The 72,089-nt window shown below is 42.3% G+C and overlaps 2 protein-coding genes across 7 annotated transcripts; both read right to left on the bottom strand.

The window, feature by feature from the left end:
* Window positions 1-37,567: 37,567 nt before the first annotated feature.
* Window positions 37,568-43,864, bottom strand: C13H5orf15 (chromosome 13 C5orf15 homolog). Its single transcript, XM_058848973.1, has 3 exons — window positions 43,720-43,864; window positions 40,306-40,889; window positions 37,568-39,244 (listed from the first exon to the last, which is right to left on the bottom strand). The coding sequence occupies exons 1-3, from the start codon at window positions 43,820-43,822 to the stop codon at window positions 39,113-39,115; spliced, it is 819 nt and encodes a 272-aa protein (XP_058704956.1). The 5' UTR covers window positions 43,823-43,864; the 3' UTR covers window positions 37,568-39,112.
* Window positions 43,865-44,839: 975 nt separating this feature from the next.
* On the bottom strand, window positions 44,840-60,045 carry VDAC1 (voltage dependent anion channel 1). 6 transcript variants are annotated; one of them, XM_058848966.1, is made up of 9 exons: window positions 59,909-60,045; window positions 53,719-53,788; window positions 53,112-53,161; window positions 52,746-52,898; window positions 52,603-52,655; window positions 50,215-50,442; window positions 47,145-47,295; window positions 46,606-46,663; window positions 44,840-45,782 (listed from the first exon to the last, which is right to left on the bottom strand). In XM_058848966.1, exons 2-9 carry the CDS (start codon window positions 53,783-53,785, stop codon window positions 45,691-45,693), a joined length of 852 nt encoding a protein of 283 aa, XP_058704949.1. In that variant the 5' UTR covers window positions 53,786-53,788; window positions 59,909-60,045; the 3' UTR covers window positions 44,840-45,690. The 6 variants fall into 6 exon arrangements, with proteins under 6 accessions (XP_058704949.1, XP_058704950.1, XP_058704952.1 ...); XM_058848967.1 differs by having other exon boundaries at window positions 59,913-60,000; XM_058848969.1 differs by lacking the exon at window positions 59,909-60,045 and adding an exon at window positions 56,645-56,786.
* Window positions 60,046-72,089: the final 12,044 nt, after the last annotated feature.

Here is a 72,089-nt window from a genome sequence, read left to right as displayed (position 1 = left end):
TGGCCATGACACTGACCTACCAAAATTTGGAAAACAGTAAACCAAGGGAGAAAAAAAAAATAAAAAAAAATAAAAAAAAAATAAAAAATCCTGCATCAGAAAAAGCAAGTAGGTCCAGCTTCCCCCTCCACACACCTTTTCTTTTTCACCCCTGGCTTCTGGCAGTGCACCACAGCAACTTCAGTTTTCACTTTGGGAGAGACACACTCAGCTCAGAACAAGGGAAATCCTTTCAACTCACTGAGATCTGGGCCACTGTTCTGCAGGCTTTGAGCTCTGCTTTTGCTTCCCCAGGCCAGCTCCCCACCATGCTGCTCTGCAGGGACAGTTCAACCATCAGCAGGAAAATATCTTCCCCATTTCCAGAAGTGATGCCTTAGCACTAGTGGATCATATTGTTCTGGCAGTGGATAATTATCTTCATTAGATAAATAAAAGGCAGGATTGTAAATACACCTGAGTTTTAACAGAAGCAAGCTCTTGGTGATTCCTAATGTGTGAGCTGTGTCCCAGCTCCCCCTGGCTCGATCATTAACCTCCTGCAGGTGCTGCAGAGGACTTAGAAGGGAAGAGGGCAGCAGCAGCAGCTCATTAAAAAAGCTCCACAAAAGAGAAAATGAAAGCTCAGGGACTGCTATTTGAACTTGCCCCTGGTAATTCTGCTTGTTGGCCTCAGACAAAGCCTCTGGTTGAGAAAGGGTATAAACTGTATTTCCTGGCTTGGTTACTGTTCCACATGCCCAGCACACGGTGATGGTTTCTGTAAAGAAACAGCCACATGGAGTGGTGACAGCAGGATTTTGAGCAGAGCCTTATAAGAGCTTGGTCCAGGCTTTCAGCTTCCCAGTGTTTGCAAGAGGATTGCCTCTAATACCTTACACTTGTGACTTTGTAAAAGCTCCACCAACTTGCAGCAAATTACCCATCTAAAGCCATTTCTCTGGGCATCTCCTGTCCACCTGTCACAGCAACCTGCCCTCCCAGATATGCTGCCTGCAGGCAAAGCATGACAACTAGATGGACTTAATACTCATTTAAAAAATTAATTCTGCCCTTTTTTTTCATTATTTTCCTCTCCAGTTTCTCAGCCTTTCTGTGTTTCCACAATTGTTTTGGTAGGGACCACTACCCCTCAAAACTCACACAGGGGAGCTTTGCAGCCACCAGCCAAAGGAGCTATGATCAGGACAAAATGTCCCTACTAAAATTCTGAGGCTCTTACAGGAATGATCCTTGCAATAATAAATTAAGAGCTTAAACCTGGAAAACCAGAGTTTTTCTTGATAAGAAATACGAGATAATTTACTTTAATCATTAACTTGGAAAAACCTTTGAGGTGACCTTTTAGATAAGCATAGTCCTCACAGAGCTTCCTCTTCAGGAATAGGAAACCATTTCACAGGCATTTCAACATCAAACTTACTCTGTTAATTCCTCCTGCCCCCATGACTGGGAGGAAAAGGGAGGGTCCAAGTGGTCAGGGAAGAAGTCCTGCTGCCCTGCAAAGCCTGGAAAAAGGCAGAACTAGTGTGATCTGCCCATGGTGCAATTTCCCAAAGAACTGGAAAAAACAGGACTGGTCCAAAAGGGACAAGAGCAACCTCCCATCAGAAAAACTGATTATATCTTTAAAGGAATTAAGATTGACAGCCACACAGTGAGAACTGCTGCTTATGAATTCAAATAAGGAAGCACCCTGGAATTAACTGGAATTTTGCAGCTGTAAATTTCCTGCTGAGCAAAGTCAGTCTCACATCTGCCAGCTTCCTACAGATAATATTCCCTCCCTACAATGCAGAATCTGTACCAAGCACATCCTCCAGATGGTCTGGCTTCCCCCAGTGCTTGTCCAGTGCTGCAGCCTGTCCCAAGGGTTGGCACCCAGCTGCACTTTTACCAGCCTTCTCATGGGACAGCCCATGTGTGAGAAGAGTCTCAGCAGTTTTAATGAATTTTCACATCCTTTCAAACAGATTATCTTCTTCTTTCTGGAGGAACTGAACAAACTCTCCTCTTGCTAGACAAAGTGTAAGAGCAGCCTCTTTGCAGTCACTTGAGTTTTGCTGGGGTTTAGAGTGATGTAGCTGGAAGCAGGGAGGCTTTATCTGACAGATAAAGTTTGGCAGAGCTGTCCCAGATTCTGTAGCAGCTGCTCTGATTCACATGTGAGAAAAAGACACATGAAAAAATGAATCAAAAAAGTAAAGGTATCAAACAAGATGAAACAAGGACTAAACAGAAGCACCCATCCATGGTTTAGGCAGAAAATCATCCCATTCCTGCTTTAGGATCTCTGATTTGTGTTAATTCTTCTTCTCCCCATTCCCAAGCTCATTCAAGAAAACCTGGCAGAAGGGATGATGCAGTAGTGCCATGCACGGACACAACACTGAGCAGGAAACCAAGGCCCCCTTTCTGACCAACCCAAATGTTAAAAGAATGCACAACATCCATCTTGATCACACTGCCTCTTTTTTCCTTCCTATTCAATCTTATATCCAGAGATCCTGAAAACCTTGGAAACATTGTAGGTTTTTAAGCTGCTGACAGCAGTCCCAATCCTTCTTACCCCCATCCTTCCTCTGTTTCCTGCTGGACTCAAACCTCTCCCTGGCTGGCTGTTGTCACTGCTCTTGTCATTGACTGCAGGCTCTCCAAAACAACTTTCCTGACCTTGTACTGGTCTTAGTGATGTCCTGGATCATGATTATGGCTTGAAATGCTAAGGGACTCTCAATTAGATTTCTGCAGTCATAACTTCTGTCATAAAAAGCACCTATTTTGTAATCACCACAAAATTCTCCTTTTTCACTCCTTGCTACCATGATACTCTCACAGTGTAGAATTTTACCTCAGCAGTGGTTTTCTCTACTCAGGGTTGTACTCTAGGTGGTGCAGAAAGTTGAATTCCCTTTGAACCATCTTCCCTCTAAGCAGGTGGAATGATGACTGTGATCCTCAGCAGATGGTGTGGTCACTGAGGTTGGTAGGAAGCAGCTGCAGCCCCTCCCCATCAATAACAGTGAAGCACATGGCTCGACTTTGGCTCCCGAAACAATCATTAGTAATGATCCATCAAAAAGTTTTTTGATGAGTGAATGATAAAAGTAAACAGGACATGGTAATAATCAGACTTTATTTATAGCCAGGCAAAACACCGCTGTTGTCAATTTTACAAAGTGACTTTGAAGGAACTTTCTAAAGGGGATATTGAAAATGTTTCTCCCTCACACCTGCAAACAACCATAACCATTATTGATAGCGTTTCTAGAATGGCAGGTACAGGGAAACAGAGACTGTTATTTTGTGTCAAAATTGGTTTATGGTGCCATATTTTTCCCTTGTTTAAGGCAGCACCACTCATTCACAACATTAAACAATGTTATTTATGGACTTTAGCAGAGCTTACTACATTTAAATGTTTTAGGCATTTCATTTTTACAACATACCTTGTTCCAATATAATCAATGTGCTTTTTTCTCAGGCTGTGATAGGAATGCAGTTTGTGTTTTATAGCAAAATCAATATAAGAATTAATGGGTGACGAACAAAGTAAATTGTAAAAAGTGCAGCGAGGTTGTGAAATCTCTTTCGCTGTATTGATTCCATTAGCATGAGGTTGCCCAGTTGTACACAGTTTCATATTTGATAAGCAAGCAGCAGACCTCATATTCTGTGGAAGACAAAATGGGTGAAGTTCAGCACTGGAATAACTATGCCAAAGTCATTGAGGTTAAAGCAAGAATGGAGAGGAGCCAAGGTGGATGCTGAAACACAATGAACTTCAGAGGCAGCAGCCGTAAACATCAGATGGTCACAAATGGTGCCACTGACTTTTATTAAAGACTGTGATACTTGAGAGAGGACATTCTTGGCTGTTTTATGTTGCTGGGTTATATGTCTTTTAATTAATTCCAAAAAATTATGGGAGGGGAATGCTACTCCCAGGGGTCTTTTTGCTAGTAGATTAAAAGCAACATTTATTTTTTTAATGCATGCAACCTAGATTTCTTGTCAGAGACAAGCAGGGAGGAGCTGTAGCAAGCTACCAGCACTGTAACCTGGAACAGATTATTGCTTCCATTTGGTATCTTTTCACTTCTGAATTTAATTCTTGCTCTTGACAAAGGTACATGTGCTAAGGACTGGAAAGGCTTCCCCTGAAATATCTCAGGAGTCTATCTCCCCACTCATAGCAAAGCTCATTCCATGCTCCCCTGTGAGCCAGGAGACAGAAAGCATCACAGCACCTCGTATCTGGGTGTCCCACGAGGAGAGCAGCAGCACCCATGGCACAAGTGATGTGCCAGCCCCATCCCCTCTTTCCCTCTGCTCTCCATTGCCAGCAGCACAGGCACGCTCCTACCAGGGCTCCCACCTCTGCAAAATACACTCAGCTCTGTGGAAAACTAACGGGGTGGGATCACACATCTTTCCAAAGTGTCCGGTTGTCCTGGTTTCAGCTGGAGAAAAATTACTTCAATCCTAGCCAAGACCAGAACTCCAGTTAACTCTGATTAGTACTTCACACTCCAAATCATATTTCTGTTTCACAATGTGTATCAACAAATTGAAGTGATGCCCTTCCACCCTGAAAAGCATCTATAATCATTCTTTTTCCAAATAACAGATTAGATGCATCTGTTCATGTTGCTACATTATTTTTCAAAGCTGTGACCAAACAAAGCAATTACTGTTCAAATCAGACTTTGGATACCTTCCATAACAAACAGTAATGTATTCTGGGGTGCTGTAGCATCTGGTTCTGTTCTCATCTTCTCCCTTTCCTTTGGGGAACCTCCTTTTCATTTCCATAACCATCAACAGGTTTTAATAGAGCCCAGCAAACAGGTCCAAGAATTGTAGCTATGACAAACATTTTCTGCAAGAATATTATCCTCCAAATGTTCAAAATCATCCTTACATGACAAATTTTGTTCCCTCTTTGTCGTGAAAGTCTGAAAGTTTATTGCTCTTTGGGATGTACTTCGAGCAAAATAATTGAATTATATTCTATTTCAAAACAAATTGTTGATACAGGCTTGAAGTGTCAGTAATTAGATAATTTCACAGTGCACATTCCATTGTCACTGTCATAACTAGTGACTGTTTATTTGATTGCAGCTACCCCAGTATTAAATATAATACATGGTGTGATTGGGAAGGTTCACCCATTGCTCTCATATTTAAAGTAATGAGCTCTCCTGCTCAGACATGGAGATTTAGATGGCAAGGAATAAAATGCTGACCTTAATTGAACTGGTAGTAATATACTCATTGGCTTCCCAGGGCTTAAATATAATCAGTTCCTTACAAGTAAAGATGATTGGTAACATAAATTAAATATTAAATAGACAATTTTTATGAGCTCTATCCTGACTTTGAGTGTCAAGAAGGCTAATGTAGGAATAACCCTGTTTATTCACTCATGGACCTCTTAACCCAATTAAAAGCATGTTCTACACACACCAAATCTATATAACAGCCCCTATTGAAAAGCTTAAACCAACCCCCTCAGATCTCTGTGAGTCTTGACCACTCACACATGCCTGGAGATGGGATAAGATCCCTCAGCAGGGAAGGGGAGCACAAGTCTTCAGCCACATGCACCACATCTTCCACGAATTCTGGCACAGGGAGAGGGCACTGCTGTGGGAAGGGTGCTGATATCCCAACAAAACCTTCTGAAGGGATGAAGAGGGGCTGGGGAGGGGCCCCTGTTCTTGCTCCTGAGCTTCCCACCTACTGGGGTGCTAAAGTCACTGAGGTTTTGTGTTTTTATGCCATGAACTTCCTCTGGGCCATTTCTGGAGCAAAGCACAGAAAAGTCTGCAGCACTTTCTAATTTAACAGAAGTCACATTTTTAAAATCTTTCATTTTCTGTTTTGTTTTTTTTTTTTTAAGAGAGCAAGATACGCAGAAAATAGATTTTTTTTTAAAATTATTCAATTAAAATAATGAAAATTAACCATCTGTATTTTTGCCATACCTGATTCTGGTTCCTTCTCAAGGTGTTGGTTTTAAATACACAGAGTACTGCTTAAACCACACACAACCAAGCATAGTGATTGCCAATCTCATGGCATGGGATCTTACAATTCTAATGTTATTCAACAAGACATGGGCTAAATTTAGGCTCACTTAGTGAAGCTGCTTTGAGGAAGCACCAGCTGAAGGATCTGTCAGTATGTGGTGATCTCAGCCTCGAGAAGCTGGAGCTTTCAAAGGAAAACACAAGCATCATTATGGGCTGGATATTAAAGATGGTTTATTTTCAACAGCCTTAGCTTAGCAAAGTGTTGGGTAAATAGAATTATCTATTTATAAAAAAGGCCCTGTTCTCTTGCTGAAGTCATGCACTGCATCTGGAAATTAGAGGGAGCTCCACAAAAAACTTTAGCTTGAGTCCACTTACCCTAATGGAGAAGGAGCCAAGATCTTTATCTGAAATAGAGTGCTTCAAGAAATGTGTCACTGTTTATTAAGAGTGAGGTGCCTTTAATGACCACAAAGAAACACAAGCAAGGAAAACACACTCCATTTTCAGACACAGTTCTTCAAAATCCTTTGGGATATATTTATGCCCTACATGCCTACAAGGTTTATCCTTTTTATTTTAACTTAGGCATTCATTTGAGCAACTAAGCTAATTTGCTTATATTTCTGGTCAGCAAAATAATCTAATGCCAAGTTCTAGTGGCATGGGGGATAGAGGCTCAGCTCCTTAATATAGAGGTAAGCACTCTCCAGACACAACCTCAGCATCACAACATGTTCAGAAACGTCCTTGCATTTTCCATGGCTTTTGGTTTTTTTTTTTGGTTTGCTGCATCAGCATAAATTCACAATAACCAAATTGACCCTGTTTTTACCTGAGCCAAATTTTCCTTCACTGCTTATTGGTGCAGCACTGTCAGAGATTTAATATCTCTGAGCCTTCAGCTTGTGATCAAATTCAGGTAAGGCTGGTCAAGGGATTCAGAAGGGCTTGGGTAGGAGGTGATGCAGGAAGGTACAAAACACACTCTCATAACTCTCATTTGTATTTAAAAAATAGGCCTGCAAGGGAAAAGAAATCAAAATATAAAATTCACCAAGGTAGGTTACAATAACAGCTATCTGAATATGCAGGATGTCTCTGCAGCCTCTTTTTCCCTTAAAGTGAGTAAAGAAACTGTCAGATAATGGCCAGATAAATCAGTCAGTACTATCAGCCACAGCTGCTGCCCGTGCCTGTGAAGTGCAGCGTAAGCTCTGCTCCAAGACTTTAAGAAGCACTCCAAAATTCAGATTGTTCTCCACGAGGCATGCTGAGATCTGGATATCATATTTCACTTTTTAATTAAAATATAATTTTCACTCCCTATCTGCATAAGGAAAAACAACATAAAAGTAATTGAGACTTCACATTTCACATGTCAAATCAAGATAGCTTTCCGTATTCACTGGCATGCCAAATAAGTACTTATAAAAAGATTCACCATCAAAAAGCAAGCAACCTCCTTTCCAAGGATGACGGAATCAGGCTTAGCTAAAATAGGAATCAGATCATGCTCAAAATGAATCCTTATGTCAGGCTTCTGCACCTTTGCAAAGTCCTTCATCTCTCTAAAACCTGCCATACTTCATTATAATATATGGGGAAATGCAACAGCTTCTCCAGGCATTTCACAAAAATTACTTACCAAAGCAGACAGTATTCAGAAATTAATGCCTTTAGTACCAATGAGCAGGACTGAGCCATATATTACAGGCTGTAATTTCAAGGTCTCATTTATCCCTCCTGGGTGTCAAGTATTTTGTTCTAGCCTTTTTGTGGAAAGCTTTTATTTCCGGGGCTTTTCTGACACTAATACACTGTTAAAAGGAAAAGCATAAAAAGGAAAGAAAACCATTTCCTGCACTTGGAAGGCACTGCAGGTCAGAAGGGATATGAAACCTTGGAACAGCTGTTTGAGAGAGCTGGGGGACCTGAGAGCCCCATCCTGTGCCTAAACAGGTTCCAAGAATGATGGAGAGGGACTTTGCACAGGGATCTGAAGTGGCAGGGCAAGGAACAATGGCTTCACACTGACAGAGGCCAGGGTTAGATGGGGTATTAGAAAGAAATTCTTCACTGTGAGGCCCTGGCACAGGTTATCCAGAGAAGCTGTGGATGCCCCATCCCTGGAAGGCCAGGTTGGATGAAGCTCTGAGCAACCTGTGTCCCTGTCCTTGGCAGAAAGGTGGAACTGGATGAGATGATCTTTAAGGTCCCTTCCAACCCAAGCTATTCTGTGATGCTTCTGTGATGACACAGAAATGATTCAGAGCTGAGAGGGTCTGACAGCACAGGGACTGCTCCTGCAGCTCAGCAGGGGTGTGGTCCTCTAAGGGATGGATTTCACAGGGGTCTACCCAAAAACAAGCTTACTTTTTACACACACAAATATGAACAATATTAAAAATGAAGTTTCAACACGTGTTTACTCTTATGGGGATTTTTAACACCCCCTCTAGTGCTGGGGGTGGTGACTCCACTGCCCTAAGACGGTGATTTCTTTTAAACCAGTAAATGCAAAACTTACTATAATTTGAAATATACCTGTCTCTGCCATGATGCCTTGTCAGCTGCAGAGGTAATTTGGTGATTTATGCTATGCAAACTTAGAAAATGCAGGCCTGAATGGTGCAGAAATAATTATTAGTGTAGTAAGATTTTGAAGAAAACCAATATCACTGTTGAGGAATGCTGAATCTGCCCATTACCTCAGCTTAATGGAGTGCTTTCAAGTCTAAACAATTAATTTTCTGGAGATTTTCCACAGCTTCCTGAAGATCAGAGCACAATCACAAACTCCCAACACCAACCCAATTTCCTCTCTGCAGCAGCTTTTCAATTAGTCTAGGTAGAGTAAGTGTAGAAAATATAGCACTTAAATCAATCTATATACCTTTACAAAACTTTCCAAAAGCAAATGAGTGGTGTCAAGGTTGGATAAATCATAAAGGAGAGTTATTGTACTGGATCTAAGACATTAGAAACCTTTTCAATTACTGACATTTAATTTCCTTATTATTTTCATTTGTTAGTTCCACCTCATTTTGGATATATTCTTTTATTTCACCATTAAATCTGTTTGGTTCAGAGCCATGATCAGATCATATTTAAGGTCTGTGGATAACTGAGACATCAGACACAAAAGAAAAGTGATTAGAAACCCCACACTTAGCATGCTTTTTCTCATATCTTCTGACAGGTTGTTACTGTAAATGTAAAACCAATGTGGCCTGACACTGGTGAAAGTTGGAAGAGTAGGAGACATAAAATGCATGAGTTACTTTTTACATTAGGTAGCAAACTGAGTTCTTCTTTAACCACTTAATTACCTTTGCCTGTCAGGATAAAACATTGCTATGAAAATTAGTGTTATCTTTATTATGGACATGTCCCTGAAGATGTTGATGCACTGACATATCTCCATGTATGAGGGCTGCAAGCAATGAAATAATTCTACCTTGTGAGCAGATGCAGGTTTTTCACTATCACCAAGGATTTATTGTGTAGTTTAATGGTCGTTACTTAGCATCATCTGCTCTTTTTATATATTCTCTATCAGCACACCCATTTTCATCTTTCAGCCTTATTATCTTATGTATATGAACAAAGAATATGTGATGGGTAGTGGGAATATAAACCAGACCTAACTGGCCACAGGCAAGTCAAGCTCAGTTTCCCTGACTCAGGTAGAGCAGACTCAGCATAATGTGTATTGGGTACATGACAATGTTAGCACAATGCCCAAGGGAAGGACAACCTGATACTTTAAGCAGAATCTGCCTTGTCTTACCAATTTGTAAGATTTCAAGATTTTTCAATTTCAGACACCTGTGTGCTTTTTGCAGCGCCTCAGTTCTACCCTCAGTGAATAAGGACATTCAAAGGATCATAGAATGGTTTGAGTTGGAAGACACCCTAGAGACCAGCTTGTCCCACCCCGTCCTCCACCAAGGGCAGGACATCTGGCACTAGACCATCCAAGCCCCATCCAACCTGCCCTTGAACACTTCCAGGGATGGGGCAGCCACAGCTTCTCTGGGCAGCCTGTGCCAGGGCTCACCACCCTCACAGGGAAGAATTTCTTCCTCAGATCCAATTTAAGTGTACCCTTTTTCAGCTCTCTCCTTTCCTGAAAGCTCCACACTCCAGAGCTGACACTGCCAGACAGGAGTATGAAAAAACTTAAAACCTCCTTATTGCTGCTGAGACTGGAGATCCTCTGTGAGAGCTGAGTATGGCATGCAGGACACCTGCACCCAACAGGTTGTGTGCTCCAGTACCAAGATAAAGAAATGGTCAGAACCATCTCTGGTACCATCTGCTGCCATGCTACATAGAATAAATCACTCCTGTTTCAGAGGAGCAGAATATGTATCACAGTGTTAGCAGCTACCTATACACACACAATATTTCCTCTTTCAATACTATTTTTTCCAGCATCCCCCTCCATCAAACACTGTGCAGTTAATTCTAAAAGATTTGTTGCATTTTTCTATATATTTCAAGCTCCTACTCCAGATGGACTGTAATTTTTCCTTTGTGTAGATCAAAAGTACAAAGAAGATTCAGCTGGACTTCTTAAAAAAATTTGGGGAGTTAGGGCAGCAGAAATAAAGACTCATTGTGAATTCTCTACTATATCACCAGGAGGGATGAAATACAGAGAAGAGCTGCTGGACAGAGATGCCTCCACTCTCCCAAGTACATGGGAGATCTTACTCTGCTTTTCAGGCCAGGTTCTCCAATTTCTGACCCAGGCCCTTCCTGCACTCCGTAAATCTTCTTAAGTTCCCCTTTAAATCCCACATGGAGCAGCAACAGCTCTCCAGTAGTGCAGCCTAAAAGCCCTCACATTACCCTTCCTCTGAAAAATACGTGGCTGTACACAGGACACCTTTTCCTTTTGCAATCCATTTGAATTCTTGAACCAGATGCTGTTGTGGAAAGGCAAATGCAACTTCAGTTACCTATGGTGGCATTCCTGTGTTGCTTTTAGGATCCCTGGGATCTCCAGGTTTGTTTCTTTGTTACACCAGGTGCTGGTGCTCCTATGAGCTGGTTGTTTCCCTGGCTCTGCCAGGCATCCTCCTCTCCAAAACCTGCAGGGACAGTCCCAGCTGAAGTTCAGCCTGTGACAGCAAGTTCTCTCACTGTGACCTGGGTCACTTTTGAGCCTATTGCCTTATAGGCTCATGAAATGAAATAAAATTATGAAATAAAAAAGGAAAAAAACAGAGATAATCTGAAATAAAAGCATAACTAAATGATGTGTGAAAACTAAATTGCCATATCACAGCTTAGTGCCCAGCCCAGATCTGGGTATTATGGCACTTATGATACAACAAGCCATTGACTCATCAGCAGCATGACAGTTAACTGCTCTGCTGACAAGCATAAATCTATTCCACCGCTATTTTGTGTTATTAATTAGGAGATGGGGGAGCAGTATTTGTAGCATATACTGGTGGCTCATCTACTGCCTAATGTGATAGGTTTTATTTGGCTTGAAAAATCATCTATTTAAATTGTGCATCAAGGTCATAACACATGGGTAGTTTCACTCACCGTGGCACTTTGATGGTGGCTGTGCTAGGTGGGAAATCATATGCCATATCATTATTCCCCACACATCAACTGGAGAGGCAAATAAACTTTTGATTCATAATGGGAACACAATGGAGGCAAGCTGAAAGCCTGCCTCCAACAGCTTCAGTTAAAGGTATTAGGAGTTAAGGAACGAGCTTGCAGAAGGATAACAAAATAAATCTACTCACACTCTACAGAAATATCTATCACTATTCCCCAATATTGCTACCTGTGTTTGGATCTGATCAATATTCAGTATCACCTCCACTTTACCCAGAGGCTGTGCAATATGCTAAATTAGCTTTTTCTATTACCATATCAAAGGTATGCTTGAAATTGAACATCACTGTAATTTAACTGAAATTACAGGCAGACCAGGTCCGTCTTGATCAGTTTGCAAACCCTTCTACATTAATCATATTAAAGACACTGCAGATGAACAAATCAGCAATGCAGGCAGAAAACTGGCTGCCTTGAAGAAATGCCCTCAAATGCCCCTGACACTGGAGACACAGCGAGACCTGAATGTCACTGCAGATGTCTGTGGGCCATGCCAGCACCATGGTGACCATGATGGTCCCATTCCCAGTCTCACATCAGTCAGCAGTGCTCCAGCATCATCACATTTCCCATCACCAAATCCTCACCCCAATGCTGGTTGCAGATACTCACTTGGGATGTACAGGCCCTATCAGAAAACACATCATTCCCCTCAGCTGCAGCAATCCATTTTTTCGGTACCTGCCCACAGCTGAAGATGATGGCACTGTGCAGGTGGCTTCAGCCATGCAGAGGGACTGGCTGGCTCAGACCATGCACCAGTGTCCCCAGCACAGGGGTGAGGGTAGCTGGAAGGGCAAGGGCAGGAGATTCCCTGCATCCAGTTGAGTTCAAGCAGACCCACCCCTGAAGGATGAGGTAGACACATCTGGTGCCCCCCCTGATCACAACAGGTGTTTGGCTCCTGGTTCTGTCCATTTCTAAGAACAGGATCTCCTGCCTTTAGCTTCTCCAGCCTTTGCTTCCCACCTCTTGCTTGGCCTCAGCTACTTCTCTTTTGGTAGAAATTTCTTTTTTCTTTCAGTGACTTTCATATGCTTGGGACCTCTCTGATTTTGACAATCTTCAAATTATGTCCTTAAAATAAACCTGACAATCAGCAATATATAAATTATAATTTCCTTCTCCACATGCTTCAACTATTATCTTAATCAAGCAATCATGTCACTTCACTTATAGCCCCCAATTATCCAAGTCGTGCCCTGTTTGTATTATATCATCCTTATCTGATGGCACACCAAGCCATCTGCAAATCCTCTGGGGTAATGCAATCCTGAGTCCTTTAAGATTTTCCCATTCTTTTGTGCTGCAAGGACTGATTTCTATGTAGAGCAATGACTATTAAATGACATGCAGGTCGTGAGAGGGCTTTCTTTATACATCTACCATTTTATCTGACCTGTTAAACAATACCTAACAGAAGGAAAGCACCACTCTGCTAAATACAAGTGGCCCAGGGTACCATTTAACCTTTAAAAGGAAACTCTCTCAAATGTCCTTTCTGGGATAACTTGCCCAAGTGAAGCTGACAACAGTCACATGCTTTTGGAGACATTTTAAAAGGAAGATTTCTCTGTGGGATGGCCATATATTTGCCTGGGACATGATCCTTCAGCTCCTCAGTCCCCCTGCTCTTCATGGTCCTCAGCTTATGGAATTGCCCATGACATTGGACATGCATTTTCCTGGGATATGGTCCTCAGTTCAGCTCTCCAGTACTCTGAGCACCAGGAACTTGATCAATGAACACTTCCTCCTGATTCTGCAATCACAGCTGACCACTCAGACCTGTAATTTCCCCATGATCTCTGCACAGGGAGAGAATTTCTAGCATGGAAACATCCCATTTGTATGAACAGAGCCAGCCTACTGCTCACCCAGCACCAGCCTCCCTCTATGCATTATTAATGAGCAATATCAGTCTCCAGTTTTCAGTCAGTTAATTTGTTCTCACAGTCATGATTCCAAATATCACACAAGTAATTCATCAAGTTATTTTAACTGTAGTTAGATAATCCTGTTAGCCACCATGAATTTAAATAAATTATCCTTTTCTCACACATGGAGGTGCAAGAGGCAGAGCACCTTGGCAGGTGAGATATACCCCTCTGCATTTTTGGTGACATGTACAGTACTGGGTGACTCAAATCTGTGTGGAAGAGTGCCCCAAAGAGCCCCTCTCTGCTCTGCAGCAGGGAACAGGAGAGCCAGCCATGGCCACTAGCCCTGGGTCACCATGAGCTCTCCAGATGGGAGCTCCCAGCCATGAGATCTCAGCATCAAAAATTTCCAGAGTTGAATGATGAACACACCCCAAAGAGAGGCTTTGCTTAGTCCTAACCCTCAGGAACTCTTGGTTTTCACTCAGACACCTTATTTCATTTACTGAAGCCAAACATCCTCTTCCCATACATGCTCCAGTCCTTTGAAAGAGTGATTTTACAGCAGCTCAAGATTTTAGGTATACATCATCCCTTGGGCTTTGCATTGCAGGATCCCATTCAGTGCTTTGAAAGTCTTTCTTTCTCCCCCTATCTTTGAGAAACAAGGTTTATCAATGCCAGAGCCCTGGGCTACAAAGGAAGAGGTACAGCCAGGCAGTATCTGTCACCACCACCACTTGCTTTGATCATGGGGACTCACTTTGCTCTAGGGAAGAGGAATAGCTCCATGTGACCCCAAATTCCTCTGAGGCTTAGCGTCCCCCAGAAATCAACAGAAGGGGTAAGACACAGCAAAAACCCCAGCGTGAGTAGCTGATAAAAGCACTGATTTTCTTGTATTTTCATGCAATCTGTGACATTTCACAGATGTAAATCATTCCTGACTTTGAACACACCATGTGAGGAGCACTCTGTGCTGCCACATGGTTGTGTGAGGGGTTGTCACCAGAAGTTAGCAACTGACTTTTGCTGAAAAGCCACAAAGGTGTTGTATTTATTGCAGCAGGATGATGGTAAACAACTGTACATAATATAAAGGGAACTTAATTTTAGTAGGCAAAGAAATGAAATTACATTAGTCTTAGTTTAAGTTGCTGGGATGAGTTTTTTTTCCAACCATTTTAGATGAAGGTGCAGAAAACCAAGAGAACTGACTGAGGTTTACAATTAAAAACAGGAGGAAACATTACAAAGAATATCAGACTTTGGGGTTTTGGATCTAAGGCATCCACTGTCTGTTAGGGGTTAGGATCAGGTACTCAGAGGTAGAAGTAGATGATCTAACATCTGCTTATGATGAGACTCTTTCAGCATTTGATATCCACCACCATGAAAGGGAGTTAACACAGCCTGGAGTGGAGTCACTCAGGCAATTTTTAACATCCTTGATTCTGCAAGGGTGCTACTACCTATGTGGAAAGGTGTTTCATTTCTTGATATCACAGCTCTACACAAACAGTTTTAAATGAAATTCATGCAAGTACAGAAGGAGCTTACTTCCAAATATTGCTTAGGAAGCATAGAGAATAAAAAGGTCTTTTTCAGTCTAATTGTCCAACTTATTAAAAAAAAATAAAATATTAAAAAAGGCAACAAAACATATGAAAACTCTGTGAAAGGTAATTAGCCTGTGGGTTTGGATTTTTCCCATTTCTGAAGGAAATGGAATTTTGGCTTTCTCGTATCTGTAGGCTATCCAGACAGATGCAATAACCTGAAATATTATGGAGCTCTTCCTTCCCATTCATCACATAATAATAATAATAATAATTCATCATATCAATCATGGCAGTGATGTTCTTCAGTACATCTTTTCAGGAGGACAGTGAAGGACCTGCTTCTCAGCACAGGCATTGATAGGGTCACTCTGTTGTCTTGGCTGGAGCTCCAAATGCCAAAGCAGGAGAGAACAGTCCTGGTGTTGGGTGATCTCAGACAGAGCCACCACCACACTTAATCTGTGTTGGAAAAACATCTACACCTCCCTAAAAACAGGAAATGTTCAGAGAGTGACTCAGCCACAATCACCCTGCAGACAAAGCAGCAGCACACAGGTACTTACAGATGCTTTCTCATCCCTTCTGGTAACTCTCATTCTCCCAGGTCATTATTTTTGTTAGCCTTCAAAAGTTTTTTCCTGTGCTTCCTTCTTGTCACCTTCCAGGTCCTGCTTTTGCCATTCCCTTCTCACTTAGGTCTGTCCTTCCCTAAACTTTCCTGCTTAAACTCCTGTTCTTTTTCATCCATAACTTTCTGTCCCAGGATACTTCAGTTCCATCTGCCCCAGAAGAGCTGAGAAATAGGGCACAATTTTTGACCTTGTCCTCCATTTCGGCCCCCCTTTTATCCTTCCACCTGTACCAATCTCTACTCACAGCTGTGTTTAATATTGCTTCCCCCTCCTTAGGGGTTGGATCCAGAGCTTTCCTTTCATTCCCACAGTGCTGGAGACACCCAGAGGTGCTAGGAACTCTGTCAGCAAAACCCATAGCACCCTAAGGAGAGAAATGGGGATGAGATGTCCAAAACAGGGCACCTGTGTCCTTGCACAGCAATTAGCAGGTGGAAACAGAGCAGTCTGTGCCCACCCTGGCACAGACTCACTGCACAGCAGCAGCCCCCCCAGATCTAAAATTAATGGCAGACCCCACCAGACTATCACAAGACTCAGTTAATAAATATTAGTGAAATGCAGAGATCACTGGATGAGAACTGGAGTGGAGCTGTAGACTGCCACGTTTCATTAATTTCTTATTATCTTATAAGGGCTTCACTGGAGCCCAGAGGACTGCATGAATAGTGCATGTATCAGAAGAGTTTTGTTGTCATCCTCACCTTCAGCTTGAAAATGTGGCTTGTGGGAAGCCAGACCTGAAGCATGCGTTGGCTGAGGATAGAAAACGTGCTCAGGAGCTGATCCTGGCTGCTGGGAGAGGGCTGGGCTCTCAAGTCTTTTGAAGTTCAGCACAGTGTAAAGAAAACACATTAAACTGAGTGGCAAACCCTTCCCGAAGTTGGAGTGAGCATGCTGGAGTGACACAGGAAAGTGCTGGACTATGCAGATAAAGCAGGAATGGTCATGGACAAGATAGGAGGTGGCAGGAGTGGAAGAATGGTGGTTTTTAGAAGATCACACAATCATAGAATCATTAAGGTTGGAAAAGACCATCAAGAGGACATTCCAGTAGTCAGCAGAACAGCCTCACCCAGCACCTCCAGTCATCCCAACTCCCATAAAAAATTTCTTCTCTCTTCTCACTGAGAAAGACACGGTCCCAGCTACCACACAAAAACACCAAGGCTGGGATTTGCCTCTTCCAGGGAATCTGCTCTGCCTCCAGATCAGGTGGGATCTGGTAGGAAAACAGCCCTGCCACAACTGGCAGTGCATCACACTGAGCAAATAAGTCATCTCTTATTGCATTACAGGGGCTTCACAACTACTCCTCTAATCAGCACAAGGTAACTCTCATTCATTTATAAGCACTTTACCATGTTATTTTAAAGGAAAATTATCTCCCTCTCATTTAGCTCAGCAGTCTGAAAGTTCATTTGCCTGAAAGATGGGAACATCTCTCACCAGGAGAGATAGCAGCAACCAAGTTCTGAAAACAGCATTTTAAATCACCACTGGCATTTATTTTCTACGTATAATAGTACTGGTATCAGTTAATCTGCTTAAAACCACAGTGCTACTGCAACATTCACATGAAGAGTGTGAGGAGACAGCCAATAACTCTCACTTTCCCATCAAATCCAGCATAGATCTGGTACCCAACCCCACACCTACACACGTTCTGTACTCTGTGTGTTTTACAGCTGAAGCCCAACTACCTGGGGAGTGCTGGGTTCCAGCTGACCCAAACAGGAATGCTGGGCAGTGTGAAAAACACCAAGTTACAGATCCTGGCTTTGGCTGTTCCTGACACTATGTATTTTCTCACCTGTATTCTTAAAACTTACTTTATTTCTAAATACAATCTGATTCTTACCCCTCTGTGTTCTCCGTAAGTGATCTCAGAATCATGGGAACATAGAACTGTAGAATGGTTTGGCTTGGAATGGACCTTAAAGAGCATCTCATTTCACCCCCCTGCCATGGGCAGGAACAGCTTCCACCAGACCAGGCTGCTCCACGCCCTATCCAGCCTGGCCTTGAGCACTTCCAGGGATGGGGCAGCCACAGCTTCTCTGTGCAGGTTGTGTCAACACCTTCATGCACAGTGAAAATCTTCCTAATATACAGTCTAACCCTGCCCTCCCTTAGTCTGAAGCCATTCCCTTCCCTTGCTGGGCTGCACAACCCACAGCTCATCTCCAGCTGCTTCCTGCTAAAACATACAACAGGAGATGAAAGCAAACACCAGCAACACAGACTCAGGGTCTGAAAGTATTTTTGAGGTTCTGGTGGCACTGGGTGGCACAGGGTGGCACTGACATCTCAGCTGGAGGTTTGGAGCAGGATCTGGGCACAAGGGTACAGCTGGAGGAGCAGGAGGTGTTGCCTCCTCGACAGACATCAATATGCTCTTTGTGTGCAATGTGCTAATTCCAGGCAGAAATACATGTATATCCTGATACACAAAGCCCTTTCAGATGTTAATGACTCAAGCATTCCAGGGCTGGTCTTGGTTAAGTCTTTTGATATTGCCTTCCCTCATTTCACTGCCTGTTCCTGCTCAGCATTGGGTTTTGTTTTGGCCCCCTATTCCAGCTTTTGCACTTTAATAAATACAGATGCTCTTCAGACTACAGCAATCTGTGTAATGCAGATTTTGATGAACTTAATATTAGTGACAAGGATAAAACTTTCATTTTTTTACAAGACATGGGGATTTTACAACCCTAAAAGATCTGCTAGGTGTCAGCAGAGCAGGGCCAACAGCACACAGAAGAGCTGCTCCTCTTCCAGCTGGCAGAGAGCAGTAAACCCAAAAGAAAGCATCCCCTCATGAGCCTGGCTCTGATGCCACGCAGAGGCCTGAGCCCACCTCAGTGACTTTGCAGTGACTTTGGCAGTTGGCACCGTTTGCTTTCCCAGCTGACATTGAAATAACTTTGCAGCAAGCAGCCCATAGACACCCCGTGCTCCATTTACCTCCCCCGAAACAGAAAGACTGTGCAAAGCACTTTTCTCCATCCAAACATATCATGGAGATGCAGTAAGCATCTTTGCTTCCTAATTGAAATCATACATCACTTACTTAAGTGATACTAAATCAGACGCAAACATCACTGGCAATTCAAGCATTAATAACCAGTTCCCTGCTCCAAAGACAACAGGTCCTCTGCCAACATAACCCTCACGGCTTCCCACAAAGCCAGCCCTACTCTGCTCCTGCCAACCTCTCCCCACACTGCTGCTGAGCACATTGACCCCACAGATGAGTCTTTCCCTCAGAAATCATGTATTTTAATTTTAAATGCCAGGAGAAGGCTGCAGCTGAGCTGTGCCTCCTGTGGGACCAGGGAGATGGGCAATGACACATCCCTGATTACTCTTCCCAGGGCTGGAGGTTGCAAGACATTCTCCTGTCAGTCCCACAGTGGGGCAGGCTGAGGCCACCACAACCACTCATTTGGTAGAAGCAAAACACAGCCTGCCCCATAAACACCTCACACATGGGGGACAGAGCCATCCCAACTCCCTGTCCTGTGCAAATCCCAGTCCCACAAGTCACTGAATCACAGAATGATTTGGATTGGCACTTTAAAGCTTATCTACTTCCAACCACCCTGCCATGGGCAGGGACACTTTCCATTAGACCAGGTCACATCACTGTAAGGTAACTTTGACTTGTGGAAGCCATCCAAGAGATTTTTTTCCAGGCTGTTCTGACCCACAGCTCTTAGAAACTGACTTTATTTCATTTTTTTTAAAGTACTCCAAGAGATTTTATAATGGATTTTTAACTTCACTTGTGAAAGTATTCTTTTGTGAGAAGCAGAAACAAATTCTAATTCACCTTTTAATGTGTGGCTTTTGTGCACCTCATGGATCTCTCCTTTAACGATTCTCCCTCGATTCTGCTTTTGACAGATCATATTGCATCATACAGAATACATAGAATATAGATCATACTAAATATAGACCCTATAAAATCACAGAAAGGTTTGGATTGAAAGGGACCTTAGAGATCACCCAGTTCCAGCCCATCTGCCATGGACAGGGATGCCATCCACTAGATAAAATTTCTCAGGCTCCCATCCAAAGCTCCATAGCTTTAAACATGGAGGAAATATCATCTCATTCCCACAAGAAGATTTTGCATTGCTTTCTCCTTTAATCTGACTTTTTGTACCCCAGCAAAAAGGAAAGACCTACACATGGTTAAGAACACAGCTGAGTTAATGTGCAATTAGTAATTAATTTAACAAACTTTTCCTCTTCAAAGAGGTGCCATCCCCTGCCCAGCCAGCCTGCTTTGACTGCAGCTGATGGAAGAGCTGCCAATTGTATCAGCACAGCTGGTCTACAGCTAGGCAAATAAATTTGGCCATAAATGAGAAACCAAGTTTGGCTCTCCTAGGTCGATAAACAAGTCCCTTGGTGGGCAATGATAGGATAGATCTGAACTCAAACAGAGCACCCCAACCAATCCTTTGCAACCCTGAATGCAAAACATATCACTGGTCAGGGAGCTGGATGTGCTGAGACCTCAACCAATCAGTTGTCCAGACATGGGAATTTTGAATCCTCTTTATAAGGGGGCAGCCATAATAAATCTTTGCTGTTTGTCTCATGATCATTGGACTCCAGTCACAAATCTGTCTCTGACCTATGACTGCATGTAAATGGGAAATGGAGAGCTGACATCACTCTCTCCCCCCCTACCTCTCTCTCTGCTAATAGAGTTTTACTATTTTATTATTTGCTATTTAGTTTACCTTTCCTGTGTCATTCTCCTCAGCCCAAGCCTCATATCAATAATATTAGTAAAAGCTATTATGAATAATCTCTGTCAATTAACTAATTTACAAGACTATTCAAATGGTCTTTGAGCTGAAATGTAATTTGATTGTTATTGAGCCTTCTTGACTGTCTTGTCCCTGTGCCAGAGGAAAACCACTGTCCAACTCCATCTGTGCTGCAGAGACAAAGCAGTTTTCCCCTAACTTTGATTTTCATTTCCCATTCAACTATTAGAAGAAATCCATTCATCACAGCTATAGGTTTTCCCTCTGAAAACCTTCAGCATTTAAAAGCTTTTGACTGAAATACAACATTAATGGAAGCCGTGATTACACAGCCCTCTGCTGACCTTCCATAGGCTGAAATTGCTTATTTTGCTAAATTTATTTGCTACCCATTTATCAGTCTAAATCTAAGGTGGTTTTAAAGGTCATAAACGAAACAGCTACTGAAATATGATTAAGGAATATGGAAATAAATTACAAACTCACAATGTTATCCCTTCCCGTGATTTAGTGGCAGAAACTTGGATAAAGTATGGGAACTTTTTTAACATCTTTTGTATTTGGGGATTCATCTGCCTCCAGAGAGTTGCTCGAGCTCTGTTAATTCATGATGTGGTGCTTTGTGCCTACTGAAAGGAGGATTAGAGGGGGCAAGCTCCAGGTCAGGAGCAGACTAAGAAAAGGCTTTAACTTTCCTTAGAGGGGAAAGTCTCTCCTTGATGACCAGACACATTGTGCTGAGAACTTCCTTCCCACTGAATGAGTAGTGCAGTCGTTACCATGTGCAGTTCCCAGACTGCCTCCAAAATAATTAATGGAGCATTAAACTGCTTTAACACTGCAGGATTAGCATGAAACATGCTGAAGGTTATAGGAAAAATGAGCAATTTTTTTCTGTCTGGATGACAGAAGTAAAGGGGAATCTTCACAGGAAGCTTTGAGGCATGTTGAGCAAAGTTGATAATGGTAAAATAGCCAAAACAATTCAGTGGTGAGCACCAGGATGTGTTGTGCAATTTAAGCTAGGGAGAAACAGCATGATCAAACTGCCCTGCATGAGCTGCCAGAGGAGCACTGGAGACAGCACTGGTGCCCAGACAGCACTTATTTGGGAGTAATTAGATATGAGCACAACAGCAGCGGTCTCACACCCTTGTCCAGCTGCCATCCAGCTGCTTTCCCTTGGGTGTTCCACAGCCCAGTGCCCTGGTTCTGCCCTGCCACTGGGTAGAGCTTCTTGAGAAATCGTGAATGTCCTGTCCCTGGAGGTGCCCAAGCCTGGGTCAGATGGGAGTTGGACCAACCTGGTCTATGGAAGGTGTCCCTGCCCATGGGAGAGGGTCAGAACTGGATGATCCTCAAGGTTCCTTCCAACCCACACCATTCTGTGATTCTTCAGAGTGAGCTGGACCAAGGAAGCCTGTGCTCTCTGCGACATGTATCAAAAGTAACTGGTAAATCATACAGGCTAAAAGCAAACTGCCTGCTCAGAATTAGGCATTCATTCCTGCATGTCATAGAAACAATTTTGATTTCATTACCAGAAACTTCAGTGAAATGAGTGTTCAGTCACTGGCGAATTTTAATTCTTGATGAACCTCTAATTCCCTATCCCAGCAGATATGGGTAAGCAAACACAACTATCTACATCCCTACAAAAATCAAACACCACCTCCAGAAACACAATGCCATTTTTGCTCAATATCACTTGCTTTCTCAGAGAGCATAATTCCATGTGGCAGGAAAGAACTTTTGAGGGTTTTCTAAGCAGATCTACAAAGACAGAGCTCCAGTGCTATCTGGCAAGAGTAATGCAGGTAGCACTAGCAGCCTGAGGTGCAAAATAAGCACAGCGTTGTTCCTGAGCTGTGATCACTTTCAGCTGTCGGTTTTAGTGCCTTTTCTTTTCCCTCTGGTCTAAATTGATTAATGAATTATTAATAAAAGAGACATGCATAGCAGACAGACACTGTTTCATAAAGACCTCTTTAGAGAACTATGGGGAATAAAATAGAGAGTACAATGGAACTGAAAGAAGAGCCTGGTATCTTAGGCCTGATCGAGCAGAAACTGAGAGACAGACACAGGTGACTCCCAATAAGTGACCAAGAAACATGTTGTGAAACTTTGTGATAAGATAATACTACCAGGTGAAGTGATGTTATGAAGAATGTGTACCCAAAGGGAAATTGTTATCAAAAGTAGAACCCTATACGAGTGCCATACAAGTAGCACCCTATATAAATGCCTTGTATACTCAATAAAATCAGCCTCTGATCTCCACTCGGATGTCCCCATCTCTCAATCGCTGACAGAGAACAGTGGGATGAAGACAAAAATAAGAAAAGCAGTAAAAAGTCAAGATGAGAGCAAGCAGCAGCAGCCTTGTGAATGTATTATAAGTAACTATAAACCCAACAGAGGAACAGGAAGGCAAGTATTGCCTGACACAGTCCCTGCAAGGGGCTGCTTAAATGGATTGTTAGATGTACCAACGTACTACAGCAGCCAGAAATACAGCCTTGCACATCAGACCAGTAATATTAAGATTACACAGCAAAGCTTTCTGGTCGCTTTATTTCTGGATTGACTCCAAGGCAAAGAACCCAAAGATAACATAGACAATAAGAAAGATGTCTTACAGAAGTTAAGAAAAATAGCAGGGCTTGTGACTGACTTGGAAAATCCAGCTGTTCTCCTTTTGATCTAAAAAAGCAGTTCTGCAAGAGCCAGGGCAGCTCCTGCTTGCATTTAAAAGCCTGGCTTTGGGGAAGATTTCTGTTCACCTGCAGCACCCCAGTGAGAGGATCCCCATCCTCTACTGATTCCCCACTGCTCAGCAAGGACTTGAGGTAATACTTTACCCTTTCCTTAGCCTAAATCTCTGAAAAGGATTTTCTCTGCTGCCTGTTTGTTTTCACTAAATTTGCAGGAATATTATCACTTCAAAGCCTCTATTATCAGAAAATAGGGTTAAAATGTATTAATTGGTCCAAGAGTGGCAAGAAGAAATTATACACCCCCCACACAAGCATGGACACTGCAAGTCTGATACCACAAATGTTGTTTCCTTAGGAAACCAAGCTGAGAAACTAAACTGGTGCTTTCTATGACCTGGATCACTCCTGTCACTTTTTGCCAGTTTTTTCTCCTGCACTCTGCAGATCCAGACTATGTGGGGGCTATTCTGGGCAGAAGGAACTGGAAAGGGACCAGATGTCAAAAAATTGATTGCATTGGCACAGATCCAGAAGAATGCTTCTGTGGATCGGCCCCAACTTTCATACAATATTTTAGCAATTTCTCCAAGCCCAATTAGCAACTGATGTGTAAGGCATTGAGAAGCCTGTGGTTAAAGAGTGTATTCCTATTAACACACTTATTACCTGCAGAGTTTGACATGTTGTCAGCTTAAAATGAATCATAAAAAACTACATTTTAAATAAGGGTCAAGAAAATAAACTAATAGGCATAAACAGAATTTTACAGGTATCCATAATAGAGTTGCAGCAATAAAAAATCAGTTAGAAAGAATACGTAGCCATTCTGAATTATATGATCACAAAATTATGACTTGATTGACTCTTAGCTTTAATGCTTGCATTGGCTGGCACAGTTGGATCACAGAATTTCCTTTGCATATATTAACATTTATTTTAAAAATTATCAATTTTGAAGTTATGAAATGCCTTTCTAATTTACTACACTGCCATTTACTGCTAGGGAGCTGACCATTTTTCCAGACAAATGCCCTGGGAGTTCATTTTGGACTGTTATTCATTTGAAGAAAATTAGCTGATTGAGTTTTAGACTAATGCTGCTGGAGGGCAGCTGAGGGAGATGGTACAAGCTGGGTAGCAACATCACACTGGCTGTTAAGGACAGCTTTGTTTCTTAACAGCACCTCTATGCTGAAAATAAAGAGATTACTCCACTGTGAAAGTTGCATATCAGAGAGAAATTATTTCCCAGAGAAGCTGTGGATTCATCATCCCTAGAAGTGTCCAAGGCCAGGTTGGATGGGGCTTAGAACAACCTGGTCCAGTGGAAGATATCCCTGCCCAGGGAAGGGGTTTGGAATGAGATGAGCTTTAAAGACCCTTCCAACCCAAACTATTCTGTGACTCCATGAAATCGGAAAGGAACAATTTTAAGTTTTGAGACAAGCAGCAAGAAACTAGGGCTTAATCCTGCCCTCATAGACATGAGTCAGTGAGACATCCAAAATAACCACGTTTTCATTTTGCAAAGCACCTGCTCATAAGCTGCACTGGACATGGAGCACACCGGGCCTCTGAGTCCTGTCCAACTTGCACAAAATAAATGAAAACCTGTAGGTCTCCACCCTACCAGTCACCTGAGCCTCATCCTATCACCAAGGACATAAAGAGCTGGCCTCACATCCAAGACACCGTTGGATGAGCACAATCTCATAATGGTCCAGGAAGAAAGGTCCCCATCCCCTGTGAGGCTGATGGACCTGAATTAAGCATCACCACCACGAGTAGATGGAGACCCAGCTCACCCCTCCACCACAAGCACTTTGGGAATAACTTCCCTCCAGCACCAGAAGAAACTCAGGTTTGAATAAGCTGCACCTAAAGCCCAGCCAAAGCCAGCAGTGTCCAACAGAACTGCCTAACTTGGCTTTTTTCCACCCAAAGCCTGCACACAGGCAGGTAGCTGGTCTGCAGAGAAGCAGCCCTCAAATGTGGGTTTGGGGTTTACCTCAATGAAAGATGCTTGTAAGTAAAGATCCACACAGTCCATATTTCTTTTTACTTTTTAAGGCTGGGGTTACAGGAATTCATAATGCTCCTGACTAAAGTGTGTTTATTTGATAATTCACCTTCCTCCAGGTAAAATAATAGCCACATCAATTAAACATAGAACTTCAGATAATACAAGGTTCCACAGCAAAAGGTCTCCTACCTCACTGCTGAGATTTTCCAGGCTGCGAGCAATTTGATTGCCAAGATCTCAGTCGGACATGAAATAATCAATTATTTACATTGCAATCCAGTGCCTACAACAAAGCTGTTCACTTTTCTGGAAATCTGGCAGTAGGAGAAATCACTCAACAGCTCTGTAAAACATCTGAACAGGGAGCTCAGCCCACAGCACCCTGATTCCAAGAGCTGCTGTCTTGGGAGGCTCAACCCTGCCGAGAGGGAGGAACAGGGTATTTATAAGGGAGATACTCCAAACCACATGGTTTCAGTTTAATAATAGCAAGCAACTTGACACACATTTGGCTCCCAAATATGTGTATCCCTTTTGTCTCAGGAAACATTTTGTGTAAGTTTGGAGACTGGGCTTTAGTGTATGTTATTACTAATTGCTTACTCCTCAGCTGTGCAACAAACCACCCTGAAACACAGTTTTATATTAGCACCAGACAGGGATTAACTAATTAGCAAAAAAAAAACCCCAAAAAATTCTTGATATAACATTATAGATATATATTAGCTAATTAAAACTCAAAAGCTATGTCCAAGATCAACAACTTTTTTATTTGCTATTTTTATCCTGGGTATTCCCCAATCACACATTTTCTTTTCCTCTGCCATGTCTCAGGTGTAACAAATCACTAAAACTGGACATGTGTCCAATTAAGTAATGAGATATTATTTAGTCTCATCTTCAGGGGTCAAAAAGAAAACTTACCTAGTCCATTTACTGATGAACAACAGCAGTTCAGTGATCACAAAATAGGACATGAGGCCATTTCTCTATCTGTTGGTTAAACTCAAGCAAAGGGCCTGAAAGCTTTTACCTGGGAGGGACCCATAATTTGCCTAACAATAATTCCACAGTTCAATAACTCAGAGGTGAGAAGTGGGAAGGAAAAGGAGGAGAGGTGACAGTGTGGTCCAGACAGGCACATGCCATGAAGGAGGCAGCAATCCTGTCCTGGGGGAGAGCAGGATGGTTTAATGAGGCATGAAGGCATCCCTCCAAACATGGGAGCAAAAGGAGCAAGGAAAAGCCAAGGAATTACACTCCAACCTAAAGGGGATTAGTTCACAGTGAATGAGAATATGACTGGGTAGGACCATTAATAAGCATCAGTGAGTCTGAAACTGTCAGTCCGCAAAGCCTGAAATCCTTGAGTGACTGTTCCCATACTCTGAGAGCATTTGGGATTAGGCATGGCCTCTTCATGCATCCTTTCACATTGTTGAGCTGTGAATCCGATTTCACAGACCACACTGACTTTTTGAAAGGAACTTGTCCATATTTTCTTTACATCAGCCTCTGCACAGATCTATTTGCAACAGCTGTCATTTTGTCTCCCAGATTCATGAGGTTCAGAAATTAGAGCTCAAGAAACAAACTAATCCAAATCAAATGTAAAGTCAGCTGGGTCAGTGTGGGGTGCAGTGACCTCTGGCACCTCCACAGCCACTTTTGTGACTTCCACTCTTTAGCCCTAAAAAGGACCGGTTGAGTGAAATCAGCTCTTCAGACGACACAGAAGAGGAGAGATGGAGCCATGCTGGAGTTCTCTTTGGGACATTTTAATTCAGCTCTTTTCTCCCAGAGAACCCAGAAACAAGAGCTCCTGGGGTCAGGGAGAGCCAGCCTTTTATACACTGCAGGTCAAGGCGGGGCAAAGGGAGTAACCAACGAGAAACACAGAATCTACATAAACTGAAAGGCATGCTGGGCAGGCAGCTTTTTTACCTCAGCACACCTGCACAGGTGGCTAGCTAAGGTTTCTTCCCTAAGGAGAGGGTGACAAGCTACATCTTAAAGGCTGACTTCTCTCTAAGGGAGAACAGCCACATTTCTGGCTGGATCCCCAGCCACTACACAAATGGACCCAAAATGTCCTCCCAAATAGAAGATTTGTATCTTTTTCCTCCATGGAAATCACCAGCGCACATCCATAAGGACTGAACATCACGCTTCCTTCACAGGAAGACAGTTGAAAAGTTCTCCTGGCTGGCAGCAAACTCACCTCTTTGCTGTATTTGATAATACCTGTTCTTTATGCACAGACAGGAGAAGGGTAAAGAATGGTATTATCTCATTACTGACACCGATCACAGCTCAGGCACTAAATCCTACCTAGGAGAATATGCCTCCAAATATTCATAACTTATCTTTGCATGAAAAGAAACTATGATTAATCAGCAGCATAGAGAGCCACTGTCCTGTAACATACTGGAGAAGATCAGAGCATACCCTTCTGAAAAAGACCAAAATTTTCCAGAATTTCATTATGATCTCATTAACATTATGAGATCACAGGAAATACATGGAAACAGATAGATTATTATTATTACTGTTGTTGTTGTTGATATTTCCATTATTATTATTATTTACTCAATGTACCCACAACAAATCAGCTCTCTTACATCCCAGGACCTTCCCTTCAGTTTCCTAACCTCATCATGAGTACACACTTGAGTCCTGTTCTTCTGGGAAGAGCACCAAACCAGTAAAACATACTGCACCTGTAAACTGAACCAGCAGCCAACAGCAGCTTCTGTGGGACACATTCCTGAGATTCCTGATGTTTGGAAATCTGGTAGTTTGGGGGTGTGTTTCCCCTAGGATTCAATTCTCCATTGCTCTGTAACAATGTGCATCCATTTACACGCATGTCAAACACGTGAAAGACAGAAGTGAGGAGCTGCTACTGCAGCAGCAAAGCCCCAAGATGAATTCAGTCCTTCGAAAGTTCCCTTGAGTGCTCACTAATATTCAAGTATCTGTTTAGCACCTAGGTTTTGTTAAGTTTTCTGGTAGCATGGCTTTTGAAACTGTGTTACTAGCTGCTGGGGTATGATTAAAATGCCGGGCTTTCCACGGTAACATTACCCATATGTAATCTTGTTTCTTAGTGAGATCTGAGCCAGCCATACCAGTAATTTCCTTTAATAGTCAGTCTTCAGTAATAATTCTGCCCTTTAAATGCAAAATCTGAGGCAACACATGATTGACAGAGATCACGGCTTTCAGCTAATTAAGTATTCTGAAGACTCAGTCACGGGAGATTTTTTAAATTGAAATAATTTTAGTTGCCAGACTCCCTGTGGCAGCTCTGGCATTACCAAAAACCATGGCACAGCCCTGGGGTGATGCTGCCAAGCAGTGGAGCTGCTCTCCCTCTCTACAGTGGGGACTCACCAGGCTCCCTCCACCTATCTGGATGTAAATGGAACTCCACCCTCAATTGCACAGAGCACTTAAACGTGCTGGGTTAATTAGTTACAGCAAGGATGATCTAGGCAAGCAATGTGCTATTCCTTGTAAATGATGCTGCCACTGAAGTGTTAATTCCCTTTGAGGATTAAGCTGCCTTGGTATAAATCAGGTGCTGCAACTGCCCCAAAATACCAATTGCTGTGCAAAGATCATAGTCAAAAGAAGGAGAGCAAGGCGCTGAATACTTTGCACAACCTGGATAGGCTTGGAACACTTATGAGATGCATCACATGGATGGGCTAAGAGCAGTTTAACTTCGTTTTTTTTACAGTGCAAGAGCATGTTCAATTCATCACAGCTCTGAGTGGGGTTTGGGTCTTTGAACAGCACTGCAATAAAATTATTTGTGGTAAATTCTGGAATAGCAAAGGCAAGGCACATGGCCACTTTGCAGGTGTCAGAAAGGATGAGCTCTGCTGGAGTTTGTCACAGCTTCAGCCCCACTGCTGTGACTGCTGCTCTTACACCACAAACACTTTTGTACACTTTCTCACATACCCGAGTATTTGAAAGCCCCCTTCAGCAGAGATGATTTGCTATGATAAATCTCAACCAAATCAAGCATTTTGCCAACAGCAGTTGGAAAGTGTCCGTCGTTTTATTGCCTGCACATTCTACATATCCCATTACTATTGTTCTGTAATAAATGTATTCATAGCTCATACCAGCTTCCTACCTCAGATTAAGAGTGCTGCAGCTGGAAAAGACACCTGGGTGGACTGGAAAACACATACCTAATTTAACAGTCTCTCTCCATCTGTAATACAGAACAAGTCAGGTGCTGTTCACAATTTAGCTGCAAAGCATTTCATCTAGAGCCTCCAGGATAGCTGTAACCTGGAGTAGCCTAGGGCTCTGGAAATCCTTGGGCTGAGCTTTGAACAAAAGGCTCCCTGGATAGAGAAGTGAACAAAAGGGAAAAACCAAAACCAAAACAAATAAAACAAAACAAAACAAAAAAATGGACAAAAGCTACATTGTTGGGGAAAAAAAGGCTTTACAGCCTCTGCAAAACTAAAATTGCTCACTTGGCAATTGAGCTTCAGGAAAGTTTTAGCTGCTCTGAGTGCAGAAGTATTTAAATCCTTTAGTCACAGGATGCAGGTGGTGATATTCTGGAGACTACAAACAGACTGTAGGCATCTTGCAGTTTTATTGCTCTGCTATTGCAAGGAGATGTAGGTACACAACAGCAAACCTGAGCCCAGCTGGGGCACAGGAATCAGAAACAATCCCTGAAGGCAGCAGCAGCAGCAGCACTGTCAGGATGGAGCTGTGGTCCCAACCCTCCCAGGGATCAGGACAGGCTATGGCACATGCAGGGATCCTGCTGCTTCATGAGGATGTGTGGATCAGCTGCACAGGCAAAGAAAGACTCATCTTGAAGCTTGGCATCAAATAAAATACGTGCAGGATCATGCTGTTAATGAACACACATCACTGACAGGGCTGCTGAATAATTTATCACCACAAAACCCATCTTTCTCCAGAGTTTTCATAATTCTCATATCTTTTTTTATAAAGCAGGAATCTGTCTAAAAAAAGAAAAAAGGGAAAAGCAAAATTTCAAATGTAAGCCCTAATATGTGGTGAAATAGTGAAAACTCTAAGTGGAGAAGAAGGGATTCAGCTACTTAATTTTGCAACTTTCAGATGCCAAGAGTTCCTGAAATTCTGAGTTTGGGGCAGTTATACTCTGCACATGAAGTCTAAACCATGGCCTGAGCTTCAGTGATGTTGAAGAGGATGAGGATGCTCTGCTAGAAGCAACAGGCTTTCAGTGTTTTCAAAAGCAGAAAATATTTGAGAGCTTTGTTCTTTCTTTCCTTTTTTATTTTTAAGAGGATTGATGGTAATAGGAGGTACATTATGTAAATAATTTCTGTAGTGAAGACCTTTATCCAATCAGCAATTTCCACAACAAATAGCTGGTATAAAAATCTGTAAATGCCCCATGTAGGAAGTAGAAGAAATTGTGACATTCAAATATTCTCACCTGAAGCATAAAGACAATCTTTATTGTCTTTATTGCAGACCAGAAATGCAACAAGCAGATTATGTCCCCGGAGATAGAAGAATATATTTGGAAAAGCTTTTAAGTATCTCAAGAGCAAAGGGCTATTTGAAAACTAACATGTCCATCAGACATTTTAACATGAACATACTGGTTCCATCAGCCCCTCTACAGTAAATATTTCAAGATAATATGTCCTGAAATAGAAAACTGGCTGCTTGGTTTGAATGCCCTAATCTCTGCTGGCCTCCTCACAGCAAACTAAGGCTCAGCAAGACCAAGCTGGTTGAGCTGTGCATTCCTGGGACTGGGGAGAGCATAAGCAGGCTGAGGGAGTTGATGGCAGTGTGGAGTGGTTTGCTGGTACAGCAGAGAAACCCTCAGACCCGAAGGCTTGTTGAGTGCCTTGTTGACTGCCTATTTCCAACCCTGAACACTGATGTGGCTCCACCTTCCCAAGAAGACTTCCCTAATTTGACAGGGAATGTAGGCAACCCCTTTCCTCAATCAGCAGGGCATTTTCAGACATGCTTTGCAGCAAGTGCCATGAAGAGAGGAAAAAGAATTGTTTAGTTTTAGAGAAGTGGCAGCTCCCACCCCCAGCAGGACATCCTTCCTCAAGCCAAGGTGTCAGCAGAGAGAGGGGAAGAAATCACATTCCCCCTGCTCTCAACCCAGGGCCGAGAAGCCAAACCTCCCCGTGATTTTCTACATTTGCTTTTCTTTACTTTCCTCACTCAGACAGAATGTTGCCCCCCTGCTCCTCACTCTCTGAGGAGCCTCCTGCAGAAACCACTGACATTAATCACAGAAGCAATTCAGACAGAGGGGGAAACAGCTCTGTAAACCCAAACAAGATTGAAACCATCTGGCAAAAAGAAGCAAACCCGTTAAGAGACCAGTTTGTCCTTCCTGCAACTTCAGCACAAGCTGTCAGAGGCATTTCAATAGGAAGTTTTCCTTTACAGCACAGCACACAGTGCTCAGTTTAGTTTAGGCTCTTTTTTCCCTTCAATATTGTTTCATTTATTGTACCAAAACTGGTGGATTGCTTTTGAAGTAGGTGTAATCCAGCCTAACAGCATCAGAGCCTGGACCATCATCTCTAAAGCCTCAGCCCTCAATTACCTAAACATCTGTTTGCAATTCATTGTAGGGAGGGAATTAAACAGCACTCAAACAAACAATAAACTGGAGAGAAATACATAGAAATTTTTTATCATTATCTCTGCTGATGCTGTTTCCACCTCTAGACCATGTTTTATGTTCTAGGACTGGCAAGTTACTGTGAAATAAAGCAGGAAGTTAACCTGAAGGCTTGGTGGGTGCTACCATGATAGTTTTCTTTTTCTTTTAGTGATTCTGATTAACATTTGTTAGGAAATCTATCACCTTAATCTTGGGTAAAGAGGCATGCTAATGGCTGTACCAATTTTAGTGACTGTTTTGGCTTTTATATTTAATTTTATTTTTTGAATGGAGCATAAAGAGGAATAGTATGAAGGACTACCAGGCTTCAGAAGCACATCAGAGTCCTCTGAACATTAGCAGAACTCTGCTCTGAGTGCTCCCTGGTGGGAGTTGTAATCAATTTTAACAGAAGTTAATTGCTGCTGTAAACATGAAAATGGATCAGCAATGCAGGATTGACTTGAGATGCTCTGGGACTGGGGTTTCTGAGGACAGGGATGGGAGAGCCTCTCCTGCTCTCAGCTGTTAGGCACACAATAACTCACCTGTGCATCTTCCACGGACCTCAGAGGGGTTCCCTTGACCCTTGGTGGCTTCAAGAGCCATTGCAGGACCCCTGTAGAGCATGTCAAGACTTCAAGGAGGGTGACAAATGGATACTGCACATGATGCACAATTCCCAGCGTTGCTTGTTGGACTGGAGCCTTTTTCAGCACTGAGCATTTTCCCTTTAGTACTGGGGACGGAAGGAGACCTTTACTGGAGATCACCCCAGATACAGCAGCTGCTGCAGAGATGAGAATTTTTATTTTTCTCCCAAATTAAGAAATTTCTTCCCTGAGTTTCTAAGATATCTTTGTCCAACATTGCAGCTCTATAAGCATTAGCAATTCCCATACCACAACTGCACATGTATGTAATTGGAAGGAGAAATGGTTAAGCAAGTAATTAGGCAGGCAAACTATTTACAGACATAAAATAACTGCTTTTCAGATATTGAGTTCAACAAGAACTAGGTATTACCAGTGTCCACGTAATTAATCTTTTAACTGGTGTTTTGGTGATGTATTTCTAAATCTGAATTTACTCAAGCACGTAGCAATCATTTGTATATTGCTCTGGAAAAGGTTAGGTGCTGTCAGGTAAAATTCATCATATTACAATCCTATAAATAGCAACATTTTTTCTTTCTAATAATTTCTGCTCCCATGCAGTAACATTTAGGGAGATTGGTGTCTTTGTTTTCCTATGTTTTCCTCTTGCACAATAATAGAAATTTATGTTTGATTGAGGAAACAGATTTATTTTTCCCTGTGTTAGAGAAGAACTGTGTGATTTCAAAGCTGTAGAATATTTTGCTGAGCCCCCCCAGAGTAGAGACAGTTTTTATTCTTATAAAATTTTTACAGCTGAGATGGATTAATACATAAGATCTTCTGATGTTAGAGACACGCACTTTTCAGGACAAAACTAAAAAAAAAAGGCCCAGGAATGCAGTGTAAGAAGAAGATAGAATCATTTTGATTGGAAAATTGGAAAAGACAATATAAGATCATTGAGGTCATTACTCCAAGGTAAAAAACTCTGTTTCTTGAAGATTTTTTTAATAAAATAAACTGGGGGTTTTAGAAATTAAGTAAACACCACTTAAGACTCCTCCACATCTCCGTTGCTCTATGGACTCATGCTGTCTGTCTCACAGTGTCAGTTTTGTCCGAAGGAATTTATCCTAACTCATTCTTGAGTTTATTTCGCACTTTTCCAGCCCCTTGCTGCTTGCCAGGTGTCTTCTATGACGCAGCCACACTCCCCCCTGCTGGCTGCTCCAAGGGCTGGCCAGCACCAGGGAAAGCTGTGAAAAATAAATTCATTTAATATCTAAAGTGAATATTATTTTTCTTCCGGGTATTAAAAATTTTGACCTCAGCAATGATGGTTTCACAGCCCCAGCATGGTAAGCTTGCTTCCCAGATAAAATACCTTCCTCTACCTCACAACAGTTCTTTTTGCAATACAACTTCTATTTAATGGTTCTAATGCCTTCTTGCCCAGGCTGACAGGGGCAGGCAGCACCCCAGGCAAGTGCCAGAGATGACAGAAGGATCCTTTTATTCTTAGAGCCACTGCCCACCAGCAGCAAAATACATCTTGTTTGTGCTGTGATACCCAAAATATTCACACTGAAGGAAGAAAGGGTGAGTGTAGGGTTTTTCAGGGGTTGGAAGATAAAGAAACTGCCCAGTTTGCTGTCCTGGTTCTCTTTAACAAGCTTTTCCTGCTGATCAGTTCTATGCAGACCAAGGATGACAGCTCAGGAGAAGAGCTCTGCTGGGACACTCTGCTACTTCCAGAGCAAGAACAGCTGCCAGATAACAAGTCCCTCCTATCCTCCAACCCCAGGAGGCTTCACTGCCTCCAAATTTAGGCAGAAAATTGAAGCCTGAGCAAGTACCTGCTGCCAGCCAGGTTTCTCTTTGCTCAGCATGTCAGGTTTCCACCAACAATAAAAGCAAATAAAATCTCCCCCACTGTGGCTCATCACAGCTTTCCTAAACTGACCAATTTGATTTTCAACATTCAATTTCCTAAACTGACCAATTTTCCACTTGGAAAACCCCTGACCAATGTTTTTTTTTAATACGAGTCTGTGTTAGAGACACAGAACTCTCTCTTTTCCCTTTCTATTATTTTTATAGCATTGAAATTCATTTAAGACATATGACATTTTTCATCTCCACCTTGCAAATTAATTTCCCGTAACTCAAAGCACCCTGCTCAGATAAACCCTTCTCTCTTCACCTTGTACACAAATGAGCAACAGCCAAGGACAGTTGACTTAGACCTGAATAATATGCACTGGTGCTAAATGAAAATTAAACCATTAATATTTTAAAATACCTGATTTCCTGGATAGCAAAAGTGAAATGTATCATTTGTTTAAACTATCCTATTCATTATTTCTTTCCTTATTTCATAAAACCCAGCCACTTACAAGAACCTACATAAATAGAGCTTGAACTTTCATCTCGGAAAGTTTAATCAGGAAGCTCTTCAGGAATATTTTATTCCTTTTATCAGAATATTGATGGAAGTCATAATTCACCTTAATGTGAGAAAGTTTCCTTTCTTCACTAAAGAAATTCATCACGACATTTCTTGTTGGTAAGACGTGACATAAATCCAATTGCTTTTTCCTGTTTGATCTCAGCACTTTATGAGTTTTTGATTGCCTGTTCTTAATTTTCCACAAGCAAATTCAGTTGAAGAAATTAAAACCCAGTAGTTCAACCCTGATCACCCCATCCACAAATGGCTCTTTTATTGCACAGCAAATGACATATGCCACATTATCCTGGTGCTGCTGGAGCCCTTGTAAAACCGGATCAGGAAAAACCCGTTCCCTCTTTATTAGTGCAATTAGGCAACAGCTATTGACCACCCAAGCCAATTCAGCAAGCACCTCCCTTGCTCAGGCAATAGTCCAAAGGCAATTGAGGATGAAAAAATAGCCTTGAATAAAAAAAGGCAAAGTCACTGTGTGTATGAAACCTTTCACCAGCGGAAGGGCGAGGTCCCGTCTCCAGGGGAGAATGACACACAAGTGTGCCACAGAAATAATTCAGCACCGCCCCGGCCACGGTGGAGCTGAGAGATCACCTTGCTACAAATGAAGTACACTTTTACACTGGCACACAGCAGGGACTGCAGGGCAGGGTGTCTCTTTGAGGATACAAATCACGGCTGCTAATTGGCACTGCAGGCTCTGTCACTGAACGGCGGGCATCAGCCGTGGACAGGTTTCAAGGCTGGCATTACCATGACCATCATTTGCTGTGATGCATCCACAAACATTGCTGACTAAACCATCTCCTGAGGCACCGTGCTGCAGTAACTGTCAACCTAACAGAGACACACTCACCACAAGTCCTTCAAATAAATTTGTATCCAAAAAGAGCACCTGTTTAGGTAACCCCCCAAACTAAACCCACTGTTTAAAGAACTTCAGTGATTTCAAATTCACATTAATTCCCTTTGAATTTAAAATGATTCTTATAAGCTGCCCTTATTATCATTAGTGAAGAACATAATTTTAAAAAATATTTTTTTAAAAAGTTTTTCTTACTTCTGTGACAGAGGCTGTGCACCACAGTAGAGCAAGCAAAGAATAATTGCTCCTCTTGAGTGATTAAAGTACTTGAGTGAGGCAAAGCTGTACTCTGCTAGAGAAGACACATGTGCAAACCATCATTTCATGACCTCAAACATCACTTACCCAACTCAAAAGGTTTCAGTCCTGGTATGACTTCACGAGCAAAAGGCTCATAATGTGATTTTCTCCTCTAAGGTAACCTCATGAAGAGCATTTCAGAGGACAGCCACACGGGCAATTCAGCAGAGGATTGATTTAACAACTGCAGTCCAGCCCAGGGGAGCTGCAGGTCATTAGGCCTAAATACCTAATGAATATCCCACATCTGTGGGACAGGTATCATCACGGCACAGCTAAACCTACAAACATTTTTAAATGTGCTGACTGCAAAACAACCTGGTTCACTGAGCTAAACCAGGCCTTTGTCTTCTGTGAGCTTTTCAGGGAAAGCTGTCAATCATGCTGTGCATTCCTCCTCCAGAAGTTAGTGGGTTGGTTGTAAGGAACAGCTTAAAAGCTGTAAAGATTAATAAATATCTCTCCTTTGAGACAGCCTATCCACAAGGACAACTTGAAGAAAGCAGGGCAAGGAAATGCAAGATCATTCCTCAAACATATATTCTTAAAGGAGACACTGTTATTTGTTCAGAAAGCTGAAAGAACACATTTACATTGGTTTTATCCCACCAGTTGAACTGTGCTTCAAGAGCTTTGGAAGACAGTCAACATGGATGAAGTTTATATCTATGAAGTCCAGAAAATAACAGAATATGCCTTATTTCTATTAGTTTAGACTGATGTTAATTTTCTGTATTTTTTAAACAGTATTGTAGCTATTATAGTGAGGGAAATGGCTGAAAATGCAATATCTGTCTCGATGGCCTAATTCACTGGGTGGTTTGAGGAGAAAATGAAACTTCTCATGTGGCTATCACTGTACTTCTGCACAGTCAGGTTGTTCACTGAGGGTTCTGTGTAAGGCCTGTGGTACCAAGCTGAAAGGAACACAAGTTTCTGCCAAGAGTGAATGTACTATTTTCTACTGCCAAAATCAGTACACTTTATAATCAGTAACTTTTTTAAGGAAAAAGTTACTGAATTTCTTGGGTGCAAAAAAATTAGCCACCTCCTCAAATTCCAATATTTAAAAATCCTAAAGAAGCTTTGAGAAGTAACCTTTCCCTTTAGATATTGACCACAGCAGTGTTACACTTCAAAGTAGGTATGTTCAGGTAAGAATTTCAAGTATTTTCCACAAGAATTATTCCACAAGACTAAACAACTTAAGCTAAACAAATCATGTTAAAGAATGCTATCATTCCCATAGCTTAAAATATTTACTTTAATTTAATACTTAACTTGCTATTTACCCTACACACCATTTAATAGATGCATATAACAAACCTTCATACACCCAGTATGGGCAACTGAGAAGATAGTTTTGAAATGGTTTCCAATTCCAAGCATAAGCAAGTTCTTTATTGGAAGTTACTGTATAAAAACAGTGAAACAGTTGAGATAAGAAACACAGGCTTATTATTGTAATTTATTTTAAAAACCTTATTCAAAATATTAAGTGATACAAGTCCAAATACAATAAAAATTACTGCAAGAGAAGTGGTTTTGGATATTTTGTTTGTGCTTCACTTCCTGTGGTTATGAAAAGAATGAATTTAACAGTAGGATATAGAAGTTTTAGCATTTCATTCTTAAGACAGTATCATGCCTTCAGACTCCTCATGCCAACAGGCATGAAGTTGATTTTTTTTCAAATGTTACATAGCTACTTGAATACCAAGTCATTAGTTACGGGGTTCTGATTCACCATTATTTACAAATGTATCACTCTGAAAACTAAATCACGAACAGAATGTACAGAAAACTAAAATTTTGTATTTTACAACGCAGGAAAACATAAATAATGGACATACAAAAGACAAATTAGAAAAAAACTAAACAAATAAAAACAACAAACAAAAAACCTACTGTAGCAGTAACTTGATTTACACTAATGCATAAATGTTTGTCAAAAATCAGAGTGCCCTGTCCACAGACTGGTGGACCCCACACACTTACTTTCACCTGCCTGTTACCTGGGTCAAAAAAACAACCAATAAATTATTCTTACAGTTTCTCCCATTTATAATATAACAAATTACATAGCCATTTCCCAACTGTCTTAAAATTCAACAGAAAGCTTTGATGTATTGAAAGCCTGTCAGCTATCTATATTTTAGTAAGATTATTCAACAAGGTTTGCTTTCCACTCATTAATTACAAAGACAATGAAGTAGTCATAAATAGCCTCAGAGAAAAGGACAGTCAAAGAGCTGCCTTCACAAACACCTTAAACATTTTAGGAAATATACGATATAAAACTCCTGAAATCAAATGGGTTATACATTATTATTTTTAAATTATTTACGGCATGAACACATACAGAAATTATTAAATTGCCATTCTAGCTATTTTGCCAAAATAGGATCAACTTATGCAACAAGAAAACAGAATCAGAAAAAAAAAGAGATGAAAGAGTTGCAGCATCAGAATTTAAGCACAGAAAAAAGTAATTATATTCTAAGTTTGCAATACAGTGGAATTTATGAGCCATGTAAGTGATTAGCAAAGAGATCATTAATTTGATTTAGTGATGCCAAAGTCATTAATTTATTAGACCTAAAATATTTTATGCTCTTTTTTTTGTAGTGTGACTATTAAGACTACTCCAGACAGAAGGGAATGATGCTTCTTGAATGGAAAGAGTGCTAATTTATTAAACTCGCTATCTTTACAGTTGATATAAAACCCAACCAAAGCAGCAAACAGATGGATCATGCCCTTGATCTTCCATGAGATTTCACCTCCAAAACATCCAGGTCAAAGAGAGTACATCTTATTTCCATACAAGCAGCTTATTTAGAATACCTGAATATCATTACATGACTGGACAGGCAAAGAGTGATAAGTTCAGCAAACTCAAATCACGGTGCTTTCAAAACACGTAGTCATTGGTTATTTTCAGGGAAGGCATTGCTTCATTAACGTTTTGATCTAAGCGATGATATTCCACTGTCCTGGAGCACAGGCCATCCCTCCATCTTCGGCTCTGCACCAGTAAAAAGATCTGAAAGAAAAATGGGACAATTTACAGATGCTGTTCAGAAACATTCTGGATTTGACAGAGAGCTTCACAGTGGTACTGTCATCATGGTTTTAACTGCCATGCTGGCAAGGGTATTACTGTGGCAAAGACAACCCATTCTTTAATCACTTACTTAACTGCTCTCAGATAAATTTTAAAAATGCAACAGTCTTCAACATCTTCCCCTATAAGGAACTAGCAATGCACATTACAAATAGGCCACTGCAGTGGCAGTAAAAAAGGTTTTGGGTTTTTCGCTGCTTTCTTTTCAGAGTCCCGCAAATCCTCACCCAAATTAATGTTCTCCCCCAAAGATAAACACCAAAACTTTCCTCATATCTAAAAAGTAATCTGTGGTTTAATGCAAATTTGTGCATGCACCTCTATTTCGTCTGGTTGGGCTAAAGGCAATTTTTAATGCTAACAATGTATTTTGGAATAACACCAATCAGGCTATTTTTGAGACACAGAGAATTAATTTGTACTGAAGAAACATTTACCTGAAAATAGTAACTTAGTAGCTTCTTTATGTAAAACTGGAAGCAGCACTAAACATTTTCTAAAAATTTGTAGTTACACTCTCAGAATGTCTATGTCTATAAAGACCATATTGAAGTGACTATTAGAAGGATTATCACAATCACAACAAGAACATTCCCACACCATTTGCAATTAAAGCTCACTTAATTTGTTGTTTTCCTGTGCAGAAAAAAAATGAATCATTCAACCCCACTTGACTTGGCTCAGGTGTCCTTTACAGAACTTATGTTGTGCACTGCAAGTGTCCATTACTGTACTGACCGATAACTGATGCTACCAATTAACTCATTTTCTTACAGTAAATGTTTGACTCAAGTTCATTTTCATTGTGAAGATAAAAATGACACTAATGATCTGCATATTAGTATCACCACAAGACTAAGTGGTCAAAGATTTCATTCTTCAAAAAGCTAAGTTCCTCTTCTTAAAAAACCTGTACAAGAGAATGCAACTTTATTTTGAACACTGCAGCTGTTTCTCTCAACCTTTCAGAGCACACCTACCTTCCTCTTATTGTGATAGGTTACATAAATAACAGCTACTAAGAAGGCAACTACAACCAGATGAAAAAAAAAATGGCTGTCTTCTTCCTCCTCCAACCCTGAGACAGAAACAGCTTTTATCTTCTCATCAAGGGTCTTGATCTCCTCATTGTAATTACTGATGGTGTCAGAGTTGTCATCTGACATCTCTAGAAGGTCTGGATTGTATCTGGAATTCGGTGTCATTTCGTAAGCATAGTCATCTCCATCTGACTCCATAGCTTCTTTTATGATGGTTGGGGAACTACTTAGTGTGTCTTTCAAATCTGTTAGAAGATCATCTTCCTCAATTTTAGTGTCTTCAGAAGCATCAACATCCACCTGTGATACTGGACTAGCAGGGACAACAGGCAACAAAGAGTCACCATTTGCTGTAGGTGGCTTTCCTGCAGTCACCGAACTGATTTTGGCTGTTGTTGGGAATGCCTCCTTTCTTGCTGAGGTTAAACTCTGCAAGGTGTCTGTCAAATTTTGGGATCCACTTAGTGTTTCATTCTCACTTGTAGAAGAAATATTTCTTGTAAGCATATCTGCTTCCACAGCACCTGAGAAAAGGACGAGAAACAATCAGCACTATGCACAAGGCACTGACTTCTCTTCTGACAGAAAACTACTGCCACAAGTTTCCTTCACAGACAAGAAATCACATGAAGAACACAGCATATGTCACTCAGCAAACATTTTAGCATTCATATGCAGAAATACACACTCCTGCACTTTGGCAAATTCCAGAGAAAAGTCTTGAGTGGGAAAGGAACTAAAGGTTGGAAGCATAAGCCTTCTAGATTAGTGTGGCAAAGTGTCCCTGATAAACTTAGCACACCAGTTTTCCAGAACTTCATAGAGATGTCATCCTTCCCTCTGTGGATTCATGATGTCGTGCAGAATCATAGATACATGATTACCATTTTCTCCATCACCAAATTCTTCCACAGAATGAGCTGAGGTCTACAAAGGAGGATGTTCTCAGCAAAGTGTTTCCTGCAGTTAAGTTTTTCATCTTTCACCACTGCATGTTTTAACAACAAAAAATGAGAAGACTTTGAGGATCCCTTCAGTCAGGACACATGGTCCCAGCACCTCTTCCCAAGGACTAATTTTTATTGAATCTGTAGACACTGAAACAGATTTCCAACCCTATATTAACTCAAATGAAACTACTGAACCATGGGTTAAATATAAATACTGCCCATGCTCCAGGAGGAAAGCCTTTTGTTGGGAGCAGTTATTGTAATGAAGTAAGTCAGAAAGAGCACTGTAACAATGCACACTCAGGCAAATTCAGCACCTCTCCAATGCTGGGAGAGCTTTGAAGAACTACATAAAAAACAAGGTGAGCACTAAATCCAGATGCAGAGCCCACTGTCTCTTTTCTCTATCCAAAGGACAGTAAAAGAAAGATGCAGAGTTTAATAGCCAATTTTTTTAAACCTAAAAATTAGCAAACTACTTATGTTTGCAGTACATCACTACCAGATTGAAATCCAGAGGCGCCTTAAAAAACATAGAATAAATTTTAGACTTTCAGCCTGCATTTTCATTTAAACTGGGAAACCATACCTACCTTATATTCTGACATGTCAAACTAATTTTTCATTTTACAAAAGCAAAAGTACTTGCATTAAACACTTTTACAGGAAAGCTACAGACTCTAGAAATGAAGCATTCAACCAACTGCTTCTGTCAGTTACAGAGTAAGTAAAATATTACAGAGGGGACACTGAATCACATTATTCATGGAACTTGTATATTTGCAGAGGTTGAGTTACAACAGAACTCTTGTTTACATGGCACACTTTTGCAGTATTCATTACTCTTTAACCAACTGTAAAACAGAGAAGACTCATCTCACGTGAAGCAGACACCATGGTGCCTCTCTGCTGAAATTCAAAGTCAACCATCTCACATGTAACACACTTCTTGCTGCTGAAAAAACTACTCATCTGAATTATCTTATCAACATTAACTTGTTCAGTTCTTATTCAGGACGAGTTTAGGGAATTCTGATCTCTCCTCAGGTTTAAGCCGGCTACTTGCATATGCAGAGATAAATATGAGGAAAGGCAGTTGCAAGATAATTTCATATTTATAGGTAGCTGGCATATTGTGAGTGAGGTCAGCCTTACTGCAACCCTCCCCACACAGACAAAAACTATCAGAGAGTAATAGCTAAACTGTTTGAAATACAAACAAGCATATTTTGCCTATAAAACTACATTACATCTGGCCTCACACTTCAAATTATTCTTTAATTCATTTTAACATGGAAGTTTTAGAAGAATATATGCTCAAATGCAAGGGACTTCCAGTGGCTATTGCTGTTCCTTCAGACAAAGAGCAATTTCCTATTATTCCTAAAATATGCTTGGGTTTTTTTGTTTTAATAGCAGTTGGAAGTACAGCAGCTAAACCACAAATGATTTATGATACTTACACAAAACCATTTGGCATTATAAAGAGTGGTTGCACTGTTTACAATTACACAACACTGTCAGATGATTTTAGATCCAGAGATGCCTCAGTTTCAGGAATAGATATTAATGTCCAATCATGGTGACAGAATTAGCAAACACAAACACTGCACATAAAAAACACGTCATGGTTTAAACTCACTTCCAGGAAAACTGCTTTTAGAAAGCAAGTTGTTTCATGATTCCTGAAGTTAAAAACTCTGTTTCCTACAGGTTTATATCGCAAATTCTTACTGCCTACCCATCAGAGCAGGTGAGGGGCAACACGAATAGAACTGGTGTGGAGATACTGACTGACAATCACGGAAGGAACTGATGGATCAAACAGTTCCTTTTTTTTTCCTTCACTAACTCCTTTTTCTTCATTGCCCAGCCAGTACTCCATCCAAAACAAAGAAACTGCCCCTGAAGCACCCATTTTTTATTAGCCTTTGGTTACAGCTATCTGTAGGTTTAAGGGGGAGAAAGAAAACACTTAACGAGGAGTCAACTTGCAGAATAACATAAACTTAATTTCTAGGGGAGGGGAGACTAAAACCAGGGACGCAGACAAGAGTACCTAGAAAAAAATCTCAAGTCTGATGAACGAAATAACCAGTTAAACTGCCCTTCACAGCAACAAAAGCGGTGTACACCTCGCAGGCCACCTCCCGCCCCCCACCCGGGCACTGCCCTTCCCCTGCGCACAGCCCAGCGCTCGCTGACCCCAACCCGCTCCCAAACTCGGGAGGCCGAGGCCAGGCCAGGCCCGGGGCGCGGTCACCTCAAGGCACGACCCGCGCCGGCCGAGGCCGCACAGCGCCCCAGGCCCAACCGAAAACACCGGTAAGAGAGACCGGCGGGGCAGCCACGCAGCACCCACAGCCCGCAGCCAGCCCCCCGCTCCTGGCCCCGCGGCGCTCACCGGGGGATCGCTGCCCGCGGGCCGCCAGGGCCCAGCCGCAGAGCAGCAGCAAGCCCAGAGCGCGGCCCACCGGCCTCCGCCGCTCCCCGCCGCTCGCCGCCATCTTGGCGCTCTCCGCGGACGTGGCGATGGCTCCGCCCCTCGCGAGGCGGCCGCGCACGCGCACGGGCGGGAAGGCGCGGGGCGCGCGCAGGGGCTGAGGGCGGCGCGGCGCTGTCACAGAACGGGGGAGCTGTGGAACGGTCGTCATGGAATCGTGGGTCACTGACTCGTGATACAGTCACGGAATCATCAGGGCTGAGGGACCTTTTAGAGCGTCCAGTCCAGCCCTGCAGCAGCACCGCCACTGTAACCCCTGAACCGCCTCACCCAGCGCCAGATCCGGGCGCCTCTTACACCCCTCCAGGGATGGTGCCTGCAGCACCTCCCTGGGCAGCGGTGCAGAGCCTGACCACCCGGACAGTAAAAAGGTTTTTCCTAAAATCTCATCTGAATCCTCCAATGTCAGCTTTACGCCAGTTGTGATCCTCTCAGTGCTTGCGTCTGTCATGCTTCTGGGAGCTGACTGCACCTGGTTCTTTTGGATCGGTGATGTCTGGAAGGGGTCCATTTGTCCCAGGAGTTGTCTGAGATAGGAAATATTCGGGAATAGCTCCCGCTAAGAGGGAAGTCAGCATTGCCCAATTCGTGCTCTGCAATGGCATTGCCTCATCGGGCACATCCTCCTGCACCGCGGCCCTTGCCATCTGCAGCCACCCACCGCACTGGCCTACACGTGAAAAAATACAGATTTATACAATACAAAATACAAAAAAAACTAATGAACAGCCACTGAACATGATCCGAGCTCATATCTGCTCGTTGCCCACACTTACTTGTTTATACAGAGGTAATTCACTCACTGAATTCTTTAATAAAAGATGAGTAATGTTATCTTGTTTTATCCATGGGATAAACACATGTAATGTGCAGTTGTCAGAGCTTAGACGGCACTAAGAACAGTGACACACCTAGAATTTAATTCTGCTAAGTATTTTTTGTTTGTGCTGCCAGTCTTCTGCTGGAGCCACAAATGTGGATGAAATTGTTTTCACAATTAATATAAAGACAGAGTAAAAGATGACATTTCAGTATTTTATTCAAGTCAGGTTTAGGGTTTTTATCCATTTTTAGTAGTGTCAAGTACAGCATTTTGAGGTCTAGTTCCACACAAAATGGAAGACTCTCTAAAAATGTACCCACTTAGTTGCTAAAAAAAAGTGGTAATAAAAGAAAACTCCATTTTAGAATTAGTGATGCAACTATGTGATTGCAGTTGCAAAGACTCTTCCCTGATTATGTCCATTTTACAAGATTTTCCATCAGTGCAAGGGGGAGGAATCACAACACAGGACAGGCAGTATTCGCTGATTCACATCAAGTCTCCTCCACAAAAACTTGGACAAGGTGAACAACCTAAAGCATTCTGGAGACAGCAGTAGGTGTGGGATAACCAAGTAAGACAAATCATTGATGAAACACATATCTAAAATAATTAATTTTAAAATCCCTTTTTCAGACAAGTTTGCACATTCCCTCATTGACTGAAACCTTCGATGACTGAACATTTTGCTTACACAATGAACAGTACAACACAGTGGTCTGCAATTCCCATGTTTTATAATACATTAACACATTCCTTGTGCCATCAATATATTAGTAGAGGTAATCAACACCTTCCTTCTTCTTGTCACATGGCAGTTGACAGATGTAATGAGCAATTACATAAAGGAAAAAAAGCTAGGATTTTTCATTTGTGATTTTGTCTCCACTTCTTTAACAATGTCATTTTTAAAGCTTAGCTGTCTTTAACCAGGACTAGCAGGACAGATACGTAGCAACACTTGCACCCCAGACAAAACACTGAAAGGTACACTATTTTCTGAAGGTAGCTATGCTGTATTTTCAGATTAGCAATTGTGAAATCACTCCTTATGCTTCAAATTCCAATCCTAGACCAAGTTTGTGACCTCCTGCATTGACATTCTTGCCATCCAGCAAAGCTGACAACGTCAGTTTGATACCTGCAAAATAGAGAAAAGGGAGAGAAAAGTTAACACATGGAATGAGCTTTATGTTCACTAAGTGCCATGTCTGTTACTGCTTTAATTTATTTGGTAGCCAAGTTAAGGGGATTTGGCAGCTGGCCTTGGAAGGACTGGGCATCTTAAAACAATTTGCAGATAAGAAATCTTTCTGAATTATGAAATTTATAATAAACCATGATGATAGATTCTGCTTTTTATCACTCCCAACTAATTAAAAACCTCTGAGCCAATTTGCTGCTGATGGTCTACTGATTAATCTAATTTTAGAGTCCAGAATTACAAAAACCTGGGACCTTGATACATACCTTTCTAAACCACTTTAAAATCTGGGTATGAAAAAGCCAAAGCCCCATCTGCTGTAAATATCTCATGTCTCAATCTGCTCAGTATTCTGGCAGCAGATTTATTACACTACATTAAAACCAATTTTGCAGCAGTAAGATTGTCCTCTTCCTGGACCAGGGGACCTTAAGAAAGTCACATTTTTAAGAAGAATAAACTCAGTAATAAGAGCCTCTGAAATATTAAAAATGTAGTTACTTATCTGTGACACAATTATAGACATATTTTATATCAACATGAAAGACTACTTGACTGGTCAGTGGACAATGGTCTCTAATAATTCTGCTTCCAACAGATAGCCAAAATTAAGACAACGGTCCCTAGAAAAGTTCATCACTGGCTTGCCAAGCAAGAACAAGCTTACAAAATCCATCATCCTTTATAACCAAAAAACTTCTGATATTTTAAGATTAAAGTATCACTTTATTGATTCTGACCTTTTTCTGCATAAACTTACCTGGCTTTAAAGTCTGAGTGTATCCTAACCCAATCAGACTGGAGTTGTTCACTTTAGCCTTAAAGGGAAACAATAAAGCATTCTTTAATAATAAACAATAAATTTAGTAAATAATTTAGTATCTTTCTTCAAAGCCCTCTGTGCCTTAGAATTATGCAACAGCCTTTAAGCACGTAAAGATTTCAAGTTTTAAAATCAAAATAAATCTAGAGTTAATTTTTCTGTAACTTAAATCCAAAATCTCAAAGACTCTACAGTCACTGTAGAAAATAATGGGTTTATTAACATAATTTTGAATTTTTTCCAGACTGACACAAAAAACAGTCTCAAAATAGTGCCTAGTAATACAATAAAACATTCTGTGTCTCTTTTAAGGAAAATCCAATAGCTGTGCTTTCAGGCTGCCAAAACCAAAACAAACAGATCCATGTGCCAACAACACAGCACAGACCATGCTCTGCTGATGGAAAGGCTACCTTCCATTTCCATTACAAGCACTTATTTTCAAATGCATATAAATGTACATGCACAGGACTCACAGAAAAAGAGGCATCTGAGTCAATCTGATACTTGGCTGCTATTCCAAAGCGAGTGTTGCTATTTCCAGCTGTCCAAGCAAGATTCACAGCAGTTTCCAGTTTATCATTCACCTTCTGGTAAATGGAGCCACCAAATTCTGTTCCATCATTCCTGGAAGGAATGCATTAGTGGACTTTTAAAAAGCACCCCAAAACAATAATCTTTTATTTTTCCAGTAAGAGCTGTATTTGCACAACATCCACTTACACCTCATTAACTACCCCTGTAACAACTAAGATAGAGACATTAGGCCAAATTGGTTATGAAGGTATTTTTAGATGCTTCAATTCATTGCAGATTATTATACTTCAACAAGTTCTGAAACCGAGAAAAACCCATGATAAACTATCAAAAATTAGACCAACAATCACAGCTTCCAATTTTCCCTTTCCTGTAGATGGAAATCTTTGTAGTAGAGATTTCTTTTTCCCTGCATGTCTCTGAAATAATTCTTTTCCCTGGCAAATGTCTCCTTGTGCCCTGAGAGGGCTGTACCCCGGCCACAGAGCCCGAATCACCCCAAAACTTCCATGTCAGCAGGCTTTAGGAACTGTATCACAGGTGAAGATGCCAATTTACTGTGCAAGTCTATGGGCTTTTGCAAATGAATTCCATTTGCAACAGTCCTTATGGTACATCTGTGCTATGGTCTATGGACTAGAAACAGAAATTGAACTAATTTGGCTTTGCAGAGAGCACTGGCCCACAGCTGAAAGACGAGTAGCATAACTTCCAATTACTATTGCTCCCAATGTCACACAGGAATAAAGTCTGGTAAATAAAACACAAAACGTTAGAGCATGCAGATCATAAAAACAAGACCAAAAGACTCCTAAAGGCCTTGCACTCCTTATAAACCAGTGAGCAGCTGAATTTCCATTTTTGCTTATTTTCTTAAATACAAACATATTGTAGAAAACAGTCTTTAAACCCCAGGAAGATCTGGGGTTATTTCTAAACCGTGAAATCATCTGGTTCCAATTATTAGAGTACACCAGACCTTTAGTGATTACAAAAAGGGGTAGATTTAGGATCTTTTCCCTTTTACCCCTTTGGTCTGATATTCTTTAGTTTGTAACAGTTGCACAAACAGCTGTGATAGGCCTATTTAAAAGTTCAAGCAATAGCAACAGCCTTTTAAATTGTTAGAGCAATTCTTCCAGAAAAACACTACAATACTTACTTCAGATAAGACTGAAGCTCACATTAACTGCATGTGCTTGGCTCTCAAGAAAAGGAGGGATTAAAAAGGACTGAGGAGAGCTGGTTATACAGGCAGATTTTGTGCAAGGTTCCCACACAGCTCTGTCTTGACCTGCAACATTAGGGGGGGGCGGTCTGAGCTATGCTTAAAAAATGAGGAAAGTCATATTTAAAACTAGAAATTATCCAGCCCTACCTCCCTTGTTTTTATTATTAAAGAAGAATAATAATAATAAAGTCTCTTTTAAACTCTAATAGTAATAATAGAACTTTTTAATGCAGATAACAGTGCCTTTTATGTAGATTAAAAAAACCCAAAACACTAACCCCCTATGAAAATCAATATATTAAGGCACCTTTAAGGCAAATAACTTGCTAGAGTCCCCAGCTGGTTTGTGTAATGCCAGGAACAAAAAAAAACACGCTTCAAGCCCCACCTAGTTACATTATCTGCTCTGCCACAACATCCCAGTGAAATAGACCTGTGTAGATGTAAAAACTGAGCAGCCTAGTGAGGGGAGTTCCACACACAACTCTTTCTGGGATTATATAAAAGCTTTGACACGTTTTCAAAGATGAAATACATCAATCACCTAAATAATCTATTATTAACAATAAGTAAGATTTCTATTCTTACCATACATCTGTGGTTTTGTACAGTAACAGCAACCTGAGAAACAGACCCTCAGGAATAGCAGAAGGAGATCTGAGCCCCCGCTGCTGTTATGAGTTTCTGCTGTTGCTTTAATTAAGAGTAATAATAACCACAGCATTTTATAGCAAAAACCAATACATTGTTTTGAACTGCTACAGCACAACTAAGTTGAAAGTCATTGCGCTTGAAGGAGTAACTTCTAACTCCTGAGTGGAAGGGGACCCCACATATTATTGTGATGGAAGTTTTCTGCCCACATTTTTGTACTTTGGCAATCCTTCAAACACACTGTCTGGGCTGTGGGGGTTTGATTGTTCTGTAAGGCAGCAGAAGTTTCCTAAACCAGATCACTGCAAAACAGCATGAAACAGAACAGAAGGTCTTTGAAGATGTAGCTACAGGAAGGCAGAATGGTTGTTCAGCCCCCAGATGAAAACAGCCTGGAATAGCTCTGCTACATGCAAAATATCCAATTACCCAAGGGCACAGAAAGGGCGGGCCAGGAGAACGGATTAGGGATTGCCTAATCTCAAAAAACTGTCTTCCCCAACGGTATAAACTGCCTTTTTAGGAGGAACAGGAGACAGAGAAATTAAGGTTTTCATGGAATTTGATCCTGGCTTCCCATTGTTGATACATTCAGAATGGACAAATACTTGTGTAAAAATTAGAAGTTGCAATACCAAATAAACTTTTACACCGTATCCCTTACAGTACTAAAACAAACCCAGTCCTGGCTCTTCCCTTTTTTCCTGCTTGTTCATCCTCTGATTAACTCTTTCATCTACACATCAAACCACCATTTTGTTTGATGCTGACAGGTGTAAAAGGAAAGCATTGCTTTTATTTCAGCTTTGACAAAGAGTATTTTTATAACTTATATTTTTTATTGTATCACTAATGGATTCTAATAGTCCTTATCTGCTATACAGACACTGGACCCTTGGGTGCTCAGTCAGTTCCAGTTCCTCCCATCATGCACTCCCTCACCCACACATTTCAAAGAAAAGGTAATGCAGCTGAAAAAATACAGCTTGACATCTTTAATGAAGAATTAATTTCAAATTCACCATTCCTTTGTTCACCATTGCTGAACCTTTGACCCTTTCACTGTTTAGTAAGCAGCAAAATCCTTCCAAATTCCTTTTTAGTGCCTGTCTGCCAGTACTTACACATTAGTATGAAGCTGGAATTCATCAGTCTTATAGCCAACAGCAAAGTTGCTCTGGGTTACTCTAGACTTTGCTGTCTCAAAAGTCATTTGGTAGCCTGCCAGCCACCCCTCGTAGCCAAGCACAAGAGCTCCACGTATTGAAGGACCCGCAATATCAAAATCCATGTCGCAGCCAATGTTGATGTGTTCCCTTTTGTACCCCGACTTAATTTTAGCACTCTTTTTCCTAAAGAAAAAAGAAAGATATCATAATTTTGCAAAGATACATTCTAGGAAGCAATTCCATCATATCACTTTAAGTTAGTGTAATAGTTCCTGAAGTACAACATGTACATCCCTGGAGAGCCACATGGTATGTCACCTTCTTAGTGTTCACCTTTACAGAATCCCAAGTCAGCTACAATGAATTTGTAAAGGAGCAATAAAGTGTGGTGTGGTGCCCCACAAAGCACTTCTGAACTGTTTTCTGAAAAGCAGCTGCACACAGATGGGAAATGACAAAACCATATCCTCATCTCCAACTGATAAGATGGTTTTGGAAATTTGGTACATAAAGGGAAGGAATGGAAACTGTAGAAGATTACAGGTTTGCCACCAGAAGTCCACAATAGTGGACTTGCTTGCCTGTCCCAAGCAAGTAACTTTTGCCTGTTCCAGGCAAACAATTTTTAGACAGTCCTAGTGAATTGGGTAATTTTATTTACTGTGACAGACATTAGGAAATCACTACTTTGTAGTTTCCTGAGGGAAAGTCTCTGCTGTGAAGCAAGCACGCTGTTTCAGTGGCCCATTTCTCCTTATGGTACTTTGTGAACATCAATGGCTAAAGCCATTTACAACCACCAGAAAGCTGCCAGGTTAAGGCAGAAATAAACTTTCCTGAGTCACCTGTTTATTTTTATACTATTGGCCAGAACAGTATTTTCTCATGTGTCCCAAGGTTGATTTACATCAAGGGTGCAGACCTTCTCAAGGCAAGAGAGTTATGTCTAATACATTCAGCTACTCTTATTTAAGATTTTTTTCTTCTCTTTTCACAAGTGTCTTCTGTCTTTGACAAAATCTTTACTGAAATCTTTCTGGAAAAATCAGGCTAATTTGAAATTTCAAATCAACTTTTCATGTCAGCTAACAAAAACAACCTCCAAGAACAGTATCGGTGCTGTATCAGACCCACACAGAGACTCCTCTCTCTCTTTTATTGTTATTAGGTCAGACACAGGAATTTCTTGTGTTTTGCAGAATCAGAAATAAAGTGCAGGAGTGCCAAAAGCACTCATCTACAACTTCTGTAAAAGTCAGCGGTACCTCTCCCACCAATGTCACAGGGACAGAAGTAAGAACACAGAGTGCTCCAAACAATTACTTTACCTGCTGAAAGATTCATCACAGTCAGTAAGTAATAAAGAGGGGGAAAAGAAGTCTCATATTCAGACATGGTGCATCACTGTCAAACTAAGCCAGGTCACACCAGGATTGAATCTCACCCCATATGCCCATATTTAACAGTCCTCTCGAGGCACTGTGTCTCTGAAGTGCCCAATAAATAGTTCTAGACCTGTAACATCATTCTTGAACAAGGCTTTTCCTTTTAATTTCTCTAAGAATCCTAGCAGTTAAGAAATAATTATAAAAAGCTACTTGAAATTATTCTGATTAACAAAAATGTCTCGTTAATCTAGAATGAGGAGTGGACTGAAAGTAGTCAACAAGGCAGAACACTAAATCTCAAACACAGGGTGCAAGCTCCCCTGGGACTATTGCCCTGAGAGGCTGCAGTGCAGTATGCTGCTCTGGGAAACTGATGTGCAGAGTATTTTGACTCACTGACAGCACTGCTTGCACAAAGATAATCAGGGGAAAAAAATAAACCAACATCTAGACCTACAGCTGCTGCTTAATCCCTGTGGCCCACATAAAACATAGCATCCAATCACCATGTCAGAAATACCCATCCACCACCAAGGCACACTGTGGCCTGCAAGAATTCAGATGACAAATTCAGCTCGGGACAAGAGCCCAGTTCTGTGTCAGCCTATCAGAGCTGTGGCCAACTGGCCCCTGGAGCTTGTTAAGCTTTGCATTATAGCTGACATGTTTAGTGCTTTTATTAAGGCAGCAGCTCATCCTCTGACATGGCCAGAAATACAATATGGAGCAAAACCACAACTTTTTCTTCACTCTCTAATTCAAAGTATCATTTTCAAGCTATTGTGTTTAAGTTTGCTTGCTATAGTTAAGGATTAAAAAGGGATTCTTAATACTGAGATTTAAGTGAAATGTACATGATTTCATCATATAAAGGCTGATTATTACCTGTCTCGAAATCTCAGGACAAAAAAATTAAAAATGCCTTTTTTGTCACTTTAGCCTACTCGCTTCTTACCCGGTGTTAGGAGAGAAGGTGGAGTCAAAGGTCAGCTTCAGGCCCCGTGCAAGCTGAACAGAAAAGAAATTCACTGGTTGGATTGCTAATTAGAGAGCAGTGTAGGGGAATTTGCAAATTGCTTTTTTGGAGCCAAAAATTACCTGATCTTCAAGAGTAATCTCAGTGCCTAGTGTGTTGTCAGTGTTCCACTTTTCTGTGAACATCAGTCCATATTCCACCCATTTGTATTTTGTTTCCAAACTACCACTGACTTTGCTTGTTTCTGAGTTTGCTGAACCGGAGCTTGTAAATTCCTAAAAGAAAATAATTTATACATATAATATATGTACTTGTTGCTATCTAATATATGCAATCAGGCAACTGCTTATACTTGTAGAATGTATCAGTCATTATAATCTGTTAAATATTAGCTCATATAAATACAAATATATTTATTTTAAAAATAAATATATAATAATCACAAAACCACCACAATTTTTTGGATTTCAATGTGCCTCCAAACTCACCAGTCCATTTTCAGATCTTGTTTTCAAATCAAGCTTTATTAACCCAAAACCTACAGAGTGAGTAAAAAATATGAATCACATATATGTTGATTTGAAAATAATTTCTAATTTTTTTTTTAAAACTCTGTTCTAAACCACCAGTGAACTATTAAATGGTTAAACCAAGGGCACAGTTATCAAATCATGTGTATTAAGAAGCAGCTTGTACTCACTTCAGATAGCACTTGACTGATGAATCCTATTGACCTCAGCTATATAATTGGGATGAAATTAAATAATAATACTTTTACTCACAGTGAGCAACATTCTGTTCACAAGCAAACTATTGTCATCAGTGATCCTATTTATCAATACAAGGGTGCAGCCAAAATACAGCACACAATTTCCTCCCAAAACCAACAACAGTTCTATGGGGAACAGGAAGAATTTTATAAAAAGAAAAGTAAGTTGCCCTCCTTTTCCAAACAGCTAGGGCAATGTGAAGCTGTGATTCTGTGGATTCTAATGGAAATAACTGAAGTATTTCCCAGGGAAAAGTAATAAAATCCTAACAATTTCAGGAATCAGGTAGACAGTAAAAGACCAAACTTCTTTTGGCTTTATTTACCATATCCCTTGGTGAAAATATCTCTGGCAGATTTTCCCAGGTCAGCATAAGCAGGTGGAACAGCCATTTTCTGGAAAGGAAAATTTAAGAAATAAAAAAAGGAAACTACAGTGTTCAGAAACATACTTAGTTAATTTAAGCAACAAGAAACTTAAGCCCATTTCAGCCCCTTTCATTTTGTATCCTCCCACCCACCAATTAAGTACAGCCTGAAGAAAACAGTTATTGCAAACAGTGTGATTTCATCTTGCTCAGGAGCCAGCAGCAGCAATGACCATGCAGTTGCCACTGAGGATGTGAAACAGGCTGCAGAGCAAATATATATTAAAAGAACAGGAACCTTCTATGCCTTTCCAAAGAGTTAACTGTTGTTTTCTTATCAGTGTAACTGCATGAATGAACTTACATTTTTTTCAAACCATTTCTTGGAAATGGTTTTTCAGGAAAAGATTCCTGTTTCTCACATTGATCTCTGCATTCTGATGTAAAGCATTAGGGCCCCAACTCATTCACTAAGGAAATGTAACCAGAACAAGCATCTACCATAAGGAACATCTCTCTTCCCCTAATTCAGAACAGCAAATGGATAACATTTATGTCAGCAAAATGAATAAATGGTCATTCTTATGCTTTCGTTTTCTTTGACTTTGCTATCTCTATTAATGGGTTAAGATGCCTCCTTAGACATTGACTTTCAAGATTTTTTTCTGTGCACCTGATAAAAAATGAGCTTGCTGAGAAAAATTCAGGCTGCAGGGAGGCCACCTTGTGAAGTCAGGCCATCAGAAGGGCAGCCACAACCCTGCTTCAGCAGCAAAATACAGACTGGAGCTCCCTGCAAAGGCACAGCCCAGTGGTGGGGACACTGCAGGGGCAGCTTTCTCCACTGTGTTTCGTTTCTTAGGGATTCCCACACTGCCATGGAGCTCCTCACTTTCCCATCCTCAGCAGGCCCTGACATTCTTAGTTCAGCAGCCTCCTGCAAAAGAGATAAATACATCCCATTTTCTCAGCCACTGGGAAAACTGTCTCACCATACATGGAGGAGAAAATAGATCCTGAGGGGAACAAACCAAGCAAATCTCCTTTTTTATTCAAGTACAATAATTTCTACTCCCTTATTCAAATAAAGTAATTTCTTTAGGGGAAACAAAATTAAGCTATTTGAAATGGTGCACATCTTCTGTCTTTGTAGACAAGATTTCCAAATTCTACACAGCAAAGGAGATAAATTGTACTTTTAAAGCTAATCCTCTCAATATAAGATGTTCCACTAAATTCCACATTCACAAATGTTTTGGCTATTCAAAAGTAATAAGCAATTTACTACATATGCATGCAAATGCTTAAAAAACTTCCAGACATTCTTACTCCAGAGTATTCAATGTTAGCAAAAAATTGTCTGATATTCTTACTCCAGATTATTCAATGTTAGCAGAAACTACACCTTTAAATCCCACACAAACCCACTAGCTCTGAACACGAGGGTGCTTTAATATCTCTGGCTGCAGACTGGGATGCAGTTCTCAGACAAGCTCACCACCCCATGAAGATCAGATAGGGACTTTGAGCAGTCACTCAGCGCCTCAAGCACTCCAGACAACAAGCTGGTGCCTGTTAAAGCAGGATATTGCTATTGCATAAAGGAAGAATCCCTATCCTAGAGGGAACAAAACGGGGAGAAAAAGGAAAAAAAAAAACCCTAAAAAACATAAGCAGAAAAAAACCCTAAGAAAGTATTACCATATTCATGTGAGTAATTCCTCTGCTCCTCATTGAAGTCAGTGGAAGCAGATACAATGCCCTGCTTGGAAATCACCCCCTAAGGTCAGGTACCACTCAGGAGAGGAATGGCAGGAGTCACTAAGAGCCGTCTGTGTACAGCAAATGCTTCTGCCTTGCAAGAGCAGCCCAGCCCCATGGGAACCTTCTGATGGATATTGCCATTTAGCATCATCAAAAATTAAAAATATTGCAAATCTCTATACTTGAAAAAGCAAATAAGGATTGCTTTGAAAGATAATGCACTGCTCTGCCAGCTGCATCTCGGAATCTATCAGATCTATTTTATCAACAGTCCCTTTGAGTCACTTCATAAAATCAAAATATTTTCTTCATAAATAAATGCTGTATGCTTTTGGGTTAGATTTTCTCAGCCATGTTTTTCCCTCCTCCAAACCCACAAAGCCAAGTTTTGTTCCCTAACAGAACTGTGTATCCCCTCTGGACGTGGCCAGGTTTGTCAGGTGCACGAGCTGTGCCAGGCTGCTCCACTGCTGCAGTCTGTGCCCAGAACACTGAGAGACATGAGAGCTCCACTTAGACAATTACTATAATTAGGGGACAATACTGAAAGCCAAATCCCTGCTGGTTGTAAGGCAAACCATATATCACACACAGAGCAAGGTGTTTAAAATTGCTGAGTGTGGAAAACGCTAGGAACTGTGTACTTGCTGGTTAACCTTGCTGTTGTCAGCAAGAACAAAACAAAAATAATTATTTCTGTTTGCACTGGCTAATAAGAAGCCTCTTGTTTAACAGATGGAAAACAAAACTGATTACATCCTATGCGAGTACAGGTTGTAAGACAAGCATGCTTAGCAGGGATTCAAACTCTTAAAGGATCAAGGAAGGGCCATGGCCAAGTGCCCTTGCTTTTCACCAGTGGGATCCCTGCACATTAACTCAGATTAGGTTTGGACTGAAATGAATTCATTGCTTTTATCCTTGTCCAACAGTGCAAATAGCTCAGCGTGACTATGGACCTCAACGCCCCCACACAGCAGGCCAAGTAGAGTATCTGTAACATGTTCTACATGGGAAAATATTTTGATTTTCTGGAGTAAGAAACACCATTGCACAAAGTGATGACTGAAGAAAACCTGAACTGAGGAGGAGTAAGCTCCAAGTGCTGCTGTGAGCATACCTCCAGGAATGCCTGATTTACAACTGCCACAGGGAAAAAATCAGGAGTTCCCTTTGGAGCTGCAGGACCCAAAAGGCAGCTTCAGTGAAGACTTCATTACAGCAGGCCAAATTTGAATATTTTCCAGGGTCAGAGATGGCAAAGTTTCCACTCTGTGATACAGTTTTGAACAATTAAATCAAATTCAGTCCAAAAAGTAGCAAACCCACAGGATGCCCTGGCAAATACAAGAGTTGGCTGCAACCAAAGGAGAGCTCATCGCTGCTTGCTGTCACACATGCCTAGGTTAAAGCCTCCCTGCACATATTTATCAGGTTTATGGTATTTACATGAGGAAAGGAACAATCTAAAAATTTAAGTTAAGAATCAAACCCATTATAAGAATAAAATTCCCATAAAGACAATGGAAGTCAGATTCAAGGCTAAGAAAGTAAAAAGGTTGGATTTATCCTTATGTAGCCACATTTTTTCCCAATAAATCTGAACTCATGTAACATTTCTTGATAGTACCAGTAGTTCTGAATATTCTAGCTCCCAGTCTCCAAAAGCATGAAAAGATGCAGGGTGGACACGTTCCAGCTGCTGGGAACAGCTGGGAGGGACAGACAGCATGGGGTTATGCAATGAGGTACAGTCTGTCTGCATGGGGAAAAACCCACATGAGGGTCTTTTGCCTCAAGGTTAAAAAGAATACTAATTTACTTGGCATTTATCTCTTTCATTAAAGGAAAAATTATTCCTTGGAATTAAGCAGTTTTTAGGTGCCTTTCTGCACCTCCAGCCTGGGCAGTGTCATTTCACAGCCAATTTTTGTTGTGTCAATACACCACAAAGGATGGGGTTTTACTCTCAGAGAGAGCAGGGCCCAGCTCCCTCCACATCCCGTGGCTGGCTGGAGGCACCAGCATCCCTGTACAACATCTCAGGCTCCCAGGGGAGCTCAGTGCTGGCTCCACACTTTGGGTTTTATGGTCCCAATCCCAAATCCCTTCAAGTCATGTCCACAGTCTGCTTCAGATCAGGTTCAGCAGATTGTACAGAGACTTAAGAACACATTTACCCATAAATACATATACAGTCACACAGAAGTGAAACATCAAGTTGGGCACATTCCCTAGGCTTTTGAGAAGCCAGTAAAAGCATATGGTTTGTAAACACTCAGCATTTTTAGACACAATACTTAACAACACTTTTTGTCCCAACTTGCTACTGTGCCAGTATCATATAATCCACGCACCACTGTGACTCAAAATTTAAGATTGGGAGTCCACAATTTCTTTTGTTGCAGGCATTATATGGCTGTGCAGCGTCCCTGTGATACTTGAGGATCCCAGCCTTCCTGCTGGAGTTTTTCTCTGAAACTACATGCATGATGGAGCAGATTTCAAGAGTCAGGCAGTACCTCTGTAGCCCAATAAACAGATGAGCATAAAGGAAATAAACCCCTTAAAAGCAAATGTAAATGTTATTATTTAGGCTATACTAATTACAGAATTAAAGAAAGAGACAGCCTTTTTCTTAAATGTATGAGTATACATGAAGAACTGCAGTGTTGCGTGGCAACCCCTTATTAAACTATCACATGAAAGAATCAATTAAGTGAACCTGGGGGATGTCACAGCTTGCTGTAGCTACTAAACTGTAGCTAGTTACTAAACTGCAAGAGAAGAACACAGAGCCACGGTCCCTACATGTTAAACTGTTTCTGTTAAATACCCCTGGAGGAGGAGAAGAGCAGTGCTGCTGTCCCACTGGGTGCCACCAGCCTGGCAGGGCCCAGGCCAGCACACGCCTCGGCAGCACACTCAGGAAGGGACCTGTCCCTCGTTCCCAGCCCCACTGCAGGAACACCCAGCACCAGATTAACGGGAATGAGTAATTAAAGTGGAATTCTGTCTTCCAGCACAATGTGATAGCTGACACAGAAGAGGAGCATCTGCTACACCGGTGGATGTGTTTTTCCCTACCTGCAGCAGATTTCAAGCCCACAAGGGCCTGAGCTGTGTCCCAACAGTGCCAGGGCTGAGGACATCCCCCTGCTGCTACAGCAGCCAACAGTGATGCTCCCCACACCTTCACACCCCCAAATGTGGGCAGGAACAAAAGGTGGATCAGTGCAAACCTTTGATGGAGAGTGCTGGGGGGAGGTATTATTCTGGAATGTCATTGCAATAGTGCAAAAGCCCGTTTCTGACAAAAATTCATAGGTGGAATGCCATGAGAAAGGTGATTATTCAACCTTCCACTGCACCCAACAAAACAAATTGGAACACACCTCTATTCTCACTAAGCCATCAGAGAAACAAGCTGGGATCTGTTTCTGCTGGAATCACTATAAATATTCCCCAGAGACACAACCCTGCATTGGTCACTGATGATGAGTCAGCTCCACTCCATTTTATGAAATTTTTGTTACCTTTTTTTTTGTGTGTGTTTGTTGGTTTGGGTTTTTCTTTTTTTTTTTTTTTTTTTTTGCAGATACCTAAAGACTGAATGACTCAAAGACTTTAACCCCTCCAGCAAGAGCTGTTCTCAGCAAGGGCTGTGACAAGGCAGAATCGAGGCAGCTCCTGCTGTGGCTCCACAGTGCTAGGTACAGGAGGGGAAAGCAGAGACATGGGGATTTTTTTAATTGACATTATCCCCCACAAGTAAAAAGCTACATTCTGAGAATAAGCAGAATAAAATGGAAGAACAAATCAGCTTGGCTGCTTGGCTTGAGGCTTGGGGTTTTGGTACATATCAGAATGAATTTCCCAACCCGCAAGAAGGATCCCGGGGGTGCGGAGGAGCGAGGTGAAAGGGATGCCAGAGCCAAGACGGTGTTAAACCCGTGCAGGTACAGCGACCTTCGACCTTTGCTTCCCGAGACGGAGCAGAAAGGTCCCGCTTGCTGAAGCGCTCGTCAGGAGCCGCACGCCCGCCTGGCCCAGTGACCTTTCCGCTCCCGTCACGGGGCCAGCTCCCGGTTCTGTGAGCTCGGCCTCCGCGGCATCCCGGGATGCGGCCGGGACCCGCCGCGCTCGCTGTCCCGCTACCCGCGATGTCCCGGCCACCCGCGCCTCCCCAGCAGGCCCCCGTGTCGCAATGCCCGGCATTACGTAAGGGCCCGGTTTTATCTCCGTTCCCACGGGCCGTGGGTGAGCAAACCCACCCGGGGCGCTGCGGGCTACCCCCGCTCCCACGCGCGACCGGGTCCCGCCGCCCGCATCGCGCCGCGGCTCGGAGGGGCCGGCCCGGGACCCCCGCCCGGCTCAGCCCTACCTGCCTCGGGCCCGGCGGCAGCTGCGCGCTCCGCTCCGCCTCGGCCTCCTCCGGCTGCCCCCGGCCGCTGCCTCCCCGGGCTCTGCGGCGGCGGCGGCGGCGGCTGCGTGACGGCGGGCGGGGAGCGCCGGGGCGGGGCGGGGCGGCGGGCGGGGCGGGCCGGGCTGCGGAGCCGCGCTCCGGACACGGCCCCGGGGGCTCCGCCGGGCCGGCCCCGAGCTCCAGGGACCGCGCCGGCCCCCGGCATCCGCCAAATGCACCAGCGCCAGCCGCGGTACGAACCGAGACACCGGCAGCAGCCCGGCTACCAGAGTCCCCAGCTCTGCGGGAAAACAGACGAGGTGACTTTTAAAAGGCCCTTCCGACCCAAACTATACTGATTCGATGAAAGTCCTCATTTAGTCTGAATTAGCTAAATTAGAACTACCCAGAATTCAACTTAGAATTTTTGTGCTAACTCCCCGTCTTTTTAAAATTTCAATTCCCCATATCCTGATTGAGGCAAAAGCGGTGGGAAAGGAAGGGAAAATTTGAAAGAGATCTGTGAGCAGGTGAGGCTGTGTGTGATAACTGGTGAGTGTCCAAAGGAGCTGTCAGAGGGCCAGGGGTCAGTGAAGCAGCAAGACTTCCCCCGTGGGGACTGACTGCGGGGCGTGGAGAGGCTCTGGTGAATTCGGGAGCTGACATCTTTCCTAACTCTCCCTCACACACAAATCAGCCCTCACAGCTTCCAGGGAAGCTGGACTGGGTCCAGAGCTACACTCTCCTGGTGACAAAAGGTCAGGCAGGAAGGACTCTGCTATCAGAGGGGAACAGAGATGGAGCTGAGGGTGAGATATAGACTCAGCCGTGCACTGTTGGAGGTCCCTGGGACTCTCAGAGCATCACCCACAAGATAAATGGGAATCAGCCAGGAAACTGTTGATGGTCTGTCTGGTCACCCTTCTGCCCCCACCACGCAAGGGATGTCTCTGTTAAAAAAAGAATCACTGATGAGAGTTTACATCCCACCCATGGGAGCGTTGGCTTGTTTATTTTTTTATTTTTTTTTAATTGGTTCTTTCCCGCTCTTTCTCCCTTGCACAGTGGGAATGGATGGTGAGAAAAGGAAGTTTCCCTGCTTGTGCTCTTACCTGGCTCATGCCTTTGCTTTCCCAACAGCATTTTTCCAAAGGGCACCGCTCCCACAGCCATGGCAGGGTTGTACCCCAAGTGGGTGAGTAATGCCTGCCCCAGCACAGCCCAGGAACAAGGCTGGAGTCATCCAGCTGAGCACACACACAGCACTTGGGAATTTTGGTCAGGGTTCAAACTAAATAAACACTGCAAGGAACTTAATGTTGAACTGAAGTGTATAAATGAGGTGGCTTGTGGAATTCAGTGGGCTCTCAGGAATTTCTTGGCATGACAGGGTGGTAGAGTGGAAAGGATGGTGTATAGCCACATATCAACCTTAGAAAGGCTGCTGAGGCAGCAAAGGCTGAAGGAATTGTGCTGGGTACCAAATCCACATTAAAATAAACGGTGCAGCCTGCCACCAGTGTAGAAACCCATGAAAAAAAAGAGGTCTCTCTCAAATTTGAGAAGTTCTTCTAACCACAGTTGTTATGTTGATCCAGGCACCACTACGAGTGTGAGTGTTGTAATCAGAGCACAGAGTGGCAGTCAGGGTGAAGTGGCAGCTCTCAACACCCTCTTGGCTCTCCCTCTGGTAGCAGCTGGTGCCTTCCCTCTTTTCCTGCATCCTGGGGCTTGTCAAAACCTGCCCTGGATTTCACTCACTGTCCCATGAATAAACGTAGGCCAGCAAAAAAATTGTGGGCAGTTTCTGCTGGGGTGCATTGAACCTCCTCCAGGAGTCAGAGGAGCAAGGGAAGCAAGGGGGCTGCCAGTGCAGAGGCAGGATTCCAGAGGGGAGCAGGGGCACAGGACATTCCCCATCATCCCCTTAGCTCAGTCACAAGGGTGCACTTTCACCCTGAGCAGCAGCTCCTCAACCTGCCCCTGCCAAAGTGCAGCCTCAACTCTTTGCCCTCTGCAAAGGTAAATCTGGCAGTAATGAGTGTGATTTGTGGGGCACTGCCTCCCAGCCTTGCTCCCTTGCCTTGCATCATCCTGCTGCTACTCCAGCTTATCAAACATATTCTTTTATTACCTCTGGGCATTGAGAAGTGTTTTATTACTTGCAGACAGGAAGAGATTGCAGTCTGTTCCCTACAGCTTTTCTCTGAGCAGCCAGACCATGAAGAAACCAGCCCAACCCCTGCCCCACATTAAGCCCTTCCAGCCCCACAGGCATCTACAGGTTTATTGGGAGCTCCTTGGAGTATCATTGGCTGAAATTAATTTTCACAGACTGCCCCTGCAGTTGAGGCTGAGTGCACAGAATCACAGAAGCACAGAATTGTTTAGACTGGAAAACACCTTGATGATCATCAAGTCCAACTGATAAACCAGCACTGCCAACTCCACCACTAAACCATGTCCACAAGTGCCACATCTGCACAATTTTAAATCTCTCCAGGAGCTGATGCTGCAAGTGGGCTAAGAATGGGCAGAGGGAGAAAATGTTTAATATCTGTGAGAGATAATTTTTCATTAATTTCTGGAACATGCATCTACCAAAAGATGGCAGCAAATCTCCTGATATGAAGTTGGCCATGAGTGTCATCTGCTCTCTTAGGCTCTATTTTCCTACAGGTTATGAACTGCAGATTATCCTGGGAAGTGCCAAAAGAACAGAAGGATTACACTAGATGTTCTCAACAGTGAAAATCTGTGCTTGTGCCCTCGGTTTAAATTTTACAAATTCCTTCTACAGTATAAGAAATATCCAAAATTCTCTAAATGTCCATTCCCTCTTTTATTTTGACAGTTCTTAGTTTTTTGTAATGCTACAGCTTAATTTATTTGAACAGGTGGAAATGCAACATAAGGGAATGTATCATAATAGATATGACTAACAATAATTCCACAAATAGTTCATATACAGTCTCTGTCTAAATGTTCCCTTTCCATCACAGGCTTTAGGTCTTGAGCACTCAGAGCAGTTTTTTTAACACCAGTTTGCTGGAGAAATCTGGAATTTCCCCATCTTTCATTATATAAATCTGCATGTCAATCAGAGGATTATTTTTAAGCTCTGTTCTGCATCACTAATGGATGTAGCTATGACCCTGGTTCTGATGCTATTCATATCAAATTAGCTGGGAATAAATCAAAGTCAGTAGAGTTACTGCAGGTACCAAAATATGGGCTCTGCTCAGCTCAGGTGACAGTCCTGGGACTGGGTTTGCAGCAGCTGAGCCCTGTGCTCCCCTGACAGAGCACAGCTTTACAAAGCAAACCACAATACAAGTGTTTTATTCAGGAGTTAATGGTGGGAGGCATGGAAGGACTAGCCCTTCTGCACTTCAAAGTATGTTTCTGATTCAATTTCTTCATAAAATGGTACCAGTAAATACTATTTTCATTAATCACTTTTACATAGCCAAATTGTGCAAAATTGTTATTTCCTCCAAAAATAACTTACCTGCCTAAAATAAAGCTGTGACAAAAAAAATGCAGCTTGTGGATTTTTCATTAACAGCTAAGTGTAATTCAACTGCAGTTTCATTCATATCACATAATGTTTGAACAGCAGAAAAACTCATTAGCCAGAGATCCAAGATATATTTGTTCAATAAAGTTTGACTTGGTTCTCTTTAATAACAAAAATATTTTCAGCTTGTTAACCTGCAAGGAATCCATTCATAATCAGTCAAGAACATGCTGATAGAATCATAAAATAAGCAAGGATGCCTTGCTGCTGGGTATCACACCGTGTAAACATACCTTCATGCCTCTTACACTTACAAACTCAACCCAGGCTGTGTTGCTTAGGGCCAAACCCTCACTGCCTGCTGTGCCCATGTCAGACAGGTTGTTTCCACTGCAGAAAACCCTGCACTGGAGATGCTCACACAGTCTGATGCTCCACAGAGCATCTCTGTGTTAGAATAAACAATTTTTACCTGTTCCAGTGTAAGTGGGTTGCTGTTGGTCTCTACAAATGAGCATTAGCAGCTATTTACCAGCAGCAGCACAGCCCTCTCACAGCCACCCATGTCACTGCTCCCTCCTTCCCCATTCTCTCAACGTGACACAGATACCTTAAAAACTCTTTTAAATAGTTGTATAGTTTTAACTGATTGTTTTCACAAAACACAGTATGGACCGACTAACCATGCAAGTTATCCTTGAGGATCCAGAACCTCTGGGCCAAGCAGCCAAGACAGTGGCTATGACAGCCAGCCCAGCTGCAGCCAGGACAGGCTGAAGCTGTCACAGCTTCACACAGAGGGAGGGACAGACTGGTCCAAAATGTGGGCTCAGCTCAGAAAGGTCATTTCTTTTTCTTATTCCCACTTGTCCACTCTAACACCTGCCTGGAGTTTCCAGGCATTGTTCAGCTGCTTAATAAAGATGTGGCCCCACTGAAGGTTGTAGCCAGATAAACCAGCCCAGAGCCTGGTTTTCCCCAGCACAACAGGCTCAGTCCTTCATGATGCTGAAAAAACACTAGAGATGGTGCTGAAGGGAAAAGAGGTTATTAATGGAATTCTGTGGATGGATCAGCACATTTTTGGGGTGAGAGAGCCTTTTGTCCTGGCTGCACCCAAACATCCTTCATCCTTCATCAACACAGTGAGTAAACCCTATCTCAAAACACTGAAGAAGGGATTATTAATTACCATGTATCTTCTGAAGCAGCACCCGGCAGGCTGAGCAGTGATGGGCACCCCTGCCCTGTGTGCTACACCAGGACTGTGCCACACAGCCTGCAGTGGGCTTGGGACCGGCAGGAGTGGGGGGCACACGGGTGTGAGGAGTCCAGAGAGGGCTGGACTGATTTTTGAGAAGAAAGCTGAAAAGTAGAAAACAAAAAGGGAAGGCAATAAAAGCTAAACTCCCACAGCTCCTTTTGATCTTGGAAAATAACAAAGAGATTGACCTGACATTATTACACCCCTTGCTCTCTCCCTCTGGATTTTGTTTTTGTTTCCCCAAACCAGTAATGATCAAAGCCAAGAGCCCCTCCATCTTGCTGTATATTTTCCTTTTCACTCCAAACAAAAGTTGTGAAGGCTGCAACGCTTTCTCTCATGCCTTTCCTGGACCAGTGGTCTGCTTCAAACAGAGATTTTTGCAGGAGCAGCAACTCCCATGGTCTCAGTAACTTCATCTTCACACTGTGGGGGCAAAAAAGCCCCACCCAGGCAGGGGAGAGGGAAAGTGATACACACCCTCCTTGTGGGGTGCAGTCTGTCAAAACAGATGTCACCACTTTTACAACTTGAATTGTCTGGGGAGAGGTGGAAATTTGATATGTCAGGTAAGGCTGGAGTAGAACCCTCCTTGAGGCCAGAGTATGGGCAATATATACACAGGCAGATAGTGATGGGACAAGGGAGAATGGTCTTAAACTATAAGAGGAGAGTATTAGATTAGATGTTAGGAAGTAGTTCTTCCCTGTGAGGGTGGTAAAGCACTGGCACAGGTTGCCCAGAGAAGCTGTGGCTGCCTCATCCCTGGGATTTTCCAAGGCCAGGTTGGACAGGGCTTGGAGCAGCCTGGGATAGTGGAAGGTGGTTTTGCCCATAGCAGGGAGTGTGAAGCCTTTAAGAGCCCTTCCAAGCCAAACCATTCTACAATTTTGTGACATCTGTAACCATAGGGAAGTGGTGAGTGACACAGGGGTATCCACTGTAACCACAGGGAAGTGGTGAGTGACAGAGGCAACTATGCCATCACTGCAAGAAGCTGTGCCTGCAGGTACCGAAGAGATCTTAGAATCATAGAATCATTTAGGCTGGAAAAGACCCTTAAGATCATCAAGTCCAACTGCTTTTAACCCAGAACTTCCATGAATTCTTCTTCAGAGAAAAAAGAAGAAAGAGAAGAAAGAAGATGAAGTCATGACCTCCTAGCACACATTTTTCTGCATATACTGAAGAATGTGTCAGCCCCCTTCACTTCTCAGAAAAAAAATCAAAACCAAAATTATCACAGGGTATTTTCTAAATATCACAATTATGTTGTCTTGCAAGTAACACTAGTGAAGCAATGAAGATATGGTATGGCAGATAAATAAGTGATAAATGCCTGCCAAGCAAAACATTATCTGTAGACTATTTAAATTCAGGAAGCATTGGTATTAATCTGGCAGATAAGTTTCTATATTGTGGTTACAGAGCTGCAGACACAATTATTAGCTGCTACATAGTTTAACACATCTTTTACTTGTTCAGGACCAGACTTCTGAATAGAATTGGAAAAATAGTCATTGAGCCACTGCAACAAAAATTGAGCAAAGGTCAAGCAGTGAAAGCTGAGTGATAGGCAAGAGAACTCAGTGAAGGGAGAAGCTACCAGGGCTCATTGCTGACTGCCAGCATAATCATGGCAGGAAGATTCATGGCCATGTGAAATGGTCAAGGAAAATTCACCTTGGCAAACGAGCTGCTGGAGCTGAAGGCTTGCTTTCTGCCATCTTCACAAATGGAGTTTAAGTACTGGAATGCTTCTAGAAACAGAGACTTGGCAGCAAAATATTCACATTGGATTGATATTCGAAAAAAATAAAATAGTATGGTTCAGCTCTATTTAATTGATTATTTAATCAGGTCATATTTTGGTTGCCTGATCAAATAATCCTGCAAATACAGATGTGTAACACTTTTTTGTTTTAAAAACAAAACAAAACTAAGAACATCTGTTCTTCAGCTGCAGTATTTATTCTGTGCAGTTAAACTGAAGGCATGAGATCAAATCTAAATGTGGTTGGGTTATGTGTGAGCATCCAAGCCTGAAATGCAGCTGTAGCTGCAGTACCAAATAAAACAGGACATGGGGGTTTAGACCACAGTTCTTTAAATTCTTCCATGTAAAACTGAGTGTACAGAGAACTTTTCTAAACATTGTGACGACTTGTTTCTGCTGTTGTTGAGTGGACACAACTGGGATTAGCACTGAAGGAGACCGTGGAAATCACTGGACTTGGCAAATAGAATAATTTTACCTATTTACATAGTGTCATAACTAGGATAGATACAGCCCTACAGCTTTTCCCTCTGAGCTGCTTCTTCCCATGGGAGCAAGGGGAATCTCTGGTTCAGGGAAGAACAGAATTGCCAAAGAGCTGCATTCCCCCTCAAAACTGCAAAGAAGCAAAGCCCCCATGGAGTGGGACAAAGGAGGCCAGTGAGTCCTTCCCACCTCACTGAGGGTTTAGACCCATCCTTGGCATTAATGAATAGCCAGAGTTCTCCATTCCAAAACGCATGGGTTTGCCTCTTCAAAAAAAAGTCAGAATATCAGAACTGGCCAACAGCTGACTGATAAGAACAGTAGGGATGTGATAGCAGGAATTTGAAAGGAAGGACAGCATGGTCAGGAGCCTGCAATAGAAAAGGTCTTTCACAGCTCCTCAAGCAAGTCCTGGCATCAGATTAAAGCTGGGTATGAGTGCACTTGTAACCCCATCCCTGGCAGGAATGGGAGGGCTGCGTTAGCACAAGATAAATTGCTGATTGCATAGAAGCTGGGGGCTGCTCTGGGAAAGAGGGGTTGTTTTTTCTGGAAGAAAGAAAGAAGAAAATGGCTCATCTGTGGAGTACTCCCTAGAGGGCACAGGTCCTGGTGGGGGTGGGCAAGCTAGGCTGTGCTGCTGAGAACATCTGTCACCAGACTCTTTGGAAAGAGCCTCTGTATGACCCTGACAATTCACACTTTCCAGCCAAGAATCTCATGGAAAGTGCTGCCTGGGAGCTCTCCTTCAACCCTCTTTATGCTTATAGAAATGCCTAAAAATAGATTTATTCCTAAAGAAATATTTTCTAGAGCTGGTGATAAACATTGCTGGTTGCCTTGAGGTCATCCCACTGAGCCTTGCAGGGAGGAGAAGTGGGTGACTTGAGCCAAGAATCCTTATAATTTCTGGTCTGGTGTTTATACAAAAATAAAGACAGGTGCAGGGTAAAATTGGTGCAAAACATCTTACAAATAAAGTCCATGTGGGAGAGGTGAGGAGGGCTTCCCTTCCAATTCAGAGGCAAGATCAGGGCAAAAATCTCCTCCTACTCGGTCAAACACAGGTGAGCAATAATTTAGATGCTTCACTGCAGTCTGCTGAGCTCAGCACAGTCTTCCCATGGATTCCAACAGGCAAGATTGTTTCCCAAGCACAAGCAAAAAACCCAATGTCTGGCACTTCTGCTGAGGCTGGGAGCAGCCCATCTCCTGGAAATGCAAACCTTGAGAGCTTAGCAGAAATTTACTTTCCTTGCTTCATCCAGCCTGGATAAAGTCCAGAGAGCAGGACAGTAACAGCAGCTTGCAGAGCATCCTGTAAGGATGTGGATTTCCTCTTTTGGAGGAAGCTCTGCCCTTTGATTTATTCCACCTTAGAGAAGGAAAAAGCGATTTTCCTCTAAGTCCTGGGATACATCAGTCATCATGAGGCTTAATTATAACCCTTAATTATGAAAGAACAAGGCAGAAACTAACAGCAAACCCCAGCTTGTGTTCAAAACCATATATTCTTTGGTGCACATGTACAAAAAATACACTAGGTAAAAGTAGCATAACTAAATAGGCAAGAACTAAACAATAACTAGATAACTAACTTGGAACTAAATAGCACCAGTAGAAAGCACCAGTAGAAGGCACCAATGCTTAAATCTGAAGAAAACCCAAGATTTTTAAAAACATGTTAATTGAAGATGTCCTGGGACCATGATCAGAGCAGATGGGCAGATCAAAGCCCTGGCATTGCATAGGCTTTATAAGGACAAAGTACCAGAGGCAGCAAATGAAGGGCAGATATTTACCATTTTAATTACTGGAAGTGGGTTTGAAGGGCACTGACTGAAAGAGGATGTGGGAACAGCCATTCAATTAAAAATGGAAATGCCTTTTGCCAATATGCTTACTGCTGCATTTGTCACTGGGATGAGGAACACGTTGTGTGGAGTTTCCCATCTGAGGTGGGGAGGAGATGAGCCCGGAGATGTCCCAGAGCCAAGAGCCTCTCCTATGCCAGTGGGCTTGAAGCCATTTCATGGCACACTGGTGAGGGCTGGAGAACCTCAGCACTCACTGCTGTGTGCTGGTGAGGAAGCGCTTCCTCGAGAGCCCAGTGGGGTGAGCAGCTCCAGAGCAGCTCCAGCAGAGAAAATGAGAGAAGGGCAGGATGGAGAGTGACCAAAGGCTGCAAATCCAGCTGTCTCCTATGGAGGTTTGCTCAGACTTGACTCCATGGCTGGGTTGGTGCTGTCACTCACAGCAGTAACACACTGAGGGCACAAGGACTGACAGCCCAGGCTCTGCTGACCCCAAACACTCATTGAAGCTGACACGAGTGTTTGGTGTCCAAATTGCCCAAAGAAGTTTCCATATTTACCAATAACATCTCCATCTTTCATGCTTCCATTTACCCTCCTTGATTACAGAATATTTTCAGCCTTTTTCGAGGCAATTACATCTCACACAGGATGGTTGTAGCCACCTCCTATCCCAAGAAATATCTTTTCAAAGCATGAGATACAGGGAGAGGAAGGGATTAGTGTTTGCCTTCACTGCAGGCAGTCATCCCTTGGAAATCTGCTCTCTCACACCTGTTTTCAGCCTCTCTGAGGGGTTGGCTTTCAGAGATATTGAATCTCAGGGATGTGACCTGACTTTTCCCTTTGCTGTTTCAACTCCTGTATTGTGCAGATCTGTAATCTGAAAGACACCCCAAGATCCTTCCCAGACTGTTTGATCCCCTGCTTCTTCGTTAGTAAGATGAATGGTTCAGCTCACTTTCAACCCCCAAGTGATTGCCCTTTTCCCTGAAATAACTACTGATTTTATCTCTCATTTCCCTACACACCTACTCCCATATTTCTTTACGTTTATCCCTGAAAGCCCCAAGCTTTTCTTGCTCACTTTTCATGGCCTGCAGCTTTTCTTTTAACATTAAGAGCATTGTTTCTGGCAAGACATTAAGGTGCTCATTAAATGCCAACATAAAAGCCATAAATAATACCCCATTTGCATTCATATTTTGATAGTCCCTCCATCTCTGCTGCAATGGTGTGTCTCCCTGTCTGCATCCTCTTGGCCCAGGCTGTGTTCCTTCACCCAAGCTGGGATCATACCTTTCCTCTTTCCATCATGGGTTATCTCACCTGTGACAGTTGTCCATTCAGTGCAGCAACAAGGAATATTCCTTCACTTGGATTTCAACCTCTCTTCTTCACTTTCAAGAATCTCATCTCCTGGAGAAGATCACGGAGGTTTTGGCAACCTGCAAACTCAGAGATTGTTCCTCTTTCATTTTGCATACTCCCATGGAAGTGTGCTGCTGGTCTCTAGCAGTGCCTTGTGTTCCTCCAGCAGTTGTGCTGCAGGGACATTCAGCACCACTCTGAGTTAACCACAGGGCTCTAAACACACCAAATGCATTCCAGCCTGGCTCCATGTCCACTAACATTCACCAAGAGGATCATTGCTTGAATATCTTCAGCTGCAGACCACATCTCTGTACAGATTTAGCTTCAGCAGAGCCTTTTTTCTCCCCCTTGACTTAAGATCTGTCCTCTCCCGGGTTTCCACCACCTGACATGTTCCAGCCTAGGATATGTCATGAGAGACAAGATCTTAGTCTGCCTTTGTTGCCAAGTTATAGGAAATGCTTTAAAGAAGGCAAAATCAGATCTCTGCTGGAGGGAAAAAGGGGGCGAATGAAATGGCTTAAAATTTTTTTTGATTATCATCTGATTTAATTAGGTTTTGTTCCCTTTTAAATAAATTTCAGGACTTCAGCAACAAGACTTGAACTTTGAAGTGCAGAAATGGGATTAACAGCAGCCATAAAAATAAGCAAAGCCCTCAAAAGTTATGGCCAGCATCATGTGTCTTGCCAATTATCAGCTTCTTATGCACTAGGGAGAAAACATCATTCAGCTTTGTCTTTTCTGCCTTCCTTGGGGAGATAGGTTGCATAACTCTCAGTAGTTCTTAGTAAAAGAGACATGAGTTAAAGAAATTAAATCATTCTCATTTTAGGACCAGTAAGATTTGCACCACCAGCAGCACACATCTGATGAATATTCCTGTTGCTTCTCTAAATTTAATCTTTTCATTCAGAGATTACAGCTTAGAAATTCCTCTAAGAGTGAAACTCCCATTCATCACTTCCAAAACCAGGTATGGTGTTCCCAGACTGCAAACTCTTCTTTCTTTGAGTCTGCAGTGTGCAGGGGAAGAAGGCAGAAGAAAAGAAAAAACTTTACATCCATTTACTCTGTTATCACTACCTTACTTTCTGAGATTGGTTTTGGAGATGATACCAACATCAGCCCTCCTGCCCCAGCCTCCCTGGAAGGTGCCTTGTTCACAGGCTCTCTGTGGCAGTAGCATGGCCATGAATACATGCAGTGCACCTACATTATTCTTTGAACCCCAAATTGCAAACAGGTTGTGAACCCAGCACAGATCACACACGTGCTATGGATCATTAACACTTGGTCCTTTGAATCCAAGTTTAACCTAGCTTAGGTCTGGTTTGCTCTTTAGTTCCTTTGGCATAAACAAGTTCATCTGGAGCACCACAGCAGCTCAAAGGTTACCCTGCTCCTCCCACCCACCTACCCTTTCTGTCCAGCTCAAACACTCAAGGTACAGGGGACATTTTGAGCTCTGCCACTTCTCCACTTTTCACTCCTCTGCCCACACTCAGCCAGCACACAGCAGTGTTTAACCTGAGACTATGCCATGAGCACAGGCCAGGCTGAGGCTGGGCAGCTGAACAGCTGGCAAGAGCCACACAAAAATTCCCCAAAACCTCTACGAGCCATACAACAGCAGAGCATAAAAGCCAAGGTGAAGAGCACTGCTCTGCACAGAGGCTCTCACACCCAAGTAGGTCACAGGAGACATAACACAAGGTTTTCCCCTTCATGAAAGAAGAATCACGTGCTCTTTATGTGGCAAGGAACACACAACGGAGGCAGCTCTTGCAGCCTACTGTGCAAAGTCACATTCACAACCTTTTTCAGAAACAGTCATATGAAAACAAAGGGGCTAAAGTCTTTTAGCTTTATGGAAAGGAGTTGGGGTATTTGGGGGATTGTTTTTCATTTGTTTATCTAAGTCA

The sequence above is a fragment of the Poecile atricapillus genome, chromosome 13 (genome assembly GCF_030490865.1).
Source record: "Poecile atricapillus isolate bPoeAtr1 chromosome 13, bPoeAtr1.hap1, whole genome shotgun sequence".
In the NCBI taxonomy this organism is placed as follows: domain Eukaryota; kingdom Metazoa; phylum Chordata; class Aves; order Passeriformes; family Paridae; genus Poecile; species Poecile atricapillus.
Note: the sequence above shows the minus strand (reverse complement) of the source record. Positions and strands in the feature narration are given on the sequence as shown.

Bases quoted from the DNA above. Each gene is read 5' to 3' on its own strand.
- C13H5orf15 (XM_058848973.1), bottom strand. From the start codon at position 43,822: ATGGCGGCGAGCGGCGGGGAGCGGCGGAGGCCGGTGGGCCGCGCTCTG. The intron at 40,890-43,719 runs GTGAGCGCCGCG...TCCTTTTCTCAG, and splicing joins CCGCGGGCAGCGATCCCCCG to GTGCTGTGGAAGCAGATATG. The intron at 39,245-40,305 runs GTAGGTGTGCTC...TTTTTCTTTCAG, and splicing joins CCTATCACAATAAGAGGAAG to ATCTTTTTACTGGTGCAGAG.
- VDAC1 (XM_058848966.1), bottom strand. From the start codon at position 53,785: ATGGCTGTTCCACCTGCTTATGCTGACCTGGGAAAATCTGCCAGAGAT. The intron at 52,656-52,745 runs GTAATTTTTGGC...TTTTCTGTTCAG, and splicing joins AGATTACTCTTGAAGATCAG to CTTGCACGGGGCCTGAAGCT. The intron at 46,664-47,144 runs GTGAGTCCTGTG...TTTCCCTTTAAG, and splicing joins ACTCAGATGCCTCTTTTTCT to GCTAAAGTGAACAACTCCAG.